The sequence below is a fragment of the Musca autumnalis genome, unplaced genomic scaffold (genome assembly GCF_047663935.1).
Source record: "Musca autumnalis isolate F117 unplaced genomic scaffold, ASM4766393v1 scaffold_1, whole genome shotgun sequence".
NCBI classification, from domain to species: Eukaryota; Metazoa; Arthropoda; class Insecta; order Diptera; family Muscidae; genus Musca; species Musca autumnalis.
Window position 1 is genome coordinate 186,819,549 of NW_027411644.1, and position 72,089 is coordinate 186,891,637.

The 72,089-nt window shown below is 35.8% G+C and overlaps 6 protein-coding genes across 6 annotated transcripts; 2 read left to right on the forward strand and 4 right to left on the reverse strand.

Annotated features, from left to right (window-relative positions):
• Positions 1–19,842: 19,842 nt before the first annotated feature.
• Positions 19,843–20,552, reverse strand: LOC141389743 (larval cuticle protein A2B-like). Its single transcript, XM_073961752.1, has 2 exons — positions 20,541–20,552; positions 19,843–20,475 (listed from the first exon to the last, which is right to left on the reverse strand). Exons 1-2 carry the CDS (start codon positions 20,550–20,552, stop codon positions 19,843–19,845), a joined length of 645 nt encoding a protein of 214 aa, XP_073817853.1.
• A 6,146-nt stretch (positions 20,553–26,698) lies between these two features.
• Positions 26,699–43,084, forward strand: LOC141388819 (uncharacterized). The gene is made up of 3 exons (XM_073959237.1): positions 26,699–26,710; positions 26,781–27,343; positions 42,628–43,084. The coding sequence occupies exons 1-3, from the start codon at positions 26,699–26,701 to the stop codon at positions 43,082–43,084; spliced, it is 1,032 nt and encodes a 343-aa protein (XP_073815338.1).
• Positions 30,390–31,075, reverse strand: LOC141388820 (larval cuticle protein A2B-like). The gene is made up of 2 exons (XM_073959239.1): positions 31,064–31,075; positions 30,390–30,989 (listed from the first exon to the last, which is right to left on the reverse strand). The coding sequence occupies exons 1-2, from the start codon at positions 31,073–31,075 to the stop codon at positions 30,390–30,392; spliced, it is 612 nt and encodes a 203-aa protein (XP_073815340.1).
• An 8,595-nt stretch (positions 43,085–51,679) lies between the features above and the next one.
• On the reverse strand, positions 51,680–52,525 carry LOC141388821 (larval cuticle protein A2B-like). Its single transcript, XM_073959240.1, has 2 exons — positions 52,409–52,525; positions 51,680–52,273 (listed from the first exon to the last, which is right to left on the reverse strand). The coding sequence occupies exons 1-2, from the start codon at positions 52,418–52,420 to the stop codon at positions 51,761–51,763; spliced, it is 525 nt and encodes a 174-aa protein (XP_073815341.1). The 5' UTR covers positions 52,421–52,525; the 3' UTR covers positions 51,680–51,760.
• Positions 52,526–63,512: 10,987 nt separating this feature from the next.
• On the reverse strand, positions 63,513–64,129 carry LOC141388823 (larval cuticle protein A2B-like). Its single transcript, XM_073959242.1, has 2 exons — positions 64,088–64,129; positions 63,513–63,956 (listed from the first exon to the last, which is right to left on the reverse strand). The coding sequence occupies exons 1-2, from the start codon at positions 64,097–64,099 to the stop codon at positions 63,513–63,515; spliced, it is 456 nt and encodes a 151-aa protein (XP_073815343.1). The 5' UTR covers positions 64,100–64,129.
• Positions 64,130–66,736: 2,607 nt separating this feature from the next.
• LOC141388822 (larval cuticle protein A2B-like) lies at positions 66,737–67,377 on the forward strand. Its single transcript, XM_073959241.1, has 2 exons — positions 66,737–66,778; positions 66,907–67,377. Exons 1-2 carry the CDS (start codon positions 66,767–66,769, stop codon positions 67,375–67,377), a joined length of 483 nt encoding a protein of 160 aa, XP_073815342.1. The 5' UTR covers positions 66,737–66,766.
• Positions 67,378–72,089: the final 4,712 nt, after the last annotated feature.

The following is a 72,089-nucleotide window of genomic DNA, read 5'->3' on the forward strand; positions in this document are numbered from 1 at the left end:
TATATCAAATTTTTTGCTTGAAGTGTTATCATACGCACACTAGAGGTCGCAATTGTAGCTCAAAAGTCACGAAATTTTGCACGAGGGAAGAGTTTAGGTCGATGAAGATGCCCACAATTTTGGACGATGATAGAATATTATTTAGCGGGTGAAATCGAACATTAATTTTGTATGAAAAATATACAAATTTTATTTTTGGTCCATATTTTTATGCCTGGATGGCATATACCGGCAATGTAGCCTACATATGGAAAAATAAATACTGATGCAAATTGCGATAACGTGTCTGCTAGATAACGGGCCTACTGCCTAATATATAATGGGTTTTGTGTAGAGAACCACAATTTCCTCTCATACTACAAATTGTTTCAATCATGACAGAGAAATGTTCAGTTCAGTTGTCCAATTGAACTTTTATACAAATATTGCAGCATGGGGTCGCTTCGCCACCTATTTTATACCCTCAGCCTTTAGGTTAATACTAAATTTTGCAATTCGTAATTTTTTGCCCAAACTTAGTTTAATTTCGAATTTTGAACAAAAGTTCAAAATTTTTCTCCAAAATTGTGTGAACGATAACTCTCGAAGCGCGAAATCGATTTGGTCTAAGCTTTCCATATATTATTATTCCATCCAGATATAGATCGGGTAAAACTATTTCGGTCCACACCTTTGAGTACCTCCCACACAAAGTTTGGAAAAGTGAAATTTAAGAGTCCTATCGAATCGTTTTGATTTTTTCAGCAGATTGTCCTTGCGGTCCTCTTTACGATGGTACAATTTCAATGGCAAGTCCATACATCCGATTATGGCCGAAAGGGTCCAAGAAACCCTGAAAAACAAACAAGAAAACAAATTAAAATGGTCGGCCCCGTCCGACTATAGCCTTTGCTTACTTGTTTTAGCACAACGATATGTGACGTTCTTCTTATGGTTGGAAAGACGTGTACAAGGCTTCACAATTGAACCATGGTGGTACCAAGGATATACCCAGCAAAATGTTCGATGCCAAGGATGCTATTTAATCATGGATGCAAGTAATCGGGCATATCATCTTTTTATCTTTTTCACTCATGAGTTTTATATGAGCGTGACCCCCAAGAAATGATATTCATTTTTGGATCCTATGCTTCAATTTTAAGCAATGCATTGACATGCCATTTTCACTAATGCTTTGACATATCATTTTCACCAATGCTTTGGTATGAAATTTTCATGTTTTGTTTGGGAAATTAAAAATATTGTATTTAAATATTATTTTCATGACAAACAAAACTCTTTATTAATTCAAACGAATACATGAAATAATTACAACTAATTTATCAGCAAAAAATATGCATTAAAAATTTCAATTGATCACCGTCGCTGTCTTTTCGTGAATACTTTCAACTTTATAACAAAATTTAGGAAATTTATACGCTTTTATTTCGGGAAGAAATTATATCGCTATGTACGGATCTACAAATCTACTTGCTTTTTAGGCATCTCTACAGAATCAAATGCAACCAATAGGGTTATGACTTTTTTACAACCTCATATCCCTGTATCATAGCGTGATGAGTTTTGCCATAAGATTACATAAAATCTTAATTATAAGGTGATTCGGTGAAAAAACCTCACGCACAAAATAATTTTAAAATTTGAATTTATCAAAATTATGGACAATGTTTTGAAGTCATTGAAAACAGATATATAATTGAAAATAAACTTTAGAGCCACATGAGATAATAAAAATGACATAAAATTTATTTCTCACTATTTTTCTTCAATTCTGAGAATCGTAAAATTGTTATAAACGCTTTTATTCAAAAATATAATTTTTTAACAAAAAACTAAAAATTTAAAATTTTTTCAAAGTGACTTTTTCGCGACTTTTTTATATTTGAATGAAATAAACGTTATTATAGTTATTAGTAGGCTTATATTTATTAATTCGTGCAACAAAAAATAATTTTTTGAAAAAATTTTTTTTTCATTTCACACATTTTTTCAAAAAATAATTTTTTTTATTATTTTTGTATTGTTAGTTGACCTTTGGTACGATAATTTTTCTGGAGATTTGTTTGGCTCGAGGTCATGTAATAAAACAATGAAAATTGAGTTTTATTATTTTATTTTATTCTTCCAATATTTCGACCGTCTTTGACGATCATCATCAGGGATTTCTGACATTAAATAAAACATAAAAACATTAATTATATAAATGTTAACAAAAATACAATAAATGGTAATTACTTTTAATAACAACTTCACTTTCTTTCTATTGCACAGGTGATTTGCTACTGAAGCTTCTTAGAATTTTTCTCTTAATTGCTGTGTCTTTTGAACAATGTTCCTATATATTTGTGCACAGTGTTCTGTGTCAGTTTTATAATTTATACGAGTTTCATTTGGCACATCGATTATATGCAGCATCTCCAACATGTATCTGCGTTTATAATTGCTTTCTTGTGCCATAATTTTTACGTCCTTAAGGTTTGGGGTATGGCCTGTCTGAGAACAATGTGCCGCTAGGGCTGTTTTTTGGTCCAATGGCTTATTTTTTACCTTTAAATCAGACTTATGAGCACTTAGTCTGGTTTTTAGTTTTGTCTTTGTAGTGCCAACGTATACCTTTTGGCATACGTTGGACTTGTCAGCATTACATTCAATCTTATAAACCACATTTGATTTTTCATCTTTTGGTATTTTGGATTTCGTTTTACTGAAGAATTTATTATTTGTATTATTACTCCTGAATGCAAGTTGGAATTGGTCTTTATTGTAGAAATTCGAGGAGGAAAATCGCTCTGAAAAACCTGAAACATATGTAGATCTTTTATATATTTTATTATTTTCATTTTCTTTTACATTCGGTTGGTGTGTTTGAACGTATTTAATTAATTCGCTGATAGTTTTGTTCGGAAATTCGTTCATCCTCAGAATTCTGCGTATTTTATTCTTGTTTTTTGCGTGAAATTTTGGATCGCTTATATTCAGAACCCTTCTTATAAAGTTGGTCGCCGTATTTATCTTCATTCGCCTGGGATGTTTTGAGTGGAAATTTATAACTCTCCCCGATGCAGTGGGTTTTTGAAACCAATCTAAAAGAAGTTTGTTCCCTTGTCTAATTATCACTGCGTCAAGATATGGTAACTGTTTATTCGTTTCACATTCCATTGTAAATTTAATTTGTTTGTTGAATTGGTTCAATATCGCTAAAGTATTGTCAACTTCATTTTTCTTTATGACACAAAATATGTCATCGACATATTTGGTTAGTAATCTAGGTTTAACTTTTATTTTTTGCATCGATTCTTCAAGTAATTTTTCCATCACAATATCAGAAATTATAGGGGAAATTGGCGAACCCATTGGCATCCCTTTCAACTGTTCGTAAACTTTTTCATTAAAGACAAAGTACCGTGAATCTTTTATACATATTGTGATGATTTCGATGAACAATTGCATAGGGATGTTCGTATGTTGTTTAATGAGATCCCATTTTTCCTTAATAATATTTATTGCTAGATTTACTGGTACACTAGGGAATAGTGAAATGACATCGAACGATATTAGAAGTTCATCCTCTTCAATACGTTCATTGTTTATTCTTGATTTGAATTCAACTGCATCTTTTATATTGTATTTTGATTCTTTTGTAAGCGTTCTTAAAATGGATGCCATATATTTTGACAACTCATACTTACTTACTTACTTACTTAGCTGGCCCATTACAGAACATTTGTTCTATAGGCCGAACTAAGAAGAGATCTCCAGTCCTCTCTATTTGTTGCTTTGCACACTGGAATACCGCGCCTTGTCATCTCATCATCCACTTGTTTGCGCCATCTATTCCTTGGCCTGCCAATTCTGCGTGCACCGCCATGTGGCATGTATTCATACGCCTTTTTAGCGGGTTCATCATCGCTCATTCTTATGATATGGCCTAGCCAACGCAATCGCTGCATCTCGATACGTTTAACAATATTGATGTCGTTGTATAGCAGATACAGCTCGTGGTTCATGCGACGCCGATATTCACCGTCAACGCAGATTGGTCCGTAGATCTTTCGAAGAATTTTTCTCTCAAACACACCAAGCACTGCCATGTCTGCTTGCGCAAGTACCCAGGCTTCGGAGCCATACATCAGCACGGGTAGTATCAGTGTTTTGTAGAGCGTTATTTTTGTTTGACGAGATGTGGCTTTGTTTTTAAACTGCTTACTTAATCCAAAGTAGCATCTGTTGGCCAATACAATTCTTCTTTTTATTTCACAACTGATGTCGTTTGTTGTGTTGACGGAGGTGCCGAGGTAGACGAAGTCTTTTACTACCTCAATATTATAGGAACCAACTTCCACAGTCGGTCCGAGCTCAATGGACGCATTGCGCGTCGACACCATCAACTTGGTCTTCTCACCGTTTACCGCCAGACCCACTTTAGCAGATTCTCCTTCGACCTTTATAAAGGTATCAGTTACTTCTTTTACTGATCGACCCATGATGTCTATATCATCAGCATAAGCAAGTAACATGTGACTGTTGGTGTAGATTGTGCCACTTCTTTTGACGTTTGCCTCTCGTATAACCTTTTCTAGCAGGATGTTGAAGAGGTCACACGAAAGGCTGTCTCCTTGTCTGAAACCTCTTTTGGTACCAAACTCTTCGGAGAGGTTCTTTCCTATTTTAACTGAGGACCTCGTGTCAGTTAAAGTCATTTTACAAAGCCGGATGAGCTTTGCGGGAATACCAAATTCAGACATGGCTTGGAATACCTTTGAGCGCAGCGGACTGTCGAAGGCTGCTTTATAATCGACAAAAAGGTGGTAGGTGTCGATCTGCATCTCTTGGGTCTTCTCCAGGATTTGCCGCAGGGTAAATATCTGGTCAATGGTGGACTTGCCAGGTCTAAAGCCGCATTGGTATGGTCCAATAATCTCGTTGACCATTGGCTTTAGTCGTTCGCACAATATCCCTGACACGATCTTGTAGGCAATAGGGAGTAGACTTATGCCCCTATAGTTAGAGCATACAGTCTTATCTCCCTTCTTGTGGACGGGGCACAGGATACTCAGGTTCCAATCGTCGGGTACTCGTTCTTCCTGCCAGATGGTGCTAACTAGCTGATGAATACACCTTATCAGCGTGTCGCCTCCGGTTTTGAACAGCTCGGCTGGTAAGCCATCGGCCCCTGCTGCCTTATTATTCTTCAGCCGATTTATTGCTGTCTTTACCTCATCTTGGCTGGGCGGTATACATTCAATACCATCTTCTGGGATTGGGACTGTGGTATCTTCGTCGTCTTCGCTGCTATTGGATACCAACAGATTTGAAAAATGTTCTTTCCATATCCTGAGTACACTATCTGTATCAGTTACCAAATTACCTTGCTGGTCTCTACAGGAGGATGTGCCTGTACCAAAGCCATCAGTTTGATGCTTGACTCTTTGGTAGAATTTTCGGGCTTCATTCTGGCTCCTGTACATCTCGATTTTTTCACACTCCCGCTTTTCCATCTCTCTCTTTTTCCTGCGGAAGAGACGTTTCTCCTCTCTCCTTTTCTCCCTGTATCTCTCTCGTGCGCTACGCGTTGCTACGGATTGTAAAGTAGCCTTATATGCCGCATTTTTCTCTTCGGTGGCAGCACGACACTCCTCATCATACCATGGATTCCTTGGTGGAGGTCTCTGGTATCCAAGTATGGATTTTGCGGCTGTTTGCATGGAGTGGGCAATGCTTTGCCATTGCGCTGATATGTTATCGGGATGAGGAGGGCTTTGATTAAGCAATTGGGCTAGTTGAGTGGAATATGCTGTGGCTATCTGTTGTGATTGCAGCTTACCGATGTCTAACTTTCGTGTTGTGTCTGTTCGTACTTTGTTTGCTACGTTTAATCGGGTGCGTACCTTTGCTGCAACAAGGTAGTGGTCCGAATCAATGTTTGCGCCTCGGAACGATCGTACATCCAACACGCTCGATGAATGTCTTCCATCTATCACAACATGATCAATTTGGTTTCTTGTTTTCTGATCTGGAGACAGCCAGGTGCCCTTATGAATATCGAGATGATTAAATCTGGTACTGCTAACTACCATGTTTTTTGCAGCTGCAAAGTCTATCAGTCTCATACCATTGTCAGATGTTTCACTGTGGAGACTGAATTTCCCGACTGTTGGGCCAAAGATATTCTCCTTTCCAATTTTGGCATTAAAATCGCCTAGAATGATTTTAATGTCATGGGCAGGGCAACGGTCATATGTTTCTTCTAAGCGCTCGTAAAATATATCTTTGGTCTGTTCATCCTTTTCTTCAGTGGGAGCATGAGCGCAGATAAAGCTGATGTTGAAGAATTTAGCTTTTATTCGAATTGCAGCAAGTCTTTCATTCACTGGAGTGAAGCTGGATACAAGATGTTTTAGTCTCCGACTAGCTACGAATCCACAACCAAACTCATGCTTTACGTCATGGCAGCTATAATACAGTGCGTCACCTTTAGGTGTTGTTGTGACGCCTTTCCCAATCCATCGTATTTCCTGTATGGCAGTAATATCGGTCTTGTACTTTTCAAGTACGTCTGCCAATGCGAAGACTGCACCTTCTCTATAAAGAGTGCGAACATTCCAGGTGCAGATTCGCAGATCATGGTCCTTAAAACGTTTGCGGGGTTCGTCAACTTTAGAGGGGTTTGTTTTTCTTTTCTTTCGTTTTTTCATAGTAGGCTGTTTTTTCTAGGGGAGGGTTACTAACCCGACGCCCAAACCCAAGTTTTTAACGTTCTTATGGGTGAACGCGCGGCACATGTTAGCTCACTACCTTTAACGGGTGTTAAAGGCAGTTCCCCAGGTGACACCACGGGGAGGTCAGTGTCCACTTGGGATGAAAGAGGGACCAAGATAAATCCTGGGTTTTGCCATGTTAAAGCCGTTCAGGACCGTTCCTTGGTATCTTCCACCCCCTACGTTACCAATGGGGGCTTTATGAAAACGATATAGCCCATTTTCAATACCAAACATCCTAAAAGTAATGCAAAATTATAAAGCTCTATCTTAAAAATTGCGACCTGTATCTTGATTTCAACAGACAGATGGACATACATAGCTATCTAGATTTTTATGCTGATCATAGCTATCTAGATTTTTATGCTGTACTTTCCAGGGTCTCCAACTAATAATTCGATGTGTTACAAACGGAATGACAAATTTAATATTTTCCCCCATTTTACTAAGACGAAACCAAATTCGTTCGAATTACGACTAAACTTTAACGGGTGTTAAAGGCAGTTCCCCAGGTGACACCACGGGGAGGTCAGTGTCCACTTGGGATGAAAGAGGGACCAAGATAAATCCTGGGCTTTGCCATGTTAAAACCGGTCAGGACCGTTCCTTGGTATCTTCCATCCCCTACGTCACGACAACTCATATGTTGGGGAATTAGTACAGGAGCATATTGGCCTTAATGGTATTCCTTCCTTATGGATTTTTGGAAGTCCATATATTCTGGGAGCCATAGAAGTTTTGTTTATTAATTTATTTTTCTCTAATTCACTGATCAAATTTAGATCAAATAACTTGGTTACAATCTTACTATTTTTATCTTGTAAACCTGTCGTTGGGTCTCTTCTTAATCGTCTATAGGTGCATAAGTCCCTTAGTATTCTGTGCATTTTTGATTCATATTCAGATTTCAGCATCGTGACTGTCTTCCCCCCTTTATCCGCATTCAGGATCAATATATCCTTGTTCTCTCTTAGAAATTTCGTTGTTTGAGCCACTGTATCTAACGTCAATCTGTCTCTTCTACTCAATGTTGTTTTCTTAATGTGGCTATCTATAAGAGTAACTAAGTTAATTCTGGCATTCTCTTGGTGTTCGCGATTCTCTATCGTCTGTATGCAATCCTCTCCCTCTGCAATGATATTAAATAGAGGAAAAGTTGTCATTGTTGTTGGTAGCGAGAATTTAGGACCAAGAGACAGAAGCCACTCAATATTCGTAGGAATGGATGTGTTGGTGGTATTCACAAACCACTCTTTATTTTGTTTTATGTTAAGTTCAATAAGTTGTTGTTGTTTTAATGAGTTAAATTTCTTTTTATGGGTTGTTTTATGTTTGCTGTTTTGTGTTGAGAGAATAATGTTCTGAATTAGAGAAAAATAAATTAATAAACAAAACTTCTATGGCTCCCAGAATATATGGACTTCCAAAAATCCATAAGGAAGGAATACCATTAAGGCCAATATGCTCCTGTACTAATTCCCCAACATATGAGTTGTCAAAATATATGGCATCCATTTTAAGAACGCTTACAAAAGAATCAAAATACAATATAAAAGATGCAGTTGAATTCAAATCAAGAATAAACAATGAACGTATTGAAGAGGATGAACTTCTAATATCGTTCGATGTCATTTCACTATTCCCTAGTGTACCAGTAAATCTAGCAATAAATATTATTAAGGAAAAATGGGATCTCATTAAACAACATACGAACATCCCTATGCAATTGTTCATCGAAATCATCACAATATGTATAAAAGATTCACGGTACTTTGTCTTTAATGAAAAAGTTTACGAACAGTTGAAAGGGATGCCAATGGGTTCGCCAATTTCCCCTATAATTTCTGATATTGTGATGGAAAAATTACTTGAAGAATCGATGCAAAAAATAAAAGTTAAACCTAGATTACTAACCAAATATGTCGATGACATATTTTGTGTCATAAAGAAAAATGAAGTTGACAATACTTTAGCGATATTGAACCAATTCAACAAACAAATTAAATTTACAATGGAATGTGAAACGAATAAACAGTTACCATATCTTGACGCAGTGATAATTAGACAAGGAAACAAACTTCTTTTAGATTGGTTTCAAAAACCCACTGCATCGGGGAGAGTTATAAATTTCCACTCAAAACATCCCAGGCGAATGAAGATAAATACGGCGACCAACTTTATAAGAAGGGTTCTGAATATAAGCGATCCAAAATTTCACGCAAAAAACAAGAATAAAATACGCAGAATTCTGAGGATGAACGAATTTCCGAACAAAACTATCAGCGAATTAATTAAATACGTTCAAACACACCAACCGAATGTAAAAGAAAATGAAAATAATAAAATATATAAAAGATCTACATATGTTTCAGGTTTTTCAGAGCGATTTTCCTCCTCGAATTTCTACAATAAAGACCAATTCCAACTTGCATTCAGGAGTAATAATACAAATAATAAATTCTTCAGTAAAACGAAATCCAAAATACCAAAAGATGAAAAATCAAATGTGGTTTATAAGATTGAATGTAATGCTGACAAGTCCAACGTATGCCAAAAGGTATACGTTGGCACTACAAAGACAAAACTAAAAACCAGACTAAGTGCTCATAAGTCTGATTTAAAGGTAAAAAATAAGCCATTGGACCAAAAAACAGCCCTAGCGGCACATTGTTCTCAGACAGGCCATACCCCAAACCTTAAGGACGTAAAAATTATGGCACAAGAAAGCAATTATAAACGCAGATACATGTTGGAGATGCTGCATATAATCGATGTACCAAATGAAACTCGTATAAATTATAAAACTGACACAGAACACTGTGCACAAATATATAGGAACATTGTTCAAAAGACACAGCAATTAAGAGAAAAATTCTAAGAAGCTTCAGTAGCAAATCACCTGTGCAATAGAAAGAAAGTGAAGTTGTTATTAAAAGTAATTACCATTTATTGTATTTTTGTTAACATTTATATAATTAATGTTTTTATGTTTTATTTAATGTCAGAAATCCCTGATGATGATCGTCAAAGACGGTCGAAATATTGGAAGAATAAAATAAAATAATAAAACTCAATTTTCATTGTTTTATTACATGACCTCGAGCCAAACAAATCTCCAGAAAAATTTTTTTTAAATCGATTTGTGCGTGAACTTTTTTTATATTTCAATGGAATAAACGATAGCATAGTGATTAATAGGCAAAAGTTCATTCATCCCAGCTACAGGAAATCATTTTTGAGGAAAAATGTCAAAAAGTCATAACCCTAGTAACCAAATGAGAAACTTTTTCAGGAAAATATCATTTATGCGTTATTAATTTATTTTTAAGTTACAATATTTTCTTTTCAAAGGTCTGTTTAAGATTCTTGTTACTTTTCTTTTCGGACTTTTTGTTCAAATTTCGAGAAGCGAGATTTGATTGATATCATTCTATGTCAGATTTAGAAGAGATAAGGGTATTTTTATAATACCAAAAAGTGCAGTCCGATTCTGTTTTTAACTCGATGAGTGGGACTTCCTTCTTATTGCAGAGTCTGAACGACATTTCGAGCTAGGTACAACACCAATTGTTTAGATGTCGTATTTGTATGATATACAGGAAATGTAAGACAACACTACAACGAGAGTTTTAACAACTCAGGTCGTGATTTCGAGTCTACGACAACATCAACATAACACTGTGCAACAAACTTTAATTTTTTTTCAAAATGATGGGAAAACCCGAGTGGATTATGAAAGTAGAACTAAAAATATGAGACACGTGTATCGGCGTTTTTAAAGTTTACATCGGAAAGTAACCAAAGTAGGCGGGGCAAGTTCCGTCCATTTCTAGTTTTTTCGAAATATTTGAGTTAAGATATTATGGAATCCTTGAATTTTAAGTATATAGTGTCTTTGTCAACTTTAGAGAGGAGGATATCGGCAATATTTTTGTTAAATTTTTTAACCCACATGCGGTTCATCAAAGGGTTCTTTTTGGTCCTTTTTCAAAAATCTTTCAAAAACTCCTTTAAAATGTGATCATATCAAATCCAAATATTCTACAAAATTGTTCATAGTAAAATTTTACTATAGGTCTCAGAATACACCAAATCTGTAAATCTTATTTAATTTCCCAAAAATCTCTATAAATGGAAAACAAGTTTTAGGGTTAAAGTCGGATTTCATCTGAGTTTAATCAAAATTGACCCACAAAACACAATTTCAGAGAGATGATTTTAAGGACAAAAATATTTTTCATAAAATTTCACTATGGGTCACAAAAGAAATGAAATGTCTATTTACATTATCTTCTTATATATAAAAGGCAATGTGTGTATGTTAGTATGTTTGTATGTTCCGTATAGACTCAAAAATTGCTTATCCGATTTTCTTGAAAATTTCAGAGAATGTACAGGGAACCGGTGGTGAAAATAGGCTATATTTTTTTTGCATTTCGGAGGGGGCCCTATGCCCTATATTTTAAAAACGCTATTTTAACAAAACTGGCGAACGTATCGGAGAGAAAATTAATTTGCGAGACAATGGTTGTTATGTCTCCGATCCTAGGTACTGATTTGGGGCCTGAAGACCCGACCACGCCCACTTTTTTAAATAACTTATATATTAAAAACTGCTTAACCGATTTTCCTGAAAATTTCAGGTAATCTACTGGAAGGACCCGTGGTGAAAAAAGCGTATATATTTTGCTGAATTTCGGAGGGCGCGGGATACCTCCCCCATGCCCTACTTTTTTAAGAACTCTGTTTTAACAAAACTGATGAACGTATCGGTGAGAAAATTAATTTGCTAGACAATGGTTGTTGTGTATCCGACCCTATGTACTGGTTTGGGGCCTAAAGACCCGACCACGCCCACTTTTTTTAAATAGCTTATATAGCTTATAAACTGCTTAACCGATTTTCCTGAAAATTCCAGATAATCTACTGAGAGGACCCGTGCTGAAAATAGGGTATATATTTTGTTGGATTTCGGAGGGGGCGGGGTACCTTCCCCATGCCCTTCTTTTTTAAGACCTCCGCTATGTCTGATTTTTTAAAAACGCTATTTTAGCAAAACTGAAACGAACGATTGAATTCATTCTTCCGAACTACCACCCTCCGAACCGCTCCGCTCCAAACCAACCTGAAGCAATTCATGTTTAGATTTTAGACAAACACTTCAAGATATACTATTCTAACAGATGCAGTATCATTTTTTCTGAAAAAACATGAAAATATTTCCCAATTTTTTGATGAAAATTTTTTCCTTCTGTTTTCGAGTTAATTTTACATAATTCCATACTGGATCAAAATCTAACAAAATCCTTTACTTTTTGGGAATATTGTTAAAAAATGAGTTCGCTTCAAGAAATAACATTATAGCAAAAGAACAGTTTGGCTTTAAAGAAGGCCATATCACAATGCACCAAGTTTGTAGAATTAAAACCAAAATCATAACAAACCGACGACACAAGCGTCCAACTGGAATAGTCTTATTAGATATCGAAAAGGCATTTGATACTATATAGCATACAGGTCTTATATATAAACTTCACAAAATGAAATTTCCCAAATATCTATACAAAATCATAGCAGATTATCTGTCCAACAGAACTTTTAAAGTGGCAGTAAACCAGGTTTCCTCTTCCACAAAAAATATCCCATCTGGTTTGCAGCAGGGCTCAATTCTTTCTCCCCTGCTTTACATAATTTACACATCAGTAGTGGGATTCTGTAACTCATATTTGCTGTTATCGATAATTGTCGGTAAAATGAATATGCTTATAATTTCGATAATTAACGAAATTTTTCGGTAAGTTAACGATGAATAAAAAGTAGTCGCTAGCTTCTACCGACACAAACAGTGATGCCAACTTTGCTTTATGTTTTTAGTCATAATTTTGCGATTTAATTTTACCGATTTTTGTCGGTAACAGTAAAAATGTGTTACAGAATCCCACTACAGACTTTAAGCCACCACGTCTAACAAGCGTAGCATACTACGCAGACGATACTGCATTGATATCGTCTAGCAAACTCAGGAGTGCCTTACTCAAGAAGATGGAAAAATGTTTAGACACTTGAACAAAATATTTTACAAAATCTATATAAATAAAAATCAAATGTTGGCTGGACCGATTTCGACAATTCTTCCTGTAAAATGTGCGCCATAACCCGACCAAACCAAACCCACTTTTACGCGCACTTTTTTCAATTTTCAATTTTTGTCATTTCTACAAAAACAACTGTACCGATTTTCCTGAAATTGCCAGGGAATGTACAGGTATGGCCCCCGGTTAAAAGAGACTACAAATTTTGTTGAATTTCAGAAGGGGTGGGGTACTTCCCCTATACCCTATTTCTTTAAAAATGCTATATCTATATAAATAAAAATTAAAATGTCTGTAAAATGTGCGCCATAACCCGACTTGGGTTTTTATGCAAAACATAAAAGACAATGTGTGTATGTTTGTATGTTCCGTATAGACTCAAAAACGGCTTAACCGATTTTCTTGAAAATTTCAGGGAATGTACAGGAAATACCCATGATGAAAATAGGCTATATATTTTTTTTAATTTCGGAGAGGGCGTGGTACCTCCCCCATGCCCTATTTTTATGAAACCCTATTTTATCACGCTCACTTTTTTAATACGTTACATACCCAAAACTACTGAACCGATTTTCCTAAAAATTTTAGAGATTGTGTTGAATTTCGGAGGGGTTCGGTATCTCCACTATGTCTGATTTAATAAAACCGCTATTTTAGCAAAAAATGAAACGAGTGATTGAATTAATTCTTCCGAACAACCACCCTCTGAACCAACCCGTTCCGAACCACCCTGCTGCGGACTTCACTCTCCGAACCACCCCGCTCCGAACTTCTACCCTCCGAACCTCCCAGCCCCGAACTTCCACCTTCCAATCCATCGTGGTTCATTGGCACCTTCCACCCTGCTGCGGACTTCCACCCTCCGATTCACCATGTTTCGAACTTCCACCATCCGAACCAACCCGCACTGAACTTCCACCCTACGATCCACCCCGCTCGGAATTTCCACCCTCAGAACCACACCTTCCCATCCACCCCGCTCCGAACTTCTACATACCGAACCACTCTGCAACGAACCACCCTGCTCCGAACTTCCACCCTTAGATTCTCCGACCCTAGGTACTCATTTTGGGACCTTATGACCCGACCACGCCCAATTTCTATCTCTGAAACTTCTGAGCCGATTTTCTTCAAATTTCAGGGAATGTACCAGGATAATCCTGGTGAAAATCGGCTGCATATATGTCCCCTGGTTCTGGGTGAAAATAAACTATATATTTTGTGGAATTTCGGCGGAGCGTGGTTTGAAAATTAATTCGATAGACAATGTGTTATATCTACAAAACTTCTAAACCGATTTCCATGTAATTATCAGATGATGTACAGGGATGGTCCTTGGTGGGAAAATGCTATACATTTTGTTAAATTTCGGAGGTGCGGGTTATACCCTGCGTCCTATTTTTTAAATGCGCTATATATGTAAAATGTACAAACCATAAGACCCGACCACTCCTACTTTCTTAAATATGTTACAAATCAATGGAAATACCAGATGTTATGCATAGCGAAGCTTTGGTCTTATTGGAAAGCACGTATTTAAACTAGATGGCAACATATCGATAGCTATAGCTTCATCAGGTTTATAAGATGTACATTATAAGAAGGTGGAATGACGACACAGTTGGAACTTAAGCCACAGAACATTCATGTGAATGTAGGGCACATATGCAATATTTAATATAAGTTATCACCTGGAACGAATTTACAATGGCACATAATAATTTAAGAAGCAATTCACCTTTAGATTTCAGACAAACACTTCCAGTTATACTATTCCAGCAGATGAAATAAATGCATGCCTCAAGTCATCAGTGTTTTGGCGGTATGTTAAAATTGCATACCGACACAAACAAATCTGAAAATATTTTATTTATAATCACTTGCAGATCCCGACTAATTAGCGATGCAATAAAAATACAATCGCTGACTTAAGGTAACATAAAACTGCTTCAAGGGCCAGCAACGCGGACCGGGTCGGCTAGTGGAAAATAAAAATTAATCACGACAAAACTCAAGCTGCAATTTTTCCATTTAATAACTTCCTATTGGAAATGAAACTATTCAGGTATTAGATCACGTAAAAATCGGTGTGTTGTCCTAGATAAAAAATTAAAATTTCAAAAACACATTTATTTTGTGTGTTCAAAAGCAATGACAGCGATCAGATCACTTTGGCCTCTTCTAAATCGTCGTTCGTATTTAGACATTTCAAATAAGAACTTATTACACAAATCTGTTATACGCCCAATTATGTCATACGCATCTCAAGTGTGGTTCACTTTACCTAAATGTCATCTAAAGCAGCTCAAAATTATTTAATACAAATGCCTAGAAATTATTTAAAACAAGCCATGGCGGTGTCGTACACATATATTACACGATGAGACTGGATATGAAACATTTCAAGAGTTCATAAGAAAATAAAATGAAAATCTCTTCGCAAACGTTTTAATCTCGAATTATCCTATAATAAGAGAATGCACAGAATAAAGTTGCAATTGTATTTATTTTAAATTAACCAAACAGAAAACTTATTATCTGTGCAGTTGCTATTTTACAAAAAGTTCTCTAACAGATAATGTAGTTTTCTACCAATGCTTGACCGTATATAATTTAATATATTAAAGTAAGGTTTTCCCATTTTTCCTTAAACCAAGTGTTATTTTAAATATTATAAGGATTTAAATTGTTTTGTAAATTAATTATATGCTGCAATAGCTATAGACAAAACTCATAAAACTACTTTTGTAAACATATTTTTGGATGAATAAATGAATGAGTGAATGAATGAGTGTCCAATCGCGACAATCTGGATAAAAATTTTAAAATATGGCCCTAAACCCTATATCAAAAACAAGGGCTCTTAAGAATATTATATGATATGGTTACAGATTTCTTTTATTCAGAGACTCATAATGAAATTTCATTTGGAACATTTCCTTAACAATATTCCCAAAAACTAAAGGATTTTGCTAGATTTTGATCCAGTATGAAATTATGTAAAATTAGCAGTCCAAAATTAAAACACATTATTTCATCCTAATATATATACATTTGTAACCCAATTTTCTTAACGAAATAGTATACCTAGATATATGGTTTATTTAGAAACTCACAGTGAAATTTTGTGTAAAATTTTTCATCTTTTGACACATTTCACCTAAAACTTGGTCATAGTACTTTCATGTATCACCTCAAAAAAGAAGGAAAAAAATTTCATCAAAAAAATTGGAAAATATTTTCATGTTTTTTTCAGCAAAATTTATATATTTTTATGATATATAATGTACATAGACACTTAATTTCTTTGGTGACCATTATTATTTCGATGAGGCACATTTTACCCGTATTAAAGTTTATATACCCATGTTAGCATAAATGTAAAAAGTGTATAAAAATATATGGACTGATAAGTGTGTTCTTGGAGGCCATTCTGCTGATATTGTTTTTCATTATCAACGACATATATTTTTGTTTTTATACCCTCAGCCTTTAGTCTAGAAAGGGTATATGGTAAATAACAAAAATGTTTTGCAATCGATGAATCCGAGTTTCACCCATTCAGAATTCGCGAACTGTTAACATATTCTATAAAGTATGACTACAATTCTTTAAAATTAAGTGTTTTAGGAGGGATCCCATAATGTCGACCATTAAAATTAATTTTCGTGGAAGCTGTGTTGGCATCAATGTAGAAAAATGGGTAAAAATGGGTTGAAGCCAACAAGTTTTTTTATGTTCCCATACGATTTCTGGCATAACCTTACATTTTATAGACCTGTTCCCAAAGAATGAATCACAGAATACTCCATGGGCAATAAGATAGCAGTGTATGATTTTTCGATATATCCACTGCATCCACCTAAAATTGATGCTGACATTTTGAAGCCGGAATTTCGAGGTTTTTTGATTTTTTTAATAATCTGGACGCGCAAGAAGATAATATTCCAAACTCATAACACGATTATAGAACTCGTGATTTTACGTCGTTTGGTGCATATCTCATGAGTGTGCTCCTAACAGCATCCTATTAATTGGAGTCGAAAAGCCAAAATTTCATGCGTGAATTTTCTTACAAAACATATTTTTTGCGTTTAAAATTTACAACTGTCATTCAATTTCCTTTGAAACCCGCGTGAATTTAGTTTTTTTTACGCGACGGTTCTAATGAAGCCTTCCGCGATCGAATTCATCTACTAAAACCGCGGTATAGATACCTTGAAAATCGGAAAATCAGCAAAAATATATTTTGACAAATCCGCGTACTAAACTGCGATTTTCTTTAAAATTTTTTACATAAATGGAATCCTTTACTCGCGATTATAATATTTGCGAAAACACGTGTCATAAAAAAGCAGTGATACGCGAGTAATATGGGTATTTCGCCAAAAATTTAATGTGGAGGCACATCCGCGGTTTTTGAAGAATCTATTTGAAATAGGTGTATATTGACGTATTTTTGATGGGCGCTGATGAAACCGGATGCGCATCAAAATCGTATGCACATTGCGCGACTTTTACCAACTTTAAGGTTTTTTGCAGTGCAGGATGTAACTGGCAGCACACAATGGCCGCTGAGTGAAACATCGAAACATGCATAAATATTGAAAGAGATTGATTCGCTTTATCCAAAATCGGATGCGCATCAACCGACTTTAACTAATTCGCGAATTACAGGCTTTTTAATTTTCATATCTTTTAAATGTTAGTAATTTCAATATCACTCTTAATTTCCTATCCTTATAAGTTATCACAGTAAGCAGTTAAGCTTTCACGATGGTAAACCATATATTTTGATAAAGTTTTAGCAGAATACTTTAATTTATGTATTAGATTTTAGCGAAATATTTGGATAACTCTCAAATATTTTTTTCTAATTTTTCGAAACAAACCAAAAAATATATTTGTAACAATATTTTCCAACAATGAGTTGTTTCTCTTTTGTTGTTGTTATAATATGCAATTTATAAAGCCAATGTTTATAATTTTGGTTTCACATTTTTTTACGCGTTGTCTAGTTTCTGTACGTATTTTTAATTTAGTTTTTAGAGGTTTATACGGACTCTGAGTTAGTATAATTTAAATTTATTACCAGGTTTTTTTAATTTTTTTGATTTTCCGCGAAAATAAAAACACATTTTGGAAATTTTGGTGCATCTACGGATGGATATCAAATGCTGTTACTGATATATGCTTACATTTTCTCAATGCAAAAAATAAGAAATTTTAAAATTTTTTTTCTTTATAAGAGGATAAAAACCGCTATAACTTTTGCGCGCATCGGCCAATTTCGTGAACGCGAGCAGATTTGAAACCAGATTTTTTTCCTTTAACTCTATACCAAAAATCGTAGATGTGCTCGCGAAAAATTTTTTTAATTTTTTTCAAATGGAATTGCAAAGGAATTTTGTTATTTGCCATATACACTTTCATACGGGCAAAATGGGCCTCATCGAAATAATGGTTTTAGACCCCAAGTATGTTTGGACGAAATGTGTTTCAGACAATTTGGAGTTGATTTAGCAATGTCCGTCAGTCTGTCTGGCTGGCTGGTGCGCACGATAACTCTCGAACGGATGAACCGATTCGGTTCAAATTTTGGCTTTCGTAATATTTCGTCCAAACTTAGTTTAAGTTTGAAGATGAGCTATATCGGTCCACTCCCTCCGGTACCTCCCCCACAAAAGTTCTAAAATGTTCGGAAAATTTGTGGGCATACTTTGCACATCGTGAAATTTCTACCAGATGAAGTAGATGAGGTTCCAATATGGACTTAATCGGCCTACTCATTCGGGTACCTCCCACACAAAATTTCGGATATGTTCAGTTTAGGACCTGCTCTAGAATCGCTTTGATTTGCAACAACTTGTATTTACTTCCCTCCATACGACGGTACAAGTTTCATCAAGGGCAAGTCCATACTTCCTGAGAAAATGTCGATTCGGTCCAAAATTTGGCCATCGTAATATTTTATCAAAACATAGTTTAAGTTCGAAGATGGGCTATATCGGTCCACTCCTTTAGGTACCTCCCCCACAAAACTTCAAACATTTTCGGAAAAATGTTGCGCACGATAACTCTTGAAGAGAGTGACCGATGTAATCTATACTTTGAACATCCTAATATATCTACAAGATATAGATCACGTTCGAATATGGACTATATTTCTCTACTCCTTCTGGTACCTCTCACACAAAATTTCGGATAAGTTCACTTTAAGACCTGCTCTCGAATCACTTTGATTTTTGTCCATTACGACGGTAAAAGTTTTTTCCGGGGCAAGTCCATATTTCTTGAGAAAACAACCCGAAAGTTGTAAAAACCCCTATGGCACCATATGTGGCGGTCGGAGAGCACGATAACTCTCGAACTACTCAACCGATTTGGTCCAACGTTTGGTCTTCGTAATATTATAGCCAAACTTAGTCTCATGGAGCAATACCGGACCACAACTTCAGGTACTTCTCCTCCAATAAAATGTCACTAAAATGCTAGGACGATATCACTTGAATTGGTCAACCAATTTGGTCCAAACTTTGGTTCTCCTAATATTTTATCAAAATTTAGTTTAACTTCTAAAATGGCCCATATCGGTCCTCCCTAAGGGATTTGCCCTACAAAAGTTCAACATTTGTATCTTAGTGCAGTTAATTCCTAATCCACATTTACCTTACCTTAAATACATTCGATCTGTCCGGAGGTGAAAGTTTCGCTTCACATTGGCTGAGGGTATATATCTGACTGACACTTTTTTACTTGTTATTATAAACATACAATAATTATTTATATCTTTCTTTGAATATCAAAATAACTCCGCTTATTGGAAAACTCAGCATAACTCGCTCAAAACTTTGTATTAAGTCGTCATAAACTCTAAAAAATTATGAAACCATTTTTAATATCTTAAAATATATTTCATACTTTCATTCACAATTTGCATTTGTATTTTGAAGGCTACTAAGAAGTTTAACAAACATGAACAACAATCAGTTTTAATGGTGATAACTGTAGGTGGGGGTTTCGTAGCTAGCATAATGAGTAGGGGCAGCATAATGAGCAACAGGAGCTACAGTCTTAACAACAGCGGCAGGGGCAGTATAGTGGGTAATTGGAGCAACGGTTTTAACAACAGCAGGAGTAGCATAGTGAGCTACGGGAGCAATAGTTTTCACAACAGTAGCGGGGGCAGCATAATGGGCCACTGGGGCAACATGCTTAACAACAGTAGTTGGAACAGCATAATGTGGAACGACGGGTGCAACAGTCTTAACCACAGCATGACCCAAAGGTTCACGTTGAACAACAGCATTGAAACCATTAACATCATCGGCAGTATATTGAACAGTGCGTTTATAACCATCAGCATCAATCAAAGAGTATTCACCACGTACAGCATCACCATCACGTTCTTCAGTTTGGCTCTTGGAATCACCGGTGGTTTTATCATCAACACCATAGCTGAATTTGTATTGTGGATGAGGATCAAATTCTTCAGATTTTACAACAACTTTATGGGCAACAGGAGCTGTGTGAACAGCTACTGGAACTGATGTATGGTGGTAATCAGTAGGGATATATCCAGCACTGGCTACAGCCAAGAGGGCGAAGGCGAAAACAAACTGAAAAAATATAATGGAAAATACAATTATGAATTAATGATAGATTAAAATAAATTTCTACGCAAACTTACCTTTAAGGCCATGTTGCTTCTGTTTTGTCAAAGTTGCCGTTTCTTTGCGGATTGAAATTCGGAATAAGAATGATAACAATTTGGATTTGTTGGCCAACTTTTATACTCACATTTGTTGGTAATTGATTTATTATTGATCAACATTAAATATCATTTCTTTCACTTTTTATGAAATATTTGCATTTTTGTTTGCGGTTTGGTATTGATATTCTTTCCATTTGTGTGACGAATTGGATAACATATACAACAGTTAATCTCAATAACGCATTCACTCTTATGCAATGTGAATACGTCACAGTATATACGGTTGGACATGTTCACTTAAGTGGGAGAATAAGTGTTGATATTTAGCCACTTTTTATATTGAATTAAATTTCTGACAATCTAAAACATCACCAGTCGTAAAATAATCTTCGAGCTGTAAGCGAAAATTTCTCCGATTGTTGCCCCTCTTCAAAATTTATTTCAGATTGAAAGAGTTATTACGATGTGCATCCCAGCCATTTTAGTTGGTCACCGTATGACCATCGTTTTTGGTCCATTATACCAGAAATCGTAAACATGCCCCCGAAACTCATTATATCGCTGTAAACAGGACCACAAGAATTACCTATGTTAAAAAACATCGAACATCCCTTACATAGCACTTAAGTAAAACTGGCTGTGTTACTGTACAGCTTACGACAGTCTTGAAGTAAAGCCTTAAGGATGGTTTCTACTAGCGATAAACGTTTAATCAATTTGTATAATCTAAGGGGTGACGCCCACCTGTAAAGCCCAAAACGTCATTTTTCATATTTTTTCCCAGAAATCTACCAAAGTTTTTTGATAGATTTTTTTCATTTGAAATAGCGCATCTTAATCTAATGTCTAATTTTTAATTTATTTTGTTAAGACTTTGTCTTATCGGGCTTTGATGTCTATTTTTTTTATTGAAAAATAGCATTTGGTTTTGTGGCAAATGACCGGCCACGAAATACTTTATTGTAAAAGCGTTGTGCGGTGCCAACTCTAGCTTAAAAACTAATTAATCGATCGCCATATATTTTTGTGGGCTTAGTTAGAACATAAAGATCTAGTTCTTCATCGATCGATTTTTTTAAAATATTAGATTCAACTGAAATGGTGGTTCACTTTTTGGCTGAAAAACTGAGGTTTTCTGGTCATAAAACGGGCAAACAATTGAAAAAATAAAATCGATCGATGGAGAACTAGATTTTGGTGCCGTTGATAACCCCCACAAAATTGTATAAAAATCGGTTCATTGGTTTTCGAGCTAGAGTTGGCACCGGCTTCAAAATGTCATTTAGAGAAAAACATGTTTTTATACCCTCAGCATTTCATAAAATACACTTTCATACGGGAAAAATGTGCCTCATTGTGGGTTTTAGACCTCAAGTATGTTTGGACGAAATCCGTTTCAAACTGGCTGGCTGGAATGCACGAGCGCACGTCGTAATGGTTTGTCCAAATTTAGTTTAAGTTTGATGATGAAACATATAGGTCCACTTCTTCAGTTACCTCCCACACAAAAGTTCGAAAATGTTCACGATAACTCTTGAAGGAAGTAACCGATTTGATCCATACTTTTACATCGTGAAATTTTTGTCATACATTGATGAGGTTACAATATGGATTCTATCGATCCACTCCTTCGGGTACCTCCCACACAAAACTTTGGAAAAGTTCAGTTTGGGGCCATCTCTCGAATCGCTCTGATTTTTGTTTTCGCAACTTGTATTCACTGCCCTCCATACGACGGTACAAGTTTCATTAGGGACAAGTCCATACTTCCTGAGAAAATAGCCTGAAATTGCAAAAAAACCCCTATCACACCATGTGTGGTGGTTGCAGCGCAAGATAACTCTAGAACGGTCCAAAATTTGGTCTTAGTAATATTTTGTCCAAACATAGTTTAAGTTTGAAGGTAAGCCATATCGGTCCGCTCCTTCAGGTACCTCCACCACAAAAGTTCAAAAATGTTCGGAAAATTTGTTCATAAAGTAATACTTGAAGGGAGTGGCCGAATTTATCCATACTTTACTTGCATTCGCTGCCTAAATTACGATGGTAAACGTTTTTTTAGGGGAAAGTCCATACTTCTTGAGCAAACATCCCGAAAGTGGCTGGAAATCCACTTCCATAATGGTCAATGTAGATCCATTCATTTTAGTATCTCCTCCGCAAAACTTTTGATCTCTAATCCTAATGAACATTTTTGTCGGTTCAAATTCCCAAACTTTTTTAAAACCCCTAAATACATACGTTTTTTGGGAAAAAATTGTTTCAATATATACAGGCTGAGGGTATATCTCTGTCGGCAAAGCCGACTGATACTTTTTTACTTGTTTATTGTATATTTTTAAACTCTCCACCGTAGCATGGCGGGTATATTTGTTTATTTTTCCATTTGTAACGCACTGAATTAATCTTTTGCGACCCTATAAAGTATATCTATTCTTCATCAGGGTAAAATTCTGAGTCGATCTTTGCATGTCCGTCCGTACGTCTGTCTGTGGCAATCACTCTTGCATCTAGCGCAAAAATGGAGATAGGGCGCTGAAATTGTGGGAAGATGTGTCGTTTCTTTGCAAATAGGTAAAGTTCGACAACGGGCTATATAGGTGCACGTTTTGGTATAGTCCCCATATTATGGTACCCCGATTTCCGGTATTTTGTCGTTTTTAGCGACATTTTCAGACCGAATTACCTATAATTTGACAATTAGGGTTCCTAAGTTTCAAGAAACTTATATAATAAAACTTGTGGACATAGGTCCATATTTTCGAATAGACCCCATATAACGGCACGCCCGATTTCAGGTATTTTGACGTTTTTGGACACATTTTTAGACCGAATTGGCTATAATTTGAAATTTAGGGTTCCTAGTGAACACAAAACTTATATTCCAAAAGTTATAGACATTGGTCCATGTTTTGATATATCCCCCATATAACGGTACCTCCCGATTTTCGGTGTTTTGAGTACTTTAGGTACAATTTTTAACCGAAATGAAGGTAAGTTGACATTTGAAGTTAGCAGTGGTCAAGAAAGTTCTTCACTAAAAATCGTCAACATAGGTTCAGGTTTTGATATAGCCCTCATATAACGGTACCTCCCGATTTTCGATATTTTGAGGATTTTAGCTAAAATATTTAAGCGAACTAGCTGTAACATGACATTTGAAGTTCTCACCTGTCAAGTAAGATATCCACCAAAAATCGTCGACGTAGGTCCATGTTTTGGTATAGCACCCATATAACAGTACCTTCCGATTTTTAGTAACCCGAAATGCCTGTAATTTGACATTTGAATTTCCCAGTGGTCACGAAACTTCCTCACTAAATATAGATCCATGTTTTGGTATAGCCCCCATATAACGGTACCTCCCGATTTTCGGTATTTTATGGGTTTTAGCTACACTGTTTGACGGAAAAACCCGGTTCCCTGCAGTTACAGAACTGTTCTATTTTCAAGATAGATTGATATAACATTTGGGGTATTCGTGGTTGAAAAAGTGTTGCACCTAAAATAGCGGACAGGAAAGGAAACTACATAATAATTCCATTTTAATAAAGAAAATTTTATGGTGGAGGGAATAAAAAGTTCGGCCCAGACGATTGTTTATGGTATTTAAATTGTTTATTTTTATTTTTTAGTACATTTTTGACCTGTGAAACCCCATAACCAAATTACAGCCAACTTACGCCGCAAATTTTCATAAAACTTAAAAATACCTGAAATCGGATGGTATTGTTATATGGAGGCTTAACCAAAATCAGAAGATTTCCGACTGCTGTAAATGCCAAATTACAGTCAATTTGAGCAGAAAAAGTAGATAAAAATTTTAAAATACCTGAAATCGGGTGGTTACTTGGGGCTATATAACAACCAAGATCTGTGCCCACAATTTTTGGTGGAGAAGTTTCCGGGCCATTGGGAACTGCAAATGCCAAGTTACAGCCAATTAGGGCTAAAATGTAGAAAAAACATCAAAATACCTGAAATCGGGTGGTCATTGCCATCCGAATCTGAAAGGTGTGCACAATTTTAGTTCGATTGTTATGTCTGTTGATCGTTGCCGTTATACGAATACCATTACAATATAAGCTACACCATCATCATAGATGAATAGTCCATCAGAAATTAGGGGCAGTGGTTCAAATCCATATTGGCTATTGGGACCCATAGTTCGTCAAACACAGTAGATGAATGCATTCCCTCTAAAACCTGATACCCTAATTCTGGTTGCCCTATCTGGCAACTGATAATAAATATTCTGTGCCTCAATATGCTTCAATCATATAACGCTCAATTGTATATTTTGTATAATCTTGAAGTTCATCAAGGTTCTATCATAGGCCACTTATTCGTTGTGTTCTGTCCGAGCAGATAATGGAAATTTATTCATACAATTAGAGTTTCTGGTCGGGAATTCCCGACCCGGGATTTCCCGGGAATTCTCGATTTTTTTCGGACGGGATTTCCCGGGAAATTTTTTTGTAATTCCCGGGAATACGGGTATTTGTATTTTTCATACATAAGTCTTATATTATTTAATGTTGAAAATATAGTGGAATAGCGATTATTCATGCCCTGATAATTCGTAATTCCCGATCATTTGTAACAAAAATACATACATTTTGGTCCTCTCAATAATTATTGTTTTTTCTGGAAGTCGAAGTCTGTATAAACTCACTTAAATCTGAACTTTTTGGTGCCTTTTCCTTGGTGTTCTAATCCATATTTTTATTAATGGCATTCTTGAAGTATATTAATTTGCTAAGATATAAACTCTGTGATCGATTCGAATTGCTGTTTTCTCCAAAATTATTTTAAAACCAATATAATGTGTAAGTGGCAAACCGTGAATATTAGGAATGGAGGACAGTAATAACTATAGTATGTTTATATATCTATATCTTTGATGCAACCGTGGTGCAATTGTGAAGCTTTGTACACAAAAGGTCAAACTTGCAAACTTCTATGATCGACACGATCTTCGAACCATAAAAAGAAGTTCCATATCATTGGCTTAAAAAATAGAGTCGCACAGCAATCTTTGATATGAAGGAAGCCTTTGCTAGGATGGTCGTGGAAAACATCAATTTATATAATCTCCGCAAATTAGTCAGGAAGAATTGGTTGACTTGACCAGCTGCCATATAAGATGTATTGGTACTTTCAAGATTTTTGAGCAACGTCGTTAATATTGTTCCAAAGAGATAACTAATGATACAACTATAAATATAAGGAGTATTTATTTCCTTTATGTTTGCTCTTTATCTCATCTATGCCCCACGAACTCGATTTCTCATAGTCCCGGGAATTCCCGGGTTCCCGGGAATGAGAAATTTTTATTCCCGATTTCCCGGGAATGGAAAAAAGTCGGGAATTCCCAAACTATACATACAATGAACGTGGGTGCGAGGGTATTCTTTGCCATACCATAAATGTGTCACCCAACTGATGTTTCCTTTCACCGCTCCTAAATGGTAAATAAATTTGCCTTGGAAGTAGTTAAAGACAATGTGTGGGTGCCAACGTGATGCAATGATATGCAATCCCCCCTTGTAAACTGAATTCCCCGGTTCGATTCCTACATCAAATTATCATCGGTGGGAAAAATACCTCTCAGAGTAATGTTGGAGACATTTCCTCAGTATTTCAGCAAATGTAAAACTTCTCGACAAGTGGAGTCTTAAGCCACCCCATTCGAACTTGGCGATAAAAAGTACGTCCCATATCATTGGGCTAATGCTAATGAAAGAAGTCTCCCTTGTTCCTTCTGGGATATTTGTGGAACAAATATTATTATTAAAGCAATGTGTTAGGCCTAGCAATGTAATTTAACCTTTAAATAAATATGCAGTCTTGAGATTGTTTAGTATAATGTGTACTTTTTCTTAAAATGTTGGTGAATGTAAAATATTGCAATTATACAAATAAAGTTACATGTTTCATTGATCACATAAATATTGTCCAATGTACATTGCGGCTTATAAACAAAAGACAATACAAATTATATTGATCCATAATAAATCAATTACCACGTAACATGAGTATAAAAGTTGGCCAAGAAATGCAAATTGTTATCATTCGCCTTCTACCTTTCAATCCCTAAAGAGACGGCACAACATTGACATAACAGTAGCAACATGGCTTTCAAGGTAAGTAGGTATGGAAATGTTTTATAATCTGTCATTAATCCAATATTGTATGTTTCATTATATCACGCAGTTTGTTTTCGCTTTCGCCTTAATTGCTGTAGCCAGTGCTGGTTATATCCCTACAGATTACCATACATCAGTTCCAGTAGCTGTTCACACAGCTCCTGTTGCTCATAAAGTTGTTGTCAAATCCGAAGAATTCGATCCTCATCCTCAATACCAATTCAACTATGGTGTTGATGATAAAACCACCGGTGATTCTAAGAGCCAAACTGAAGAACGTGATGGTGATGCTGTTCATGGTGAATACTCGCTGATTGATGCTGATGGTTATAAACGTACTGTTCAATATACTGCCGATGATGCCAATGGTTTTAATGCTGTTGTCCAACGTGAACCCTTGGGTCATGCTGTGGTTAAGGCTGTTGCTCCCGTCGTTGCTCATTATGCTGCTCCAGCTACCGTTGTTAAGCATGTTGCTCCTGTGGCCCATTATGCTGCCCCCGCTACTTTTGTTAAACATGTTGCTCCCGTAGCTCACTATGCTGCCCCAGTTGCCCACTACACTGCCCCCGCTGCTGTTGTTAAAACCGTCGCTCCTGTGGCTCATTATGCTGCTCCAACTCATTATGCTTCCTATGAAACTCCTGCCTATAGCTATCACCATTAAAAATCATTGTTGTTATTGTTTGTCAAAAGTCGTCATTTGTGAAGAACATAAATAATTTCATCATTGCATTGTAAATGTTCACATTGTTAAAAGTATGAAATATAATTTAATATACATATATATTAAAAATTGTATTATTTCTTTCAACTAAGTCATAACGAAATCTCTATCGGAAGGAAATACAAATACAAAAATTCATGTTTCTGAACTTTGATGATGTATGTCTCTGAAGCGTTGAGACTCACGAAAGGAAAATGCTTTCCATACATGAAGCGTTTGAAAGAAAATTCTTGCTCGGGATCAATCTGGGATGAGGAAGTGAAGAATAGTTCCGTATGAAACAAGTACCGACATGCGGACACCCTAACATCGTCATGGGCTAACTTATAAAAAACATTTGTCTCAAAGGCTGAACTATAAAAAGATTTCCAACCCTTACGATCTTTTCAAATTTTTAACATAACTGTGTTTTCAGTTTCTAACACACACCGCTAGTCAAACAAAGTTTTCAGACGAACTTGTTTGTTATAAATCATAGACATATTTAGGTTGTGAGTCGTAATCCAGTTGTCCAACCCCATCTTGGAACAGTTTGTATATATGTTGAGCATTCCTGACCGGTTGTTATACATTAACAAGTAAGAACGGCTTTAATTTCGGCCGGGAGGTACGGAAATTCGGGAGGTACCGATCTATAGGGGCTATATCAAAACGTCGATATATACCGACAAATTTCTGGCGTAAAGTTTTTAGACTCAAAGAAGACTAAATACCAAATATACGACATTTCAGTAGGATAATGTGGTTAAAACCTAAAAATACCATAAATCACGAGGTACGCTTCTATGTGGGATATAGGAAGACGTGGACCTATACTGATAATTCTTTTCTGGAACATTTTATAACCCCATGAAAGACTAAATAACAAATTTCAGTCATTCCGGTGGAATATTAACGTCACATCCTTCACAATTATGAAAATCGGGAGGTACCGTTCTATGGGGGCTATATCGAAACGTGGACCTATACCGACGAAATTCAGTCGGAAAGGGTTTTACTTCCAACGTAGAGTAAATACCAAATCTCAGCCATTTCTGTTTGTTGCTCAAAAAAGGAAAATCGGGAGGTACCGTTCTATGTGGGCTATATGAAGGCGTGGACCTATACCGACAAATTTCATATGGAAAATTTTATAACTGAAATGAGGACTAAATTCCAAATTTCAGTACTTTTTCACAGAAATTTGTTGGTACAGGCACACGCCTTAATACAGCCCCCATAGAACTGTATCACTCGCTTTTCGGTATTTTGAAGGTTTTAGCTTCGTTATCAAACCGAAATGGCTGAAATTTGGTAGGTAGCCTTCGTTGGGAATATAAAATTTTCCAGCAGAATTTTGTTGGTATGGGTCCACGCCTTCATATAGCCCCAAAAAACGGTACCTCCCGATTTCCGGTATTCTGAAGGTTGTAGCCTCAATATTTCTCCGATATTGCTGAAATTTGGTATTTAGTCCTCATTTCAGTTATAAAACTTTCCACATTAAATTTTTCGGTATAGGTCTACGCCTTCATATATTGCCCACATAGAACGGTACCACCCGATTTTCTTATTTTGAGGGTTGTGGCCACAACAACAAACAGAAATGGCTGAGTTTTGGTATTTACTCTACGTTGGAAGTAAAACCCTTTCCGACTGAATTTCGTCGGTATAGGTCCACGTTTGAACGGTACATAGAACGGTACCACCCGATTTTCTTATTTTGAGGGTTGTGGCCACAACAACAAACAGAAATGGCTGAGTTTTGGTATTTACTCTACGTTGGAAGTAAAACCCTTTCCGACTGAATTTCGTCGGTATAGGTCCACGTTTGGATATAGCCCCCATAGAACGGTACCTCCCGATTTTCATAATTGTGAAGGATGTGACGTTAATATCCCACCGAAATGACTGAAATTTGTTATTTAGTCTTTCACGGGGTTATAAAATATTCCAGAAAAGAATTATCAGTATAGGTCCACGTCTTCCTATATCCCCCATAGAAGCGTACATCGTGATTTACGGTATTTTCTACGTTTTAATCACATTATCCTACTGAAATGTCGTATATTTGGTATTTAGTCTTCTTTGAGTCTAAAAACTTTACGCCAGAAATATGTCGGTATAGATCGACGTTTTGATATAGCCCCCATAGAACGGTACCTCCCGAATTTCCGTATTTTGAAGGTTAGCGATATTGTTTTACCGAAATTGCTGAAATTTTGTTTTAAGTCTTTTTCATAAACGAAAGGAAACTTATTGTTCCATTTTACTTTAATACCACTCCTGGTAGAGGGCAAGTTCTGCCCGGCCGAACTTAAAGCCATTCTTACTTGTTAATGTATAACAACCGGCCAGGAATGCTCAACATATATACAGATTGTTCCATGATGGGGATTGGACAATTGGATTACGACTCACAACCTAAATATGTCTATGATTTATAACAAACAAGTTCGTCTGAAGACTTTGTTTGACTAGCGGTGTGTGTTAGAAACTGAAAACACAGTTCTGTTAAAAATTTGAAAAGATCGTAAGGGTTGGAAATCTTTTTTAAGTTCAGCCTTTGAGACAAATGTTTTTTATAAGTTAACCCATGACGATGTTATGGTGTTCGGATGTCAGTACTTTTTTCATACGAAACTATTCTTCACTTCCTCATCCCAGATTGATCCCGAGCAAGAATTTTCTTTCAAACGCTTTATGTATGGAAAGCATTTTTCTTTCGTGAGTCTCAACGCTTCGGATACATACATCAGCAAAGTTCAGAAACATTCATTTTTGTATTTGTATTTCCTTCCGATAGAGATTTCGTTATGACTTAATTGAAAAAAAGAATATACAATTTTTAATATACATATTAAATTATATTTCATACTTTTAACAATGTGAACATTTACAATGCAATGATGAAATGATTTATGTTCTTCACAAATGACGACTTTTGACAAACAATAACAACAATGATTTTTAATGGTGATAGCTATAGGCAGGAGTTTCATAGGAAGTATAATGAGTTGGAGCAGCATAATGAGCTACAGGAGCGACGGTTTTAACAACAGCAGCGGGGGCAGTGTAGTGGGCAACTGGGGCAGCATAGTGAGCTACGGCAGCAACATGTTTAACAAAAGTAGCGGGAGCAGCATAATGGGCAACAGGAGCAACATGTTTAACAACGGTAGCTGGAGCAGCATAATGAGCAACGACGGGAGCAACAGTCTTAACCACAGCATGACCCAAAGGTTCACGTTGGACAACAGCATTGAAACCATTGGCATCATCGGCAGTATATTGAACAGTACGTTTATAACCATCAGCATCAATCAGAGAGTATTCACCATGAACGGCATCACCATCACGTTCTTCAGTTTGGCTCTTAGAATCACCGGTGGTTTTATCATCAACACCATAGTTGAATTTGTATTGAGGATGAGGATCGAATTCTTCGGATTTGACAACAACTTTATGAGCAACAGGAGCTGTGTGAACAGCCACTGGAACTGATGTAGGGTAATCAGTAGGGATAGAACCAGAACTGGCTACAGCAATGAAGGCGAAAGCGTAAACAAACTGCGAGATACATATAATGAAACATTCAATATTGGATTAATGATAGATTATAATGAATTTCCGTGCAAACTTACCTTGAAAGCCATGTTGCTACTGTTATGTCAATGTCGTTGCCGTTTCTTTAGGGATTGAAAGGTAGAAAGCGAATGATAACAATTTGCATTTTTTGAACAACTTTTATACTCTTTTATGGGTAATTGATTTATTATGGATCAAAATAATTTGCATTGTCTTTTGTTTATTAGCCGCAGTGTATGACATTGTTGATCAATATTTATGTGATCAATACAATTGCACAATTTCAACATTTTTAAATTTTAAGATGAAGTACACACTACAGGGAATTTTCTCAAGATTGCATATTTATAGATATTTGCTTAAATGTTTCGTTTGTTCAATTTCAATTGAAGACATGGTAAAAAAATTCAAAAAGCTTTGTTAAAATTTAAGGGAAACATATTGTTTGTAGAATTTCGAAATGTATATGTTTGAAATAGACATACAAGAAATAAATACAAAGTCGGTTCATCCATATGAACAAAGGGTTAAACTAGAACTTGTCCTTTTAACGATGTGCCTCATCAAAAAAAATTATTTTAAGTCCCAAGCATGTTTGGGCGAAATTCTTTTCAGACAATTATGACCATTCTTTGACTTGGACCATTCTTTGCACATCATAATATATCTATCAGGCATAGATCAGGTTCGATATTGAACTATATCGGTCCACTCCACACAAAATGTCTCCAAGCACCTATTACAACCCAGCAAAATGTTCGATGCCAAAGATGACATTCAATCATGGGTGCAAGTGATCTAGCATGTCATCTTTTTAGCATCTTCATCGATGAATTTTATATGAGCGTGGACCCCAAAAGATGACGTTCTTTTCTGGATCCTAAGCATGTCATTTTAACCAATGCGTTGACATGTTCAAACGTTGGTTCATACTTTATATCTTGTAATACATACATATTTCTTCGAATTTTAGATAAAGTTCGAAAATAGTGCTTTTTAGTCCAATTTTTCCGGTACCTCTCCCACAAAAATTCTACATTATTCGCAAAAATGGTACACACGATAACTCTGGAACATATCGTAATATTTTGTGCAAACCTTGTTTAAGTTCGAAAATGTGTCATATCCGTCCGCCCTTAGGATACCTCCCTGAAAAAAGTTCAACATTTCTGTATGAGTGCAGTTCAAGGTCTGTTCTAGAATCCTTTGGAAATTATTACCGAAGCTGCTCTTTCTTGTCCTACTTACAGCGTTATTATGTTTTTTCTTTGTCTGGACAAATCCAATGGTCAAAAATCTCTAAACTGAAATGACTGGTGGAATGACTCTCAAAGTAAGATCGTCTTCCAAAATGGACAGTGTGGTCCATTCCTTCAGGTCGGAAATTCCATACTTCAAAAATGAAAAAGAGCCACAAAATTTAGAAAAACCCCTGAATGCATTTTTGGGGAAATATTTTGGATTTGTAGCAGGTATTCTATCTCTCCATAGAGGAAAGTTTCAATTCAATTTCTCAATAATTGTCTTAAATTCTGAGAATCATAAAAATGTGCTAAGCACTTTTCTCGAAGATATAATTATTAAACAAACAAATAATTAAATTTGTTCAAATTGGTTGGTGCATGTCCTTTTCCAATATTTGAATGGAATAAAGGATTTTAACCTTTGAACTTCTCTACAAAAAATTATGGATATCGAAAACTTTCCATTTTATTTTGGAAAAGTTGACTGACAGTTTTTATCCTAAATGAGCTCAGGACAGTTTGTCATACGACCATGTGTTGTATTGTTTACAGTGACTTGAAAATGGCTCTTGCCGATTTGTGCAAAGAAATTGTGCTTCAGACGAATCTTGCATCTATGCTTAGCAGCCCGATTCAAAACAGGATTCGACCCTTTGGGTCTTCGAAAGCGAGTCAAATCCAACGAAACTTGTTTATGTACCCAGCAAAAATCCTCATCACAAACCTCTTTCCCACCCATAATTTTAACAAGGGAATGTCGCGCGAAATATCTGGTTATTTTAAGTGACCTGTGACCGGAATACTACAAATGAAATATCGTTGAAATTTACTACCCCTAATATCGAAGGGGATGGAATATACCAAGCATCGGCCCTGACCAGCTTTAACATGGCAAAGGCCAGGACTAATTTTGGTCCCTCTTTTACCTTAAGTGGACACGCACTTCCCCGTGGTCTCACTCGGGTACCTTTCTCTAACATTCGTTAAAAGTAGTGAACTAACTTTAGTCGGGTGTTCGTCCATAAGAACCTTAAAAACGCTAGTAACCCATCCCTCTAAAAAGCAACATACCATGAAAAGATAAAAGGAAAAGAAAAACCAACCCTTCAAAAGATGGCGACCCCGCAAATTAATCTGCACATGGAATGTTCGAACAATTTATAAAGAAGGTGCAGTCTACGCAATGGCAGATGTACTTGAAAAATACAAGGCCGATATTAATGGCACACAGGTAATACGACCCAGCAAAATTTGACGGAAGGGGTTCTTTGCGATGACGTGATTTCATGTCATCTTTTGCATTGGTTCAAAGGAAGTCGTGAAAGATCCGATCTTTTCATTGGGATTTGAACCAATGCAAAGGAAGTCGTGAAAGATCCGATCTTTTCATAAGCATTTGTACCCATTCCATCGATCCAATGGAGATGATGTTTGTGTTTTTATTTACACACCTGTTTATTTTCATTTTGGTATGTTCGAGTACTGCAAAAATCTACTAATTTTTACTATTTTTTCCGATAACAAAGGAAAAATTGTTATCGTAGTAAAAATAAGTAGATTCTTGCAGTTTCTGGAACAGACCAAAGTTGTTAGAACTGTCGTCGTGATGTTGTCTTACATTTCCTGCATATCAAACAACTAAAACTTCTAAACAATTGGTATTATATGAAGTCCCAACCATCGAGCTAAAAATAGAATCGGACTGCACACATTGCTATTTTAAAAGTTCCCTTGTCTGTTCTAAATCTGACATAGAATGAAATCAATCAAATCTCGCTTCTTGGAATTTGAAAAAAAAGTCCGAAACGAATAGGAACAAGAATCTGAAAATAATGAATAAACTACTTTTGGAAACAAACAATTAAAAATAAATTAATTAAGCATAAATGGTATTTTCCATAAAAAGTCTCTCCTCCCCGTTCGTTACATTTTGTTCTTAGAGATCCCTAAAGCAAGCCGGGTTGTAGATCCCTACATATTTTCGTCACTAAACAAAAGAGTATAAATTACCAAAATGTTGTTATAAAATAACAAAATTATAAAATAAAAGTAATTTACGAAATAAAAATACTTAAAGGAGTGCATTTGGAGTCCATGTTGAAATCTGAACTGGTGATGGGAAGATAATTGAAAAAACCTTTTGTAAGATGAAAGAATATCAGTTGTGGAGAACGGAGGAAGTAATCTTTTGCGTTGCAGCGGTGGTGATTACATTGCAATTTTGGATGTAAACTTTTGAAAAACTAAACTGATAAATTAATTGTAGCTATTTCATGAATTCGTTTGAATTAATAAAGAGTTTTGTTTTTCATGAAAACCATATTTCAATACAGCATTTCCATTTTCCAAACAAGACATGAAAATTTCATGCCAAGGGGTTGGTGAAAATGACATGCCAAAGCATTGGTTAAAATGACATGTCAAAGCATGGGTGAAAATGACGTGTCAAAGCATTGGTGAAAATGGCATGTCAAATCATTGGTGGAAATGACATGCCAAAGCATTGGTGGAAATGACATGTCAACGCATTGGTTAAAATGACATGCTTAGGATCCAGAAAAGAACGTCATCTTTTGGGGTCCACGCTCATATAAAATTCATCGATGAAGATGCTAAAAAGATGACATGCTAGATCACTTGCACCCATGATTGAATGTCATCTTTGGCATCGAACATTTTGCTGGGGATGGATTGGGAAAGGTGTCACAACAACACCTAAAGGTGAAGGACTGTATTATAGCTGCCATGACATAAAGCATAAGTTTGGCTAATGCCATAGCTCAGTAGTTGGACTTAAGGGGAATATGTTGATCCGGATTTTTAACATATTCAAGAGAGTTTCCCATTCCTATCCTCAAGCCCTGATTCTATTTTTTTACGCACAGAAATGTATCCTCACAAGTGCTAAAAATATGTTTTTTTTATTGTAGCACGGAACCGCAAAAAATGCAAATTAATTTTATCGGATTGAGGATTTTAATAGCTTTCCAATGATATACATATTCAGTTAATCGGTTCATAAAAACCCGGTTAAAATCCGATTTTAATATCCGAATAACCGGTTCCGAAAAATGCATGTACGGATCAGTCTTTAAAAATAATTATATTAATGTGTTCGGCAAAGCTCCTAGAATTCTTTCCATTCAATGACTTAAATGGTATATATTGAAATAAACCGATATAGAGCAAGGTATGGGTAAAAGTGAAAAAGGACCTCTAAAACAAGATTATGTCGATTTCGATAATATCTTCTGGGGGACATTTTTGCAGAAGAGTTCGAAGCTGAAAGATGTCATCTTGTGGTACTTTTATTGCGGCTCTTGAAATAAATGAAGAAAAGGACAGGGAAGGAAACAAGTTAGAAGGTCGAAATGTTATACCAAAATAATCATCATTTGATTTGACTGAAGACTTGTCATCTCAAAAACGACGCAAAACAGTAGCGAGCAAATTTATAACGCTAAGTTAGAGTCACGGAGGGTATAATTAAATTTGTCATTCCGTTTGTAACACATCGAAATATTCGTCGGAGACCCTATAAAGTATATATATTATTGATCAGAATAAAATTCAATGTCGATTTGACCATGTCCGTCTGTCCGTCCGTCCGTCCGTCCGGCAGTCCGTCCGTCTGTCTGTTGAAATCAAGATACAGCTCGCAATTTTAAAGATAGAGAGTCAACATTTGGTACAGAAGTTTTTATTACTTGCAGGATGGTTGGTATTGAAAATGGGATATATCGGTCCACGTATTGATATAGCCCCCATAGAACGGTACCTCCCGATTTTCGGTATTTTTAAGGTTTTAGCTTCATTTTCCTACCAAAATAGCTGAAATTTGGTACGTAGTCTTCTTTAGGGGTATAAAACTTTCCCCCAGAATTTTGTCGGTATCGGTCCACACCTTTATATAGCCCCCATAGAACGGTACCTCCCGATTTTCGGTATTTTTAAGGTTTTAGCTTCATTATCCTACCAAAATGGCTGAAATTTGGTACGCAGTCTTCTTTAGGGGTATAAAACTTTCCCTTAGAATTTTGTTGGTATCGGTCCACACCTTCATATAGCCCCCATAGAACGGTACCTCCCGATTTTCGGTATTTTGAAGGTTTTAGCTTCATTATCCTACCAAAATGGCTGAAATTTGGTACGTAGTCTTCTTTAGGGGTATAAAACTTTCCCTTAGAATTTTGTTGGTATCGGTCCACACCTTCATATAGCCCCCATAGAACGGTACCTCCCGATTTTCGGTATTTTGAAGGTTTTAGCTTCATTATCCTACCAAAATGGCTGAAATTTGGTACGTAGTCTTCTTTAGGGGTATAAAACTTTCCCTTAGCTTTCCTAAAAATGGCTGAAATTTGGTACGTAGTCTTCTTTAGGGGTATAAAACTTTCCCTCAGAATTTTGTCGGTATCGGTCTACACCTTCATATAGTCCCCATAGAACAGTATATATATATAGCCCCCATAGAACAGTACCTCCCGATTTTCGGTATTTTAAAGGTTTTAGCTTCATTATCACACCGAAATGGCTGAAATTTGGTATTTAGACTTCGTTGGGGGTACTCAAACTCCCCTTTAAATTTGTCGGTACAGGTCCACGCCTTCATATAGCCCCCATGGAAAGGTACCTCCCTATTTTTTCATATTTTGAAGGTTGTGTCTTCAATATTCCACCAAAATGGCTGAAATTTGGTATTTAGTCTTCAATGTGATATAAAACTGTTCGTCAGAAATATGTCTGTACAGGTCCACGCATTCATATTGCCCCATTTCTGACTATCATTCGTCGGTATAGGTCCACGTTTCGATATAGCCCCCATAGAACGGTACCTCCCGATTTTCGTAGTACTGAAGATTGTGACGTCAATATCCAACCGAAATGGCTGAAATTCGTTATTTCGTCTTCCAAGAGTTATAAAATATTCCAGAAGAGTATTAGAAGCGTACTTCTTGATTTTCGGTATTTTTTAAGTTTTAGTCACATTCTCCTATCGAAATATAGGAAATTTGGTATTAAGTCTTATTTGAGCCTAATAACTTTCCGTCAGCAATTTGTCGGTATAGATCGACGTTATGAAATAGCCCATATAGAATGGTGCCTCAAATTGTTTTACCGAAATTGCTGAAATTTAGTATTAAGTCTTCTTCATACACGAAAGGAAACTAATTATTCCATTTTACTTCAATACAACTTGTGGTGGAGGGTATAAAAAGTTCGGCCCGGCCGAACTTAACACCCTTTTTTACTTGTTTTGGCTTCTGATTAAATTGCAATCGAAACATATGACATATGCAACAAATATTTCGATAAAAGGTACACAAATGTTTGTATGTCCAAATTTTCTGTTTAAAATTCTTTTCAGACAAGTCAAGGAAATAGAGAAATGTATAACCACAGCCCCAACCTTCAAAATACAGAAAATAGGGAGGTACCGTACTATGGGGGCTATATGAAGACGTGGACCTATACCGACAAATTTCAGGTAAAAAGTTGTATACCTCCAAGGAAGACTTAATACCAAATTTCAGCCACTTTGGACCGATATTGAGGCCACAACCTTCAAAAAACCAGAAATCCGGAGGTACCGTTCTGTGTGGGCTAGGTGAAGTCGTGAACCTATACCGAGAAATTTCAGGTGGAATGTTTTATACTCCTAAGGAAGACTTACTACCAAATTTCAGCCATTTCGGAGGGATATTGAGGCCACAACCTTCAAAATACCAGACATCCGGAGGTACCGTTCTATGGGGCCTATATGAAGACATGAACCTGTACCGAGAAATTTCAGGTGGAAAGTTTTATACCCCCAACGAAGACTAAATACCAAATTTCAGTCATTTCGGTGGGATATTGAGGCTACAACTTTCAAAATACCGAAAATCGGGAGGTACCGTTCTATGGTGGCTATATGAAGACGTGGACCCATGCGAACAAATTTCAAGTGTAAAATTGCATATCCCTAACGAAGACTTAATACCACGTTTCAGCCATTTCGGTGGTATTTTTAGACCACAAATCCTTGTTTATATTTTTGCATATGCTTATTTTATGTAAATACTAGCTGACCCGGTCCGCGTTGCTGGCCAGTTTTTAGTTTTTCGTGTAGACATTTATAACCCATCTACAAATTTATATATCTACACCTCTTCAGATTCAATTCGAATCATTTTAGTTGTAATTCGAGAATTCCATTTTTAATTCGTAACATTTTATTTGTAATTCGAGAATTGCATTTGTAATTCGAAATATTTCAATTGTAATTCGAATTTATCTGTTTGTAATTTGAATTATTATATTTGTAATTCGAATTATTTTACTTGTAAATCGAACTATTTTATTTGTAATCCGATTTATTCCACTTGCTCCTTTTTGTTCCTTTCCTTTTTATAAATGGAATAATTTTATAAATGGAATAATTTGAATTACAAATAGAATAGTCGAATTACAAATGGAATAATTTGAATTACAAATAGAATAATCGAATTACGAATGAAATGTTGCGATTTTTGAACCGAATTGACATAACTATGCATTCTTCTTGAAACTTCATAAAATAAAATTTTAAATCTGGAGATACAATTTCCAGATTTAAAATAGAAAATTCTTTTAATTATACCCTCCACCATAAGATGAAGGGTATAACTAACTTTTTGTTTCTGTTTGTAATACTTCAATTTGTTTGGTCAGAATAAAAATTAGTTAATGTAGCGATGTTCTTCATCTGAAATCAACATACAGCCTGCAATGGGTTGTACCGGTCCACGTTTTGATATAATCCCCATAGTGCTGTACCACCCGATTATCGGTATTGGCCATTAAACGGAATTTGCAATCCCACGGCAGCGGGTTCTTACGTACCGGATTGAACCGAAACCAAAAGTGTTTCGGCCAGCGGCTGCCAACCCAGCATTATATGCTGCTACAACAACAACATTAAGCGGAATTTGGTCTTCCTTGGGGTATAAGCATTCCCATTCTGTGTCCAGTTTTTGATAGAGCACCCGATGTTGGGTATTTTCAAGATTTTGGCCAAATTATTAAACTGAAATGGGTATAATTTGGTTTGTTGGTGTCCGTTGGGGGTCGTAAATACTCCTGCAGAGAATTGTCGCTTCAGGTTCACTTTTTGATAAAGCTCCCATAGAACGGCACATCATGATTTTCTATAGTAAAGAGGTTTTGCCTAATTTTTCCACCGAAATGATTGTTGTTGGTCTCCGTCGGGGTCGTAAACATATCTGCAGAGACTTGTCGGTATAAGTCCACGTTCTGATATAGCTACCATAGAACAGTTTGGAGGTTTCCCACCGTCATGGCTACAATTTGGTATTTAGTCTTCGTTGTGGGTAGAAGACATTCCCACATAGACTATTTGGTACATGTTTAGGTTTTTATATAGACTACATAGAACGGTACCTCCCGATTTTCAGTATATGCAAGGTTTTAGCCGCATTATTCAACCGATAAGGCTATATTTGGTATTTAGTCGCCCTTGGAGGTTTCAGCCACATTATCCAACCGAAATGGCTAAAATCTGGTTTCAATATAACTTGTGTTGAAAAGGTTCAGCGCGGTCGAACTTAATGCCGTTTTTACTTCTTGTTAACAAAGTGCTGATTCACTGAATACGTTATTATTTTAATGTACTAACCATGAAAACATCAGTGATTCATGAAAAATGAATTCAAAATGCTAGTTGAATTTATCGAGACTTTGCTGCATAAAAAACGTGATCTTGATCGAATTATTCCAAGTCAACGTTCATGGCGTATTTGCAGTTAGAATAAAGTTTTCAAAAATTGGACGTAATCGCTGCATTCTGCTTCCAGAACACCCATTAATGGCAGAGGCCACCATTGCTGATGTATTGAATACTAATATGTATAATAATCTCTGAGATTTCGCGATTTGTTAAAACGCCATGTGGGGGAGGTCTTCCACCCACTCCATTTTCGGTATTCTCCCACCTTATGAACCTACACACAAAATTTCATCAAATTCGGTCCAGCCGATTCGGAAGTTTAATTTAGAACATCATGTCAGTCTTAAAGAACTTGACATACATTTAGATAGATTATAAATACACCACATTGTAGGCCCGTCGTTTTAGTGACCAATGCTAATTTTTAGACGTTCTAGTTATTTAACCATCTTTAAAATTAGGTTTAGCCTGATTTCTCAATCGATTTTTTTGGAACTTCGGTCAAGCGACATTTAACATTATCGGGATTGTACTGTATACCAAAATGTGGGGTTGATCGCGCATTCCCACTTATTGAAGCCAGTGTTTATAGCGTTTTTGTAGTCACGCTTACTAAAATTAAGTATATTATCTATAATTATACTATTTGGGCTGACCGCGATATTCCACTTCCGAGATGACCATTCAGAATTAAGATAATTATTACCATAGTATTGCAAGCTATTTTTAAAATATCTTTGATTTCACGTTTTCTTAAAAACATTTTTGGGGAAGGTACCCTGGTCACTCAACTGACCAGTATAAAAAACCTATTCTCAGACCTAAAAACTCCACATACAAAATTTCGTGGAATTCTGTCCAGCCGTTTCGGAGGAGTTTAATTTCGAACATCATGGCAGACTCGAAGAATTTTATATATACAGATGTAAAAATATGCACGATATGCAAAATATGCAAAAAAATCTGGGTCTAATTCATTTTATTTGGTGATAAAACTAGTTTCTGTCTAATCAGATTTTCTCTACGACCATCCTAACCATATATGCATTTGCATAGGATTCCGCTGTCTACTGATCAAGAATATTGTACATTATATGGTATCCGATTAATATATTGTAGGGTTACAAACAGAATGACAAAGTTAAAAATACCCTTCATCTTATGGTAGAGGTAATAAAAATACCTACAAATGACGGTATGTACCTTCCTTTGTGGTTTATATAAAATTTTTTACCTAACCTACAATTTTTTAATACCAAACTCCCTAGGAGTTCATAAATAGATCTTAAATTATTTTTATTTCAAAAGACGCACGGTGGTATTATTTAAAATTCTTTTCCTTAGATACAACAAATGTACAAATTTCGAAAAGAGTTAATGATTTAATTTCACAGTAGATACGATTACTTGAGTTTAAGATGAAAGATCATAAACATATGAGGACGAGAAGTTATTACCATAAATTCATACTGCACAGTTTACTCGAAATATCTCTTTAAATGTTTAAAATCAAAGGTTCAATACCCAAGTGATATTGATCTCTGCAACGTGATCTCAAAGAATAGATATTCGAACTCAAATTATCAAATTTAATCCACGTCTGCGAGTCGAAGTTCCTATTTTAGTATTTTATATAAGGTATTTTATTTTATATAAGGATGTTTTCTGCACAATAAAAAACCAAAAATCCCAAATCACGGCAATATCTACGACCATCAATATAACTAAAATCGTGAATATTATTGACAAAGACATATTTGCCACTATTTGCAAGGAACTATTCTGCTTAATACTATTCTAAAATGCAGAAAAATTAGAACAATTACCTCAATAATTTATAGCAGACTTTTTTTGTTTCCTTCAAATTTTAATTTCGCTAAGTTAGAAATTTCTATAAATTGTAAAAAAATACCCGGCCTCTTCGGTTATAAATTGTCGGGATTCAAGTGTACTTGATACCGACCTTTACCCTTATTTTGAGCATATACGTCGACTGACATCATCATAACATTCTAAAGGCATAAGAGTTTAACCCTTTTTGGAACTACTGAGTTAGTACCATCACTTCCACTTGGGATTTCCCACCTCTCAAACCATGACCTTGAAATAGTTCCACAATGGAATTGGGTCCTAGCCAGAGAATTACCAAATACGTAAAATATCAGTGGGTAATTATGGAATTGATGTTTCATTTTGTCCCACTATAATATTATGCGCTACTTTAGGTACATGAGTTATACCCTTCATGCATATTACCTCGCTATACATAAAGACGTATGTATGTACATTGGTATTCATTAATTGAAAAAAATTACATTCCACACTTTTAATTTCCTCTTGGCTATCCGCAAAACAAAAACTAGCATTATTCTGCTTCGATTTATTTTCGTATAAAAGTTGATCAAAAATTCATAATGATATCATTCACATTTGGTGTTTAGCTCTTTAAAGAACTTCAACAGTATTCACAAAAAATTAATTTACCACAACATGGTTTTTAAGGTAAGTAATGAGTGAGACTGAGATTGACTGGCTGGTTGGTTGGTTGGCTAATTATTGTTTGTCATGTCTTTTAACAAATATTGTCAAACAAATGTTTTAATATTGGATTTTCTGCTTTACAGTTTGTTTTTGCCCTTGCTTTTGTCGCTGTTGCCATTGCTGGTTATGCTCCAGTTGCCTATCACACTGCTCCCGTAGCTGTGGCTCAAAAAGTTGTTGTCAAATCTGAAGAATTCGATCCTCATCCACAATACAAATTCAGTTATGGTGTTGACGATAAATTGACCGGTGATAACAAGAGCCAAAACGAAGAACGTGATGGTGATGCTGTACGTGGTGAATACTCTTTGATCGATGCTGATGGTTACAAACGCACTGTCCACTATACTGCTGATGATGTTAATGGTTTCAACGCTGTTGTTCAACGTGAACCTTTGGGTCATGCTGTTGTTAAGACTGTTGCTCCAGTTGCTCATTACGCTGCCCCAACTGTTGTAAAGACTGTTGCCCCAGTTGCCCACTACAGTGCTCCAGTTGCCCACTATGCTGCCCCAGTTGCTCACTATGCTGCCCCAACCCATTATGCATCTTATAAAACTCCCGCTTATGGATATCATCATTAATTGCCAATGTTGTTGATAAATTATTGAATACTGTTATTTTAAATTTTATTTATTTATACTTGTTGGTAAATGTTAATAAGTGTATAATAAAAACTCTATTATTTTAAAATTTACTATAATTTACTAAGCTCATTAATAACTGCAGCTACAGGCTTATAATGGCTACTACGTATTGATGAAGAATCGCAGCAGATGTAGAGGTTAGTAACCAGCTTTCCTGTTTCATCAGTCTGTTCAATACAGACCTATCTCGTTGGGTCCCGTTATGGAATGTATGGGGTGAGCAGTTAGATTAGGAATTATGGAGACTGATTTGCTTGTAGTTTACACCACGCCGATTAGTACCTGTACTTAACAGTAGCACGCTTTTGGAAGGTCGTAACCGACTGGTGTTAGGGACTTTAACGCTCATTTATAAGTTGTGGCATTCGGTCCTAGGAAATGACCAGACGGAGTTTGCGGACATAACTCCAAAATTTTGGGAGCTATGTGTGACAACCCCCATCGGACATAAGCCCCAATGGGAGTTATGTCCTTTTTATATTTAGGTGATTTTTATTTAAATACAGTTTTTATTTAAAATGTTTGAGAAAACAAGTAAGATAGGGTTATAGTCGGACAGGGTTACATGTGATACCCTACTACTACACCTGGGCACTACTTTCCAAGGAATTTCTTTTATATGTTTGCGACATATTTTAGCCGTCCAGTCATACATACATAAGTTGATATACATGGTAACATACCAGAGACATATATAAATAGAACATACATACATATATATGCCGTCATTACTGGAAACGTAAAGTATTATTTTCCTTATTTTGTAATGACCAATCGGGGCTTTTTCACTACATATTATTAAAACAAGTTTGATAGTATCAGTCAGCTGTGCCGACGGAGATATGGGAAATGTTGCCAACGCTTTCATATTCCATTTCCAAAAACAAAAAAAAAATTGCGCTACATGCACGCACAGAAAAAATATTTTTCGGTTTTGTTGGAACAAAAATATTTATTTTGGTTCCAAAAATGTGTTTGTTTTGTGTAAACATTGTAATCCAAATCCAAAAATACCATCTTTTGTTCCGAACATAGAAAACATATTGTCAGCCCTGAAAACCAGATACTAAATTTTTTGATTTGAGTGTATATACTTCTCATATACACTTTCCGCACAACTTTGATATAAATATCGCGTATAATATTACGAGCATTGATGAACGCAATACATGGTTTGCTACTTTAGCTGACAACAAAGACAAACAAAAAGCCACAAGCAGCCACCACAACATAAGGAATAATTAAACACCATAACAAAATGAAAAGGAAAGGAGAATGAAATAAAGAAAAATAATGAAACCAAAACAGAAACAAATAAAAACAAGAGTCTCATTGTTGGTATACATACACACAAAAACAAAGATAAAGGCAGCATGTCATAAAAACACCACAACTCACAAAAATTGTTTTTTCAACACGGCATCGAATAGCGAGAGAAGAGAAAAATTTTTTCAAAGAAAAGAGAAAAATATTGTTCAGTTGACACAAACTATATTTGGATTTAACAAAAACGATTGTTGGATTCACAATACCACATAAGGAATCCAACAATATGTTAACAATACATATTTTGCTCTTGGAATATTTTTTTCTCTGCGTGTGAACGCTTTTTATGAACATAGGTTAAGAATAATTTCCCCAGTACAAAACCGCTAGCGAGCAAATTTTTGGTTGTTGCGGACAAAAGTTATCGCTGTTTTACTTCTGCTTTTAAGAATAAATTTTTATAGAAACGCTAATTATTTTAATAAGCACAATTGTCATTAAAAAGTTATCACAAAGCGACGTCAGTGAATAGATTGCGGATGTAGGTCCATTTACCCGCAAAAAATTACGAAAAAAATAGTTTTAAATAAAAATTTCACGGAGAATCAAATTATAAATCGGGATACAAAATTATAATGATCGGGATAAAAGTTTGAATGTTATAGCCAAAATAAACACATATTTGGGCAACAAAAATAAATTTTGCTTTGAAAAAAATGTTTTCACATGTATTCTAAAGTTAAAAATATTAGAAAAAATCTATAGGAGTACTTCTTTTATTTTTCATGAAACTCTTGAGAAAATGTGCGGATTTTGTTTTATCTATATTCACATAAAAGGTATCCCATTGAGGAAATTATCCAGTTTTTCAGTTAAATCATTAGGCTTCTTAAACGGAAATAGAGTTCAAATAAACCGTTTTAATTAACATGAATTTTTAAAATATAATTATGAAAATATTTTTGTCCGCATGTGATTTTTTATGTACAGCATATTTTACGAAATATAATTTTAACGCTAAGATGTAGCATCGGCTGCATCTTAGCAATAAAATACTTTTAAAACGTCGCTAGTTTGCGCAAAGTGCATACAATTTTGTTCCGCGTCTGGTTTCAGTTCCCCATAAAATCTACAACGATATACATATATCTAATTCAAGGCGATCAATCAAGAACCGTGGATGTAGCATCACACACTATTTTTTGGGATATAATTAATATAGCTCCATTATCAGTGAAGTTTTTAAATCTCTGTTTCCGCAAACCAAGGATGCTGCACTAGTTTTTACGCGATTTACAGATTTCTGTGAAGCGGTGTAGGCTACATTCATGACACATATGTATATCAAATAACTCAGAATCGCGAGTTCTACTATCCTATATATGTATGATTTATTTAAAACCCTGTTTGCGGAACGAAATTAGAAGAAAATTTCAAAAAACACTTAAAATCTGGCTTCAAAATGTCAGTATCATCCATAAGTAGACGCAGATCTAATGTGGAAAAATTATGCATTCGTAAGATGATCCTAATTTAGTTGGCCTCTACATTGTAGAGTCTACAATTACTTTGACAGGAATATCGTGAAAAGTGGGGTTTAATCACAAATCGAGAGAAAACCAAAAATGACACGTAGGTTTCAACCCATTTTCTAACATTAATATACACACAGCTTCCACGCAAATTAAATTTCAAGGCCAATATTTGCCAAATCTAAAAACATTTCTTTTTATCCAAAAGCATTTAATTTGTATAATATACAACAACAATTCCCGAGTTATAAAAGGATAAAACTTTGCTTCAACTATGTTTATTTTTTTAATTACTTTTGTATTATGGTTGACCTTTGGACTTACTCTTTTTGATATTATTGTTCTCTTTCACTCACGTTCAGTAGGAAAACACGTTTCAACATGAGTGGAAAAGAATTTTCGCCAATTTCTTAACAAAAACAAACAAATTTAACAACCCTGACGATGATAACACTGTACAACACAAAAAATAATTACAAGATAATTCAACCAGATTATGAAAGAGGCCCCAAGAGGCGTTTTGAAAGTTTACGTCGGGAAGTAACCTAAATAGGCGTGGCAAGTTCCGCCCATTTCTACAGGTTTTGAAATATTCGACATCAGATTCCTTGGAATCCTTTCATTTTAGGCATAAAGTTTCTTGGAAGTATTACTGACAACAACGCGGGGTATCTTTTAATGAAAAAATTTAACACTCATGCGAGTCACTAAAGGGGTCTTTTTTCAAAAAGGTTTAAAAACTCCTTTAAAATGTGATCGTATCAGATTGAAATATTCTACAAAATTATTTGGCATAAAATTTTACTATTGGCCTCCAAATACAGCAAAACTCTAATTTGTACCTAAACGCCAGGAATCTGCCAAAAGTAAAATCACGTTTTAGGGTTAATATTGTACTTTATCTGAGTTTATTTAGTTTTGTCACACAAAACTTCATTCTAGATACAAGTCGTCAAAGACAAAAATAATCTCCATCGAATTTCAATATAAGTCGCAGAATAAATGAAATATGTATTTGCAATATACATATATCAAGAAAATATATACATCAAGTTTGCCAACAAAGCACCCAAATATTTTTTGAATAAATTTATTTTGACTCAGTATGGAATAATTTTTAATTAATGCTTGGTTTACATTTACGAAATCCACTCGATTTCAACTGTCAATTCCTTTGCGTATACGTCAAATGAAAACTCATCTGAAATCCATTCGATTTCATTTGACGTATACGCAAAGCAATTGACAGTTGAAATCGAGTGCATTTCGTAAATGTAAACCAAGCATAAGAGACTAAAAGTTTAACAAATAATCTCTACACGCAAAAAAAAACGGCCTCTCTAACATATGTCCCAAACATATGTTTGGGTCTGCAAACAAATATATGTTTGGGTGCAAACATATATATGTTTGTGTGCAAAGATATTTATGTTTTGGTGCAAACAAAGATATGTTTGGGTGGAAACAATTTTATGTTTGGGTGCAAACATTTTATATGTTTGGGTGCAGAAAAATACAAACCCAAAAGGCACAAAAAAAAACAAACACATGCACCAGTGGGCGCTTACTGAGAGCAAGGGAGTTACACTTTTAAAAAGCAAAAATATATAGAAACGTAGTTGAACGCTTCTCCTTAGTTGTGAAATAAAACAAATTGTCCTCATAGTTGAAATCATCAGCGGGGATTCGGCATCTAGAATCAAATGATTATGTAATGTAATAAATAAATATGGATATGCCATATTTCAAATATACATAAGTATGTATGTAATTACCAATATTAAATGCGATTTCTTCCTTGTCCAATAAAATAATTCCATTCAACTTTCCGATTCAATTATAAAATGTATTGGGCATTTAATTTAATAAAAAGCACAACTTCTTTAAGAAAACACAAAACACTGATTTATTCACTCACTTTACCGTCTTGACTCTACAAAGGCAACTAAAACACTGAAGAAAGAAAAAAAAAATATAATTCATATAATTTCTTCTTTTCTTATTCGTCTGCTAAGTTGGTTAACAACAACAAAACAAGAAACACACGAGTTTGACGCATACATGCCACCAAAGCCCCCTTCCTCGCTTCTACGTCTTCTATTATACAATACACACAACTCTTCATTATAAAACAGCATTCCACAGCCGCGAGAGCACTGTTATTACTCTCGTTGACAAAAATCCTCTCTCCACCCATGAAAAAAAATGTTCTAACATAAAAAATATGTTTTACCCTAACATATCAAATTGAGATAAGTTACAAAATGTTGCAAACATATAGTTGTTTGGACCCAAACATATTATGTTTGGATCCAAACATATATTTGTTTGCAACCGGTCCCAAACATATATTTGTTTGGATCCAAACATATTTCAAACATAAATTTTTCTGCGTGTACCTATAATATCTAATTTTGTAACGTCATTTCCTTAACAAAGTATTTTACCCAGATATCTAGTTTGTTCTAGGACTTACAATAAAATTTGTGTAGAATATTTCTTCTTTTAACATCTTTCGTCTAGAACTAAATTTCATGTTACTTTCATGCATCAACTCGAAAAAAGAACAAAATAAATTTATTCAAAAAATATTTGGGTGTTTTGTTGGCAAACTTGATGTATATATTTTCTTGATATATATTGCAAATACATATTTCATTTATTCGGCGACTTATATTGAAATTTGATGGAGATTATTTTTATCTTTGGCGTCTTGTATCCAGAATGAAGTCTTGTGGGACAAAACAGATAAAGTACAACATTAACCATAAAACGTGATTTTACTTTTGGCAGATTCCTGGCGTTTAGGTACAATTTAGAGTTTTGGTGTATTCGGAGACCTATAGTAAAATTTTATGACAAATAATTTTGTAGAATATTTCTATCTGATTTAAAGGAGTTTTTAAACGTTTTTGAAAAAAGAGACCAAAAAGACCCCTTTAGTGACTCGCATTAGAAAATACCCGGGTTGTTGTCAGTAATATAGCCAAAGACATTTTATACCTAAAATGAAAGGATTCCAAGGATTCTGATGTCGAATATTTCAAAACCTGTAGACGTTGGCGGAACTTGCCACGCCTATTTAGGTTACTTCCCGACGTAAACTTTTAAAACGCCGATACACGAGTCTTCTTTTTTTTCGGTCCTCTTTCATAATCTATGCGGGGTTTCTTGTAATTTTAAAAAAAGTTCGATTTTGTTGTACAGTGTAATTAATCGACGACTATCAAAATATCGGAAAAATAAAAGTCATCAAATAAAAAACTAACATCAAGCTGTTTTTTATTTTGTGATGACCTCAAGCCGGACAAAAATATTCAGAATGATGCTTTTGTTATCGTTTGGCTATAGGCTTTTTATAAATAAAAATCGATGTTGTGATTTTTAATGATTTCTTTTATTTCCAATATTTCGATTGGAATCTCCAATCATCATCAGGGAATTAAAGAGAGTTAACGTTGTGTAATTGTCAGCGAACTTACTTTAACTAAAATATTGAGAATAGTATTTTAAATTTTCAAAAATATATAAAAAATACTGTCCATATACACCCGGCCTCGGACACAAAGAAAATAAGTAAACTCAATGCTTATAAAGTCGGTAAGTTTTTTTTTTAATTTTGGGCCAAATTCCCAAGTAGAATGGACATTGACCCCTAACAAATTATACCGTCGTAACAAGGGCCACAGAGACAAAAAAGGTTGAAACAATCCGGGACGAGTCCTTAAACGGTACTCTTTCCAAAATGTATGTGTGAGGCTCCCAAAGGAGTGTTCCGATGTAGTCTATATACGGAGGTACTTCAAGATAGAAATAATAATAATAAGAAGTAATACGATGTACAAAACTAAGATCAAACCGGTTTCTCCCTTCGTGGGTTATCTTAGGCACTAGTCAGTTTAGTTGGAGTCGTCTAAGGAGGTATAGACTTGCCCCAAAAACATGTTTCAAACAAATTCAAAACGGTTAGAGAAGAGCTGTTAAACTATACTTTTCCCAAAGGAGTGGACCGGTATAGTCCATATTCGACGCTTATATGTATATGAATGGTAGTAATATTTCTACATCAGTAGTTCGGAACAATTCGGTTAGTCCCTTCTGGAACTATCGTGCGAATAATACTTTCTCGGGGTAATTAACGGAAGGGGTAGGCCGATATGGTCCATCTTCGAACTTAAACTAAGTTTGGATATAATTACGAGACCAGCCTGACAGATGAACGGAGACGAGTAAATCGACTCCAAATTGTCTGAAATTGATTTCGTACAAACATACTTGGTATGCTATTTATAGCAGATATAAGCACATAATGAATTTTTCTTCATTCTTTTCTCCCACTATTTCGCAACAAGTTGATATAAAAGAGGAATACAAAATTATGATTAATTTTCTAATTGATTTTGTATTTTTTTTTTCTTTTTTTGAGTACAGAATGATTTAAAGGCTCAAGATCTTTATTTTCATTGGGGAATTCCAAAACACTTAATTATTTGATAATGACATGACATGGCATAAAGAAGTTATTCAGTCTTACTGGAAGTTTCTCTCAAAAAGAGTATTCATACAAAAAATTTTAAATATTTCTTATACAACTTGTTAATTAAGTGTATTTCCAGTACAGAATATTCGGAACAATATTAGTTTTCATTTGAAATTTCCAAAATCAAATATTAGTTTAGGGAAAAAACGTAATAATTTGTTAAAGTAGCTCAACAAATTTTGTCGGACTTACTTTTTTTCCATATATGGTAACATGGGGCGCCTTCGCCACGTTTTTGTTCAAAATGTACTCATACCGACACCGTTAAAGTTTTTTCAAATATTATTTTTGGTACAAATATTAGCATATCTTGACTATAAGTTTTGATATATAAAAGGTTATAATTTTGTTTTTAAAACACTATTTTTGAAAATTTACAAAATGTGTAAAAAGTGGTGAAGCCTCCCCACCCATGGGGCAGCTTCGCCATCGATATTGAACATTCTCCAACGGACTCTAAAACTGTAATTTACCATACTTCTTCCTTATATATCAACATTATGCAAAAAAGGAACATGTTTTCTATTGTATAATCAAAAATTATTTTAAAATTCACAATTGAAGTAGGCGCCTTGAATTTAGGTACAAAAATCATATTATATAAAACAAGATACGTTTAGGATAATATTTGTATTTAACTTCATATTATAGTATGGTATATTTATGGTATAAAGAATTTAAGTTAAACATGACAAATTTCTAACATTAACCCACCACGCCCCTACGATGGCGTAGGCGCCCCACCCCTTATATATTTCATAATATTAATATATTGACATTTGCAATTGCTTTTTTCATGCGAATTATTGGGATTTATATTCTTCAGTAATTGTCTTCTAACGGTATAAAATGTGGTTTTGATATCGCAAAGGGTAAAGAAGATATCACAAAAAATACCTACCATAATTATTTTTCCCAATACCCTGAAAACACAAAACCGCGTGCGTCCGCTATCATACCTATGACACAACTGCCAATTTTGCTTTTAACGGATTTTTTCTAGCACTTGTATTTTGCGAGAAAATCGGCACTGGCGTAGCCGCCCCAGTGGCGAAGGCGCCCCATGTTACCATAATATATGGGAAAATTGGATTTCACGGAATAATATAGAAATTTTACAATATTTTAAGAAAATTCAAATTTTTTGTTTATCACAACCGAATAAGTAATTTATTTCACTAGTATTCAGTCACTTATATCTATCAATACAAATATATGTCCCTTAATACAGCTATAAAATAACAGTATTTCACAATTACTCAACAACATTGGCACTTAATGATGATATGTGTAGGTGGGAGTTTCGTAAGATGCATAATGGGTGGGAGCAGCATAGTGAGCAGCTGGGGCAGAGTAATGAGTAACTGGAGCAGTGTAGTGGGCAACAGGAGCCACAGTCTTGACAACAGTAGCTGGAGCAGCATAATGGGCAACGGGAGCAACTGTCTTGACCACAGCATGACCCAAAGGTTCACGTTGAACAACAGCGTTGAAACCATTAACATCATCAGCTGTATAGTGGACAGTACGCTTGTAACCATCAGCATCAATCAAAGAGTATTCACCACGTACAGCATCACCATCACGTTCTTCGTTTTGGCTCTTGTTATCACCGGTCAATTTATCGTCAACACCATAACTGTATTTGTATTGAGGATGAGGATCAAAATCTTCAGATTTGGCAACAACTTTGTGGGCAACAGCTACGGGAGCAACAGCAGCAGTGTGATAGGTTACTGGAGCATAACCAGCACTGGCAACAGCCACAAAAGCAAGGGCAAAAACAAACTGCAAAACAACAGTAACAAAATCGATATAGAAAAAAATTGTTTGTAATGACGCTGTCATTGTAATTGTTTTGATTAAATGACAGGGCAAACAGCAGCCAATCATTCAGCCACTCATTCATTTACTACTACTTACCTTAAAGGCCATGTTGTGATAGTTTAATCTGCGTTTACTGTTGATGTTCTTTAAAGTCGTAAGCACGAAATGTGAATGATAACGTTTTGATGTTTTGATCAACTTTTATACCAAAATATTTCATAGCAGCTCAAAGAAATAAAAATGTGTGTATAATTTATTAATTACTGCAAGTTATTTCTAAAATTGTGAACGGATGTCTGGTAATTTGGTTAAATGGTAAATATGGTGCGTATGGAACTTTTGTTTAGTAAATAACCATATGCAAGAGATAAATTCATTGAGTGTTGTAGAAATGGATCAAACAATTAAATAGCTATGGATTTTCCTAGCAACTATAATACAATTTCTGCCCCGGAAATTCTTTGTAAAAACTATATATCACTGGAATAATGAAGTCTAACAATATGGAAATTAGTATAATGAATTACGTTGGATTAGGATTGAAGATGCCCGACCATGAAACAGTAGGACAATGCATGCCACTCCAATAGGAGACCTTTGCTCCATTGTGTTCATCATGGGTGTGGTGAGGATATGGTTAGAGATGAAAGATGCATATGGGATGTAAAATCCAGTAGAATTAGTTCTTCAGAGCGAAGACAACTGAAATAATAAGAAACCAATAAGGAACGGATCAAAGTCGGGCAGGGCCGACTATATAATACCCTACACCACTGTGAATATGTAAAATACATATGGGAGCTATATCTAAATCTGAACCGATATCGATATAATTAGGCACATTTATTTCTAGACCGAATTCAGCCACACATTCCAAATTTCATCGAAATCGGACATTTATGGCGTGTTTGGTGCAGCAAATACGTGAAATCGGCCGAAATTATATATAAGAGCTATATCTAAATCTGGACCGATTTCGTTATAATTTGGCATATGTTTTTCTAGACAGAATTCAATCACACGTTCCAAATTTGATCGAAATCGGATATATAAAGCATGTTTGGTGCAGCAAATACGTGAAATCGGCCGAAAATATATATGTGAGCTATATCCAAATTTAAATCGATTTTAACCAAAAGCAATAGAGTTCTTCCTATGGGTATACAAATAATATTCCCCAATTTTCAGCTGAATCGGATAATAAATGCGACCTGTACTTTGATCACAAAAATTCATGGACAGACGGACGGACATGCATAAACCGGCTCAGAAAGTGATTCTATGTATATCCCCAAAAGGAAGTATGGGTCTATCTCGTTTCCTTATGCATGTTACATACAAATGCACAAAGACATAATACCCCTTCCCACAGTATCGTGTAGGGTATACAAATAACGTTTAGATGCTATTGCTAAACTACGATACTTTTTTTTTGAAAAGTTGTAATATCAAATATATATCTACCGCATGGTAAACCTATGGAGTAGATGATCGTCCGTCTCTATAACTTTTGAATTTCAATAGTCAACACCACTGTCATCTTATGGCCGTTAATAGTCTGCATATTGTAGATTCCAGTTGGCATCTTAGTTGTTGTTGTAGCAGCGCAAATGTGTTCGTTCCTGTATTTTTTCAGTTATGAAGTTCCTCTGTATCCAGATTCAAGAATTCTGCAACCTCGACTGGTTGCGTCCATAAGGAATCAGGAGACAGGTGAGTGTTTTCCAGTTGCCCAATGTCAACATGAATTTCGGATAATACATAGTACTGCAACAGCATTAGATGCCATGTCCACACATATCAGTAGAGGACTGAACCTGAAAAGGCCGTGCGACCGAACAGTCATGGTGGCTCTTGACCTATCGAAGGCTTTCGATACCGTCATCCATGCCAAGCAAGGATATAGAGAAGACTAATCTCCAGCCATGTTTGAAATGTTGGGTAATCAACTATATGTGCGGACGCCAGTCGCTTGTCAATTCAGAAACAAGAAGTCCAAACCCCGTAGAGTGAAACAAGAAGTTCCCCAAGGAGGTGTGATATTTCCGGAACAGTTTAACCTCTACCTTTCTGAAATTCCACACCCTCCAGATGGCATAGAGATCGTGATGTATGCGGATGATTGTACGATTTTGGCGTCGGGTCCTATCTCGATGACATATGTGATAGGTTAAATGTCTACATAGCTGACCTAGTGCAGTTCTTCCATCTGAGGAATATGAAAATATCCGCCGCTAAATCCACTGCCACACTGTTCACCAGATGGACGGCTGAAATGAGGCTCCCACTGAACATATTGGTCGAAGGTGCACTGATTCCGACCACTAACTACCCCAAAATACTGGGTGTAACGTTCGATAGCATGTTTAAGTCATCCGCGCATGCCACAGCTATTTGCGATAAGATCAGAAGTAAACAAGGTGCTCAAGTCGCTGGCCAGCAGCTCTTGGGGAGCTGACAAAGAAACCTTGTTGACCACCTACAGTGCAATAGGCCGGTCTGAGGTAAGCTATGCGGCGCCAGCGTGGTCTGCAAAGGTTAGCACTACGCAGTGGAAGAAGATTCAAACCTGCCAGAATGCTGCCCTGAGGACTGCAATGGGGTGCCTCCTCATGACACTAGTGGACCATCATGAGGAGACGAAGATTTTTCCGGTGCGTCAACACAATAAGATGTTGTCGATGCAGTACCTGCTTGGGTGTTATCGCAGTGAGCATCCCTGTCACGATTTAATGGACAGGCTTCCTCCACCCAGTCACGTCAGGAGAGATCTTTATGATTTAGAGAGAGGTCCAAAGGTATAAAAGAAAACCTCTAGCCAACGGGCTTATCAGGCTGGCTTGGATAGCAATCACACTGACATGGTTGCGCAGGCAGTATAGAGATACAGTGTAAATGCCGTACTTGGAGATCACCCCCCATCCATCGCAGCAGAAGAACGCCAGCTGCCAAGGCAAACACGAGTGGTTTTAGCTCAGTTAAGATCCGGACGATACAGCCGCCTCAATTCGTATTGGGCCCGAAATGACGCCACGATACCCAACACGTGCCCAGCATGTGGCTTGGGACCACACGATACACTGAATTTGTTTAGCTGCCCATCGTGGGGAGGAATAGTGCCCCTAGGATCTTTGCTAATGGCGACGGGCGCGAAATCGGCCTGTACGATTCACATCTGCTGGTATCCTTGCCAGGCTTCAGTAACGGGACCACCCTGCCAACTTTCCAGGCTTCTGGTATGATATGGGTGGCTAACGATAGGTTGAGGACACTTGTTTAATACTCCACTCCAGGTTCTTCCAGTGGCTTAAGCATTACAATCGATATTCGGCGTGGGCCCAACACCGTTGAAAGTGACTGCTGTTCTGTCATCATTCTTTTCAGGATTCGAGAGTGATTTAACCGTTGCATTACGGATAATGGATTTTCCCGCATAATGGAGTAATCACATATTTTTAATTAAACAAATAAGAAAAGCGTTAAGTTCGGCCGGGCCGAACTTTTTATACCCTCCACCACGAACTGTATTGAAGTGAATAGGAACAATTGGTTTAATTTCGTTTTATTACATGGGTAGTACGAGGGCGGTTCGGAAACTTCTTAGCCTATCAATGAAAGAGAATAGTTAGTTTTTCAAAAATATTGTTATTTTTCAATATAATCTCCTGAAACTTCAATACACTTAGTCCAACGCTTTTCTAGCAATTCTATCCCTTGATTAAAATAGTTTTCCTCAAGGTCTTCAAAATAGTGGTTTACAACTGTAATTGCATCTTCATTTGAGGTAAAACGCTTGCCAGCAAGGAATTTTTTCAGATTTGGGTACAAGTAAAAGTCACTGGGAGCTAAATCAGGAGAATAGGGTGGGTGGTCAAGCAACTCGTACTTTAATTCGTTGATTTTAGCCATTGTTAAAACACTTTTGTGCGCTGGTGCGTTGTCTTGATAAAAAATTATTTTTTTTTTTGTGTTGTAAGCCAGGACGTTTTTCTCGAATTTGTACATTTAATTGATCCAAAAGGTTGCAATAATACTCTGAATTCATTGTTTTACCCTTTTGCAGATAGTCAGTCAATAAAATACATTTGAAGTCCCAAAAAACCGTTGCCATAACCTCACCAGCCGATTGAATTGTTTTTGCCTTCTTTGGGGCACTTCCTCCACCTTCAGTCCATTGTTTGCATTGTTCTCTTGTCTCTGGAGTATAGTGGTGGATCCATGTCTCATCAACAGTTATGAAACGACGCTTAAAATCCATTTTATTTCGCTTAAAACGATCCAAACAAGCTCGAGAAGTGTTCATTCTCGACTGTTAACAAATGCGGCACCCATTTTGCAGAAAGCTTTTTCATCTGTAGTTCTTCATGCAAAATTAAATGGACTCGATCATTTGAGATGCCCATGATATTAGCAATTTCACGCACTTTTATTCGTCGATCATTTAATACCATATCATGCACTTTGGCTACAATCTCTGTTGTTGTTGCCGTTTTTGGACGTCCACTACGTGGTTCATCTTCAATGCTTGTACGACCACGTTTAAATTCAGCAACCCAATTTTTTACTGTTGCATATGAAGGAGCACTTTCACCTAACACATTCACCATATCATTATGAATTTCTTGTCCCGATAAACCTCTTTTATGTAAATATTTAATGACAGCACGCATTTCTAAATTTTCCATTGTAAAAAAATTGCGGATGCGTCTTTTTTGAACACCTGTTTCTATATGAAGGAGTTGCCAGATCGAAACAAAATTTAACATGTGTTCATAACAGAGATGGAAGTTTCCAAAACACTAACTTTTTTCTGTTTATACCGCGCTTTTTGTGCTAGGCTAAGAAGTTTCCGAACTGCCCTCGTACATACATATATCTGAAGTGATAATACTCCCTTCAAAACAGCGCATATGGGGCGACATTTTTGTTCTTTCCAAAACATGGTCCAATATTTAAAATTTTACGAACTGAGCGAAATACATAAAATGTAACAATACCGACTAGACCTAAACCTGGATATTCTGGATTTGCATAGTTAACAACATCGGGAGCACCGTTCTATGGAGGCTGTATATAACGTTGACCTGTACCGATAAATTTCCTGTTGAATAATGTGGGTAATAGCGAAAATTGGGAGGGAAAAAATCGTTACAATTAAATTTTTGATAATTTCGGTAATTAACGATATTTTTCAATTAGTTAGTGATCAAAAAAGTAGTCGTTAAGTTCTGCCTATAGCAAGAGTGCTATTAACTTTTTTTTAAACTTTTCATTTATAATTTTGCATTTTTATTTTACCGATTTTTGTCGGTAACATAAAATATGAGTTTGAGAATATAAAAAATCTAAAAACTAAACTATTAATTCTAACGCTTTAAATGTTTTAAACATTGGTAGATAAAATATCATTGGAATACATTACACAGTTCCAAGGGACTTTCTCACTAATCGGAGGCCTAAAGAACTAATTCCTTTAGAGGAAAGGAACACCCAACTTTAAGTTTTAGGGGAACTAGGTTGAAAATACTGTTGCTTATCATAAGGTTTGTCTGGTTGCCCTAAAATTTGTAACAATTTTTACCAATTGTTGCAGGAAGTCGTCTGTTAACACAAAAGTCCAGCAAAAGAGAGCGATTCGAGAGAGACATTTTGACAGTTCTTTTACTGAGAGTTTGCAAATTCTTGCTGGACAAATTTCTTTTAGCAAGCACTTGCAACTCTTCGTCTTCCTGCAAACAATAAATCAGCTGTTTTTAATTATTCTGTAATTTATATTTGTGCAAATTGAAAATAAGCGAGTCAATTGTTTTGTTTTTTTTGGACAACCAAGTTGCAAAATAGAAAGCTTTTTTTTTGGGTAATTTTCTTTTCTTATTTTTAATAAAGTACAAAATGTTTGCTTGTTTGGTTCCTTTAATGGCTGATTAATACTTAGGCATCGATGGCTGAAGGCCAGAAAAATCATTCGATAAATTCAAATAGTTAACTCCATAGTGGCTGTATAACTGAGTCAAGAGTGGCTAGCCAGAAAGACAAGATGTGGACCGAAAACTTAGAAAAATTTAATTTTTCTTATTTATACACCAATTGCTATTGCTAAGAACGAAAACGTCAATGAAATAAATAAGAATCTAATGTTCAAGATAGGAAAAAATATTGATGTCCGGATTATCGGGGTACGACAAATATGACATGTCCGGATTATCGAGTCTACAATGTAAGAAATTTTAGTGACCGGATTACCGCGATGTCCAGATTAGTACGGTACTAGGGGGGATATTTGAGGACGTCGACCTATACCGGTACATTGCGGCTGGAATATTTTATACCCCTATCACAAACTTAATACCAAATATCAGCTATTTCGGTGGGGAACGAAGACTAACTACAAAATGTCAGTCATTTCGATGGGTTATTGAGCAGCAACCTTCACAATACCGAAAATCGGGAGGTACCGTTCTATGGGGGCTATATGAAGACATGGACCTATACCCACAAATTTCAGGTGGAAAGTTTTATACCCTCAACGAAGACTATGTACCAACCTTCAATATACCGAAAATTCGGATATACCATTTAATGGCGGGACATCAAAACGTGGACGTATACCGACAAATTTCTGAGGAAAATTTTTGTAGGCCAGAAAAAGACTAAATACAAAATTTCAGCCACTTCGGTAGAATAATGAGGGTAAAACCTTCAAAATACCGAAAATCGGGCGATACCGTTCTATGGGAGCTATATGAAGACATTGACCTACACCGACCAATTTCAGGTGGAAAGTTTTATACCCTCAACGAAGACTATGTACCAAATTTTAGCATTTCGGTGTTATAATGAGGCTATACCCTTCAAAATACCGAAAGTTGGAATGTATCTTTCCATGGGTGTAAATCAAAACGCGGACCGCTACCGATACATTTCTGGGAGAAAGTTTTGCATCCCAAAGGAGGACGAAATATCAAATTTCAGCGATTTTGGTAGGATAATATAGATAAAACCTTCAACAGTACAGAAAATTGGGAGATATGGTCCTATGGGGATGTATGAAGACGTTGACCTATACCGACCAATTTCAGGTGGAAAGTTTTGTACCCTCAACGAATACTAAATAACAAATTTCATTTCGGTGGAATATTGAGGCCTAAACTATCAACATACCGAAAATATGGAATTACCGTTCTATGGTGTCTATACTAAGGCGTGGACCTGGGAAAGTTTTATACCACAACGGAGACTAAACATCAAATATCAGCCATTTCTGAGGTATATTGAGGCCACAACCTTCAAAACACCGAAAATCGGGAGGAACCGTTTTATGGGGGCTATATAAAGGCGTAGACCTCTACCTACAAATTTCTGGGGGAAAGAAGAAGACTAAATACAAAATTTTAGCCATTTTGGTGTGATAATGAGGCTAAAACCTTAAAAATACCGAAAATCGGGATATATCGTCCTATGGGGCTATATGAAAACGTGGGCCTTTATAAACATTTTTTTGGAGAAATGTTTCTTAGCCTCTGAAAACACAAAATACAAAGTTTTAACCAATTCTCTGATCCCATTTGATAGTACATTCAAAAATATCTTAAAGTGACACCTACTATATATGGGGCGTTATATGGGGGCTATACCAAACCGTGGATCTATATAAGCAAATTTTGGTAGAAATGTTTTTTAGCCTCTGTAGACACAAACTACCAAATTACAACCGATTCGGTGGTCAAATGGGACAAATATTTTAAAAAATCCTTAAAACGACGACGCGTGAATTTGTATGGGTGCTATACGAAAACGTTGACCTATATAGCCCCTTTCAATACCATACATATAATAGATTTTACAAAAAAATTCATTCACCTACTTCAATCCATTCGGACGCTAGAGTGATTTTAACAGACGGACAGACTGACGGACATTTCTATATCGATGTAAAACTGCACGCTGATCAAGAAAATATATAGTTTGTGGGGTCTACAATGATTATTTCGAGTAGTTACAAACGGAATGACAAACTTAATATACCCCCCATCTTATGGTGGTTCTTGCTAATATTTATAAATAAGTGCCGTTTTGAATGATGTTTAAAAGATTGAAATTGTTTTAACATAATTCTTTTGTGCATTGTTTTTGTCCGTTGAAATTGAGTAGAATGAATTAGAATTCCGAATCATACAGATTTTAACGGTTTGGTCAAATGAATTAGAATTCCGGATCATACAGATTTTCACGGTTAATCGGTGTAAAATTAAAAAAATGTAAAATAAAATGTAAACAAGTGAGCAAAGGCTATAGTCGGGACAAGGCCGACCATGTGATACCCTACACCACTACCCCTGTGCATAAGCTTTTCACTGGTAAACATTTTGTTTAGGGAATATAATCCGACTACCACCAAACACAATATGCGTCTATATCTATGGGACCCCTATAAGCAACCAAAATTTCGACCTTTAGCGTTATAGCAAAAAATGGTATTGTTGTATCTCCTTGTTTGACCACCTTCGCCAATCTACTTTACACCAATGTAAAGGTAATATTTCCTTCTTCCATTGACAGGATTTGCCCTTGAAATACCCCTACTAGAAACCGATATACTCACAAAGAATAAAACTTTCAATTTGTGTCCACATGTGTTTTTCCCCATTCCGACCCCTAAATATTATCCGACTATCACCAAAATCAATAGGATTCTTCATCTGTGGGGCCCCCACAACCCCCAAAATTTCGTGACTATCCGATCAATATTCCAACCTGTACTGTGACATGGAAAACATGGAGATATTACTGACTTTTGCCATATCTTGGTTGTTTGCCCACTTACTCCAACATACTTTGCATCAGTATAAAGGAGATCTTTTCTTCTTCCATTGGTGGGCTTTCCTTTTGGAAGCGTAGATATTCCATAAGAAAAAAAGTCGACTTTTCTCCACATAAGCTTTTTGCTTTGCCGACTCCTAAATATTATCCGACCATCACCAAACTTAATAGGCTTCTTCCTCTGTGGGATCCCCATCAACACCCTGTAGAGTGATTACAAAAAAAAAAAAAAAAAAAAAAAAAATTTCGTGAAGATCCGATCAAAATTGCCACCTGTAGCGAGATTTCGAAAAAAAATTTAAAAAATAGGATGTATTACCGACTATTGCTATATCTCCGATATTTGGACACCTACGCCAACCTACATTGCATCATTGTAAAGGTTAATAGACTGGCATTGCTTTTGGAAGCTCCCCAACCAAAGCTGTCATATTTGTCATTATAATTAAAATCGCAAAAATGAAAAGTTGGGTTGTATTAGCGGCTAATGCGATATCTTCGTTGTTTGACCACCTACGACACCCTACTATACATCGTTATAAAGGTGATATTTTCTACTTTCATTTGCTTTTGAAATATCCCTTACAGATGCGGAGATATTGGCTTTGAAATAAAACCTTGACTTTTTCTCCAAATAAGTTTTTTGCCCATTCCGACCCCTGAATATTATCCGACCATCACCAAAATCAATATGCTTCTTCCCCTCCGGGACCCTCATCAACACCCAAAATTTGGTGACGATCCGATCAAATTTGCGACCTGTAGCGTGATTACAAGGTTTAGATGGACAGACGGATGGACACACATAGTCAGATCGACTCAGCTCGTCGAGACATTCATTTTGGTATATATAAATAAATAATATTTAACATGGAAATGGTGACCACTGGAAATGTTGTTGTACTAAAACATATTTTAATGACCAATATTTAATTGATCTAATTAATTGTAGTAATGTACCTTGTAGTGCATCAACAGCTACCCACATCTTTAATTTCTTATTTTCAAAACTACGAACTCATATCACAAACATACACCAACAGTGACTTACATTGCAAATTTCAGAATTCTGATTTTACGCTTTCACTAACACTGCATTCCCTTCCGGTACGAATTTTCAAACACTTAGCCTTATCCATTTAAAATGCAATGTTCTAGCTTCAGTAAATCTACTCGACTTAGGGTATTTTAAAAATAGTACATATTGTCCAGTTTTCTATAAATTAGGACCTTGAAATCTCAGAGGATATGAAAGCTTAATTTAAAAAAAGTCCACAATAATCCACGTTTATTACAACGGATTTAGAGAATTTTGAAGACTTTATGTACATTTTCCAAAAGAAGTAGCGGTAATTTTGTTTGAATTTCCAAAATACCCTTTGATGCATCTTTCTAACTATCCATCAGTGATACTCAGTAGCAGTAATTTTGTTCTCATAGTTTGAATTTCCAAAATACCCTTTGATACATCTTTCTGACCATCAGGACACCCATTCCAAATTTCAGAATTCTAGCTTTTCCCGATCGCACATTAGAAACCCCTATTTAGTACCTTTTAGGGCCCAGAAAACTTTGAGGAACGTGTTAACATATTCCGATTGTTCTCAAACTTTAGGAATCTTAAAATGTAACAAAACTAAACACTTTAGGGGGTACCGCATGAAAAAATCGGACTTCGTTTTTTTTTTTTAAAACCACCCTAATGTTTATATTGTATAAAGTGTTTTAGTGGTTCGCGACCTATTAAATAGTGAATCTTAACTACAACGACTGTAAAAGTTTTTTTTTGAATATTATGGTTTTTTTGAATATTATGGTATAAAAAGCTAGCCCAGCCAAGAAATACTAGCGTACTAGCGAAGTTTAGAAGAATTCTGAGAGGGAGCGTTTATCAGGTGAAATCGATTGCTACAGGCCAGAAAGGTTGCCAAGGCCAGAAAGGCGATGCCGCCACAGAAGTAGGGCGTAATTTGTCACAGAGTGAAGAAGTCACCAAAATGAACTCCTATTGCTCTTTTACATCGATTAAAGATTTTATACCATGATATGTGGTTATACTTATTGTCTATTTGTTTTAACTTCAAGGACTAGTAACTTGAAAAAAGAACTCAACTAAATTGCACCAAAATTAGCAAAACTTACTTTGATCCTTGCACATATCAGATGTTACCCAAGTTGTTTTTCCAATTATTACGCCATATCATAAATATTAATATTAAATATGTGTATTATATTGCATATTAACAGTAGTGACAAAAAATTCAAAATATATGTTTTGTCTTAATTTATTTTACTAGTATTCACTCACTTAACTAAACATACATACATAACTACAACTATAAAATAACCGTATTTAACAATAAGTCAATAACATCGGCACTTAATGATTATATGCATAGGTGGGAGTTTCATAAGATGCATAATGGGTGGGAGCAGCATAATGAGCAACTGGGGCAGCGTAATGGGCAACAGGAGCGACAGTCTTGACTACCGCATGACCCAAAGGTTCACGTTGAACAACAGCATTGAAACCATTAACATCATCGGCAGTATATTGAACAGTACGTTTGTAACCATCAGCATCAATCAAAGAGTATTGACCACGTACAGCATCACCATCACGTTCTTCGTTGTGGCTCTTGGAGTCACCGGTCACTTTATCTTCAACACCATAGCTGAATCTGTATTGTGGATGAGGATCAAATTCTTCCGATTTGACAACAATCCTTTGGGTTAGTGTGGCGGGAGCAGCAGCGGCAGTGTGGTAGGTTACTGGAGCATAACCAGCACTGGCAACAGCAACAAAAGCAAGAGCAAAAACAAACTGCAAAACAGAAATAAAATTCAATATGAAAAGATTTGTTTGTAATGCTGACAATGTGAGTGTCTTGTTTAATAGTGACATGAGAAACTGTGGCGAGTCATCCAGCAACTCATTTACGCTTTGCTACTTACCTTAAAGGCCATGTTGTGGTAGTTTAATCTGTAATCACTGTTGAAGTTCTTTAGAGTTGTAAGCAACGAATGTGAATGATATCGTTGTGAATTTTCGATCAACTTTTATAGCAAAATAGTTAAATACATCACAAAGATGATGACCAAGATGGTGTAATTTAACAATTATTGCAATTTTCGCCGAAAAATATGTAAACATGTGTATGCCTTGCATTTGTAAATTTGGAGGACCATATCGAGGCTTTAGATTTGTGTGTTTCTGATCTATTTGCTTCGTGTGACCTTTAATTACAGTTAACCAACATTTTTTTAATCTTTTGTGCAGATGCACCAGAGGGATTGAAATGTTGAACTTTTGTTGGGAGGTACACTAAGGAGAAGACCAATATGGGCCATTTTAGAAGTCAAACTAAATTTGGACAAACTATTAGGAGATCCAAAGTGTGGACTGATTTGGTTGCCCCATTCAAGAGATTTTTAGTGACATTTTCAAATATTGGGTGGGGGGGTTGTATGATTGCCGGAAGTTGTGGACAGGTATTGCCCATCTTCGAACTGGAACTATGTTTGGACAAAATATGATGAAGCCAAATTCTGGACCAAATCGGTTCATCAATTCGAGAGTTATAGTGCTCTCTAGCCACTACATATAGTGTCATAGGGATTTTCACATTTCGGACTGTTTTCTAAAGAAGTATGGACTAGCCCCTAAAAAAAGTTACCGGCGTAATTGAGGCAGTAAATCAAGTTGCTTCAGTAAAAATCAAGTTGATTAAAGAGCAGGTCCTAAAGTGAATTTATCCTAAATTTTGTGTGGGAGGTACCCGAAGGAGTGAACAAATATAGTCCATATTCAAACCTATACTTGGTAGATATATTAGGATGTGTGTAAAGTATGGACCAAATCGGTCACTTCCTTCAAGAGTTGTCGTGCTCACAATTTTTCCGAACATTTTCGAACTTTTGTGGAGGAGTGTACCAATATGGATTATCTTCGAACTTAAACTAAGTTTGGACAAAATATTATGAAGGCAAAATTTTGGACCGAATCAGCAGATCGTCCGAGGTATTGTGCGCTCCGACCACTGAAGATTAAATGCCAAATTTCAGCTTCTTCAGTTTGATAATGTGGCTAAAACTGTCAAAAGTACCAAAATCGGGCGGTACAGCCCTATCGGGGCTATATCAAGACGTGAACCTATACCGACAATTCTCTATCGGAATATTTCAAAATACCAGCAAAGACAAAATGACAAATTTGAGGTCTTTCAGATGGATAATGTGGCTAAAATCTTCAACATTACCAAAATCGGAGATGCCGTTCTAAGCGGACTATACCAAGAATATGAGAAGACTGAATGTCAAATTTAAGCAATTTCAAAATAATGAACTTCGGGAGGTACCGTTCTGTTGGGAGGTACCGTTGATATAGCTTCGATCCATACCGACAAATTTCTGGCGGAAAGTTTTTAAACTCAGAGGACTAAATACCAAACTTCCAATATTTCGGTAGGATAAAAATACCGAAAATCAAGAGGTACGCTTCTATGGGGGATATAGAAAGACGTGGACCTGTACTGATAATTCTCTTCTGGACGATTTTATAACCCCAAGGAAGACTAAATAAGAAATTTCAGTCATTTGGGTGGCATATTGACATCAGAACTACGAAAATCAAAAAGGTACCGAAAATCAAGAGGTACGCTTCTATGGGGGATATAGAAAGACGTGGACCTGTACTGATAATTCTCTTCTGGAAGATTTTATAACCCCAAGGAAGACTAAATAAGAAATTTCAGTCATTTGGGCGGCATATTGACATCACAACCCTCAGAACTACGAAAATCGGAAGGTACCGTTCTATGGGGCCTATATCGAAATGTGGACCTATACCGACAACGAAGACTTAGTACGAAATTTCAGCCATTTCGGTGGGATAATGAAGCTAAAACCTTTAAAATACCGAAAATCGGGTGGTACCGTTCTATGGGGGCCATATCAAAACGTGGACCGATATAGGCCATTTGCAATACCAAACATCCTAGGTTTAATAGAAACTTCTAATTACAAAGCTCTATCTTAAAAATTGCGAGCTGTATCTTGATTTCAACAGACGGACGGACGGACGTGGTTATATCGACTTAGAATTTTGCCCTGCTCAAGAATATACATACTTCATAGGGTCTGCGATAAATATTTCGGTGTGTTTCCAACGGAATGACAAATTTAATTATATCCTTCATACTACATAGGATGGACCTACACCCTCTAAAATTTTTTTGTATCTCTTTGCCTTCTTATAAAACTATGTTTAAAATTTCGAGGCAGTAGCTCAATTAGAACTATTTTTGGCATTCCTTTCCATACAAGTGGGACCACTGTGCGATGGTCTCTTCTTTTTCAAACATTCTTTTAGGATTTTTCTTTTCTTATTTGTCCTTTGCGTATTTATCTAAGAGTCGATTTTTTACCCTCAAAATTTACCATCCTTAAGTCCAATTTACAAGCATGCCAAAAATTGCATTCATTGATACATTACACCAATTTTTTTTCTTCTTTGTTTTGATTCGAACTATTTTGGTATAAAAGTTGATCAAAAATTCAAAACGATATCATTCACATTCGCTGCTTACAAGTCTAAAGAACTTCAACAGTAAACACAGATTAAACTATAACAACATGGCCTTTAAGGTAATTAATGCGTATATCAGTGGCTAAATAACTGGCCACTTTTTGTCATGTCACTCTTAAACGAGACACTCACATTGTCAGCATTACAAACAAATCTTTTCATATTGGATTTTATTTTTGTTTTGCAGTTTGTTTTTGCCCTTGCTTTTGTTGCTGTTGCCAGTGCTGGTTATGCTCCAGTAACCTACCACACAGCCGCTGCTGCTCCCGCCACACTAACCCAAAGAATTGTTGTCAAATCGGAAGAATTTGATCCTCATCCACAATACAGATTCAGCTATGGTGTTGAAGATAAAGTGACCGGTGACAACAAGAGCCAAAACGAAGAACGTGATGGTGATGCTGTTCGTGGTGAATACTCCTTGATTGATGCTGATGGTTACAAACGTACTGTCCACTATACCGCTGATGATGCTAATGGTTTCAACGCCGTTGTTCAACGTGAACCTTTGGGTCACGCTGTTGTCAAGACTGTTGCTCCTGTTGCTCATTATGCTGCTCCAGCTGCTGTTGTTAAGCATGTTGCTCCAGTTGCTCACTATGCTGCTCACACCCATTATGCATCTTACGAAACTCCCGCCTTCACATACCATCATTAAATGCTGATGTTGTTGACTAATTGTTAAATACTGTTATTTTATAGTTATATTTAGGTTCATATGAATTTAAGTGAGTGAATACTGGTAAAATAAATTAGATATTTTATTGTGATAAATGTATACATAATTTTAACTTTATTGACATACCCCAGCAAAATTTGACGGAATGGGTTCTTTGCGATGACGTGATTTCATGTCATCTTTTGCATTGGTTCAAAGGAAGTCGTGAAAGATCCGATCTTTTCATCAGCATTTGTACCCATTCCATCGATCCAATAGAGATGATGTTTGTGTTTTTATTTACACACCTGTTTATTTTCATTTTGGTATGTTCCAGTACTGCAAAAATCTACTAATTTTTACTATTTTTCCGATAACATAAAGGAAAAATTGTTATCGTAGTAAAAATAAGTAGGTTCTTGCAGTTTCTGGAACAGACCAAAGTTGTTAGAACTGTCGTCGTGATGTTGTCTTACATTTCCTGCATATCAAACAACTAAAACTTCTAAACAATTGGTATTATATGAAGTCCCAACCATCGAGCTAAAAATAGAATCGGACTGCACACATTGCTATTTTAAAAGTTCCCTTGTCTGTTCTAAATCTGACATAGAATGAAATCAATCAAATCTCGCTTCTTGGAATTTGAAAAAAAGTCCGAAACGAAAAGGAACAAGAATCTGAAAATAAAGAAGAAACTACTTTTGGAAACAATTAAAAATAAATTAATTAAGCATAAATGGTATTTTCCATAAAAAGTCTCTCCTCCCCGTTCGTTACATTTTGTTCTTAGAGATCCCTAAAGCAAGCCGGGTTGTAGATCCCTACATATTTCCGTCACTAAACAAAAGAGTATAAATTACCAAAATGTTGTTATAAAATAACGAAATTATAAAATAAAAGTAATTTACGAAATAAAAATACTTAAAGGAGTGCATTTGGAGTCCATGTCGAAATCTGAACTGGTGATGGGAAGATAATTGAAAAAACCTTTTGTAAGATGAAAGAATATCAGTTGAGGAGAACGGAGGAAGTAATCTTTTGCGTTGCACCGGTGGTGATTACATTGCAATTTTGGATGTAAACTTTTGAAAAACTAAACTGATAAATTAATTGTAGTTATTTCATGAATTCGTTTGAATTAATAAAGAGTTTTGTTTTTCATGAAAACCATATTTCAATACAGCATTTCCATTTTCCAAACAAGACATGAAAATTTCATGCCAAGGGGTTGGTGAAAATGACATGCCAAAGCATTGGTTAAAATGACATGTCAAAGCATGGGTCAAAATGACGTGTCAAAGCATTGGTGAAAATGGTGGAAATGACATGTCAACGCATTGGTTAAAATGACATGCTTAGGATCCAGAAAAGAACGTCATCTTTTGGGGTCCACGCTCATATAAAATTCATCGATGAAGATGCTAAAAAGATGACATGCTAGATCACTTGCACCCATGATTGAATGTCATCTTTGGCATCGAACATTTTGCTGGGACTGTCAATCTGCAGTGTGATATTTGCATATAAATATTAATATTTTGGATTTAGGGGTCATAACTGCGGCAAAATAATTAACATATATGTTTCTATGTTTTAAAACTGAGTGTCCCGTTTTTGAATCAGACAAATTACCTTTATTATTACGTGTCCAGGGCCCTATTCCACGAAACAATTTATCGCTTTTCACTTTGCACTTATCAAAAACTAGCTATTTTGAAAAGTGATAATTTTTTTTTTGTTCCACAAAATTACTTTTCAGTTTCTGTTTGTAGTTAGCAAATTTGTGCTCTCTTGCTTCATTTTTCCGCCATCTTGCTAAGTCTCTCCGTTCTCTTGCAAAGTGTTGATGCTATTTTTTCCACAGAACATTTGATTATCTTTATATTATTTTCTACTTGACAATGATAAATAAGACACGTAAAAATGGGACGCGAGAACAAAAATGAAAAGAAACTGGTGTTGTTAAAAATGAGTAATGAAAAAAAAAATAAAATAAAAAACAAAATAAAATAAAATTAATTAAAATAAAATAAAAAATAAAAATTAACTAAAAAATGTAATGAAAATAAAATAAAATAAAATGAATTAAAATAAAATAAAAACAAGTAAGAAGGGCGTTAAGTTCGGCCGGGCCGAACTTGTTATACCCTCCACCACAAGCTGTATTGAAGTAAAATGGAATAATTAGTTTCCTTTCGTGTATGAAGAAGACTTAATACTAAATTTCAGCAATTTCGGTAAAACAATGTGAGGCACTATTCTATGGGGGCTATTTCAAAACGTCGATCTATACCGACATATTTCTGACGGAAAGTTTTTAGGCTTAAAGAAGACTAAATACAAAATTTCCTATATTTCGGTAAGAGAATGTGGCTAAAACTTAAAAAATACCGAAAATCAAGAAGTACGCTTCTATGGGGATATAGGAAGACGTGGACCTATACTGATAATACTATTCTGGAATATTTTATAAATCTTGGAAAACTAAATAACGAATTTCAGTATTACGAAAATCGGGAGGTACCGTTCTAAGGTGGCTATATCGAAACGTGGACCTATACCGAAGAATTTTAGTCGGAAAGGGGGCAATATGAAAGCGTGGACCTGTACAGACAAATTTCTGGCGAACAGTTTTATATCACGTTGAAGACTAAATACCAAATTTCAGCCATTTTGGTGGAATATTGAAGACACAACCTTCAAAATACGAAAAATCGGGAGGTACCTTTCTATGGGGGCTATATGAAGACGTGGACCTATACCGACAAATTTAAAGGGGAAGTTTGAGTACCCCAACGAAGTCTAAATACCAAATTTCAGCCATTTCGGTGGAATATTGAGGCCACAACGTTCAAAATACCGAAAATCGGGAGGTACCGTTCTATGGGGGCTATATGAAGGCATGGGCCGTTACCGACAAAGTTCTTGGGGAAATTTTTATACCACCAACGTAGACTAAGTACCAAATTTCAGCCATTTCGGTGTGATAATGAATCTAAAACCTTCAAAATACCGAAAATCGGGAGATACCGTTCTATGGGGGCTATATGAAGGTGTGGACCGATACCGACAAAATTCTGGAGGAAAGTTTTATACCCCTAGAGAAGACTACGTACCAAATTTCAGCCATTTTGGTAGGATAATGAAGCTAAATCCTTCAAAATACCGAAAATCGGGAGGTACCGTTCTATGGGGGCTATATGTAGGTGTTGACCGATACCGACAAAATTCTGGGGGTAAGTTTAATACCCCAAAAGAAGACTACGTACCAAATTTCAGCCATTTTGATAGGATAATGAAGCTAAACCCTAAAAATACCGAAAATCGGGAGGTACCGTTCTATGGGGGCTATATGAAGGTGTGGACCGATACCGCCAAAATTCTGGGGGAACGTTTTATACCCCTAAAGAAGACTACGTACCAAATTTCAGCCATTTTGGTAGGATAATGAAGGTAAAACCCTAAAAATACCGAAAATCGGGAGGTACCGTTCTATGGGGGCTATACGAAGGTGTGGACCGATACCGACAAAATTATGGGGGAAAGTTTTATACCCCTAAAGAAGACTACGTACCAAATTTTAGCCATTTTGGAAGGATAATGAAGCTAAAACCTTAAAAATACCGAAAATCGGGAGGTACCGTTCTATGGGGGCTATATCAAAACGTGGACCGATATATCCCATTTTCAATACCAACCATCCTGCAAGTAATAAAAACTTCTCTACCAAAATTTGACTCTCTATCTTTAAAATTGCGAGCTGTATCTTGATTTCAACAGACAGACAGACGGACGGACGGACGGACGGACGGACAGACGGACATGGTCAAATCGACATAGAATTTTATGCTGATCAATAATATATATACTTTATAGGGTCTCCGACGAATATTTCGATGTGTTACAAACGGAATGACAAATTTAATTATACCCTCCATATGGTGGAGGGTATAATAAATAAAAATAAAATGAAAATAAAATAAATTAAAATAAAATTAAATAAAATAAAATAAAAATTTAATACAAATAAAATAAAATAAAAAAATAAAATAAAATCAAATGTAAATAAAATAAATTAAAATAAAATAAATAAAATGGAAGTTCAGAAGTGTGTTGTTCATAGGGTGGAAGTTCTGAGGGCGATGGTTCTTAGGGTGGAAGTTCAGAGGAGGTGGTTCGGAGGGTGGAAGTTCGGAAAAATTAATTCGATCCTTATAATTTCTTGTCATTACCATGTTGGGGGGTTTACCCCCCAATTTTTAGGCAAACTTATCATAATTTGGTCTGCGAAAACAAAATGCAAAGTTTTCTGTGGAACGAAAGAGCACAATTTTTTGCAAAATCTTAGCAAAATATAGTTTGCAGTTACAACTTTTCAGTTAGCAGAAGAGGACGTTTGTGGAACAGAGCTCAAAAGGAGAGCAATATTTTTTCAAAAGTTTGCACACTCAACTTATCTTTAGCAACTTATCACTTATCAGAAATAAGGATTTTGTGGAACGCAAAATGAAAAGTTGATAAGTTGTTTCGTGGAATAGGGCCCTGGTATTAAATTCCGTAATACTTGTAGATGACCGAAGCTGTCTTTGACGCGTTGACCTCATTGCTGACTCCAAATCACAAATACGTATACATGAAAGTTAGTCATGATTGCTGAAGAATTGATGTAAATAGCGTACGAGTGAGTATACCGAAAATATTTAAAACCA

Excerpts from the sequence above, each read along its gene's own strand:
- LOC141388819 (XM_073959237.1), top strand. Across the intron at positions 27,344-42,627 it reads GCTGCTCCAACTCATTATGC|TGCTCCAGTTGCCTATCACA; the intron begins TTCCTATGAAAC and ends CATTGCTGGTTA.